This window comes from Salmo salar, chromosome ssa17 (genome assembly GCF_905237065.1).
Source record: "Salmo salar chromosome ssa17, Ssal_v3.1, whole genome shotgun sequence".
In the NCBI taxonomy this organism is placed as follows: domain Eukaryota; kingdom Metazoa; phylum Chordata; class Actinopteri; order Salmoniformes; family Salmonidae; genus Salmo; species Salmo salar.
The window spans coordinates 5,626,157-5,697,813 of NC_059458.1; the positions used below are offsets into that span (position 1 = coordinate 5,626,157).

Consider the following 71,657-nt stretch of genomic DNA (forward strand, 5'->3'; position numbering starts at 1 on the left):
AGTGGGGAGAGGTTTACAGATATGGATGTTGACTTGTTAAAATCCATCAATGAAAGGCTTGCCAAACTTGATATCTTGGATATATTACGAGAGGACATCAATGCATTATGTGCTAGTCTAGAATTTAGCCAACGTCAGATTGATGATCTAAGGAAAGAGAACATGGAGCTGAAAGGTACTGTAGACTCTATTCATAGCAAGGTGGAGGTGGTACAAAGGGAGAACAAACAACTTAAAGAAACCTTGCTGGATGTACAGTGTCGATCAATGCGGACAATCTAATATTTTCAGGGATACCGGAGAATGACAACAGCAGAGGCTGTGAAGACACAGTCCGAGATTTTATGTCAACTCAACTAAAACTGCCCACTGACGTTGTGCGTAATGTCACTTTCTCCAGAGTCCATAGAATAGGTAAGGCCTCTGGAAATAGGCCACGGGCTATTATTGCATGTTTTGACAAAATTAAGCAAAAGGAAATGACGAAGAACATGGGCAGAGAACTCAGAAACACTGATTTTGGAATGAATGATCACTTCCCCACCGAGATCAATGAAAGGAGAAAAAAACTATATCCCATCATGAAGGAAAAACGTTGCCTGAATCAACGAGTCTCCATGGTGATGGATAAACTTTATATCAACGGGCAATTGTATCGGGACTCTAGAGTAACTCCCTGGCTATTTTAATTTAATGTTCAAATTTGAGTTTGTATGCTGTAGTGTATCATGACAACTTCAACTATAACGAATACATGCTCTATTGATCTTCACTTGACAAGGAAAGGCTTGCATATAGCTCAGGTTAATGTATGTAGCCTTCTTAACAAAATACATGAGGTTTTTAACTTGGTCAAGATAAATAATATTCATATTTTGGCCTTGACCGAAACGCATTTAGATGCATCTGTAAATGATGGGCAAATTAATATTCATGGATATAGTCTACTTAGAAGGGACAGGAATAGGAATGGTGGGGGTGTAGCACTGTACATTCAGAATCATATACCTTTTAAGAGGAGGGATGACCTTAATGTATGTCAAGTAGAGGCACTATGGGCTCAGGTACATCTGCCTCACCAGGCAGCTATATTGGTGGGATGTATGTATAGACCTCCTAGCTCTAAGGTGTCCTATTTGGATGACTTATGCACTGGGTTTGACAAGGCCACAGATAGCAACAGAGATGTATTTATCTTGGGTGATTTTAATATAAATTGGAAGGATCACAATAATTCGAATAGAACAAAATTGATGAGATATGCTGAGAACTGTGGTTTGAAACAAATGGTTAATGATACTACTATATCATCAATTAAGTTGGGTCATCGTTCAGACACATGCATTGATCTGATTTTCTGTAATATACCATCGCAATGCTTAATAAAAGCTGGATCAATGCCAGTGGGCTGGACAGACCATAATATTGTGACCATGACCATGAACATCAAGGTTCCAAAGAAACCCCCTAGGATTGTGGTCAAGAGAAATTTTAAAACATTTAATTATGAGCTATTTCTAAATGACTTGGCTGCTGTACCCTGGGAGATGATTTATCTACAGGATGATTTAAATAACGCTACAGAATGTTTTATTGATTTGCTCACTGAGGTAATGGACCATCATGCCCCAGTAAGAAAGAGTACAGTTGGTGCTCGTCCATCTCCATGGATTGATGATGAACTGGGTGAGGCTTTTTCTAAAAGAAATATGTTAAAAGTCTTAGCAGCCAAATCAAAATCAGAAATTGATTAACAGAATTATAGAACATTGCGTAATTATGCAGTTAAATTGAATCGAAGGGAAAAAAAGTTATTTTTCAACAATGCTTTTATTGATTGTAAAAATGATTCTAAAAAGGTATGGAATACAGTTAAGGGTTTACTTGGTACATCTATCCCATCATGCCCATCTAGTGTGGAGGTTGACGGGAGAATAATAACAAAACCAGTTGATATTCCCAATCATTTAGCAGAATTTTTCACAAAGAAAATTAATTTACTGAGCAACAATGTAAACATACATTCTTCCAAACAAGCTATTGTCCAATGGATTGATGATCATATTATGAGCAACAAGATCTGCTCTTTTAGTCTGCAAACTGTGTCAGTGGAGGAGGTGTTAAACCTTTTAACCTCTTGAGGATACCGTAGGATAGGGGGCGCCACAGCGCATTTTGAAAAAAAATCGTTCCCATTTTCAACGGCCTACTAATCAAACTCAGAAGCTAGGGCATGCATATACTTATTATATATGGATAGAAAACACTCTAAAGTTTCTAAAACTGTTTGAATGGTGTCTGTGAGTATAACAGAACTCAAATGGCAGTCAAAACCCCGAGACCGATTGAAACAGGAAGTGGAATTCTGAATTGTGGACTCGACTTCTCATCTTTCCTTATTAATCACACCGTTAACCATGGTTCAGTGAGCACTTCCTATTGCTTCCACTAGATGTCGCCAGTCCTTTCACAGTGGTTTGAGCCTTATAGAGTCAAAACTCAGTGAATGACACGAGTTTGAAATTGGTCACAGGGGATGGGCCATCACCATTATGACGCCGGCGGCCATGTCTGCCCCCACCTTTGGATACGGTTTTAAAGGCCATGACATCATCCCCCTCGAATCTTATTGGCTCTCTTGGTGTTACAGGCCCTGAAGATTTATGTTTACAACGTTTGACATGTTTGAACGAACCTACATGCGGGAGCATTGCATTTTATTCGGAACTTCAGCCCTGCGCTTGGAGAGAGCCATAGGACGCGCTACCAACATCAGGCTAATGGAACGTGAAGTATGGACTTTTTGACCGAAAATACATCTGTTGTGGACCTGGGATGCTTTCTGATGAAGACAACTAAAGGTAGGCGATTATTGACAATATTATACAAGATGAGATGTGACATGCGATTGTTTCGAAGATGGCGCCGAGCTCTGTATATTAGCAAATTTTCTGAGTATCGCATCTCCTTTTATCGCAAAGTGTGATTACCCAGTAAAGTTAATTTAAAATCTGGTATGACGGGTGTTCTCAAGAGATATTCATCTATAAATGTTAGATTGACAATATACATTTAAAAAATCGTTATAGGATAGTAATTTAGGGAAATGTAGCATTGTTTACCGGGACGCTTTTGAGGGGAAATTATGTAGTCAACCTCAGACAGAGATGTAAAATGCTGCTTTTATATATAAATATGACCTTTATTGAACAAAAGAATGCATGCATTGTATAACATGATGTCCTAGGGGTGCCATCTGATGAAGTTTGTAAAAGGTTAGTGCTGCATTTAGCTGTTTTTTGATTATATGTGATGCAAGTGGTTGGTCGGAAAATGGCTATGAAGCTGCTTTTTACGATGGACTCATCTAATATAATCTAATGATTTGCTTTTCCTGTAAAACCTTTTTGAAATCGGACGACGTGGGTCGATTCAGGAGAGGTGTATCTATAAAAAAAATATATATATATTATTTTTTTTTTTTTTTAATTATGAGTTTTTTTTAATGCTAATTGGCGATATGATTTTTCGCTGGATTTTGATCCCGGTGACAGGATGAGACGCTGAAGAGGTTTTAAAGTCATTACCTAATGGGAAATCTACAGGTTATGATCTTATGGACAATTTTTTGCTTCGCTGTGCTGCTCCCCAGATTGCAGTTCCACTGAGATACATATTTAATTGGTCACTGGAAAAGGGGATGTTTGCAAATGTATGGAAGCATGCTAAACTGTGTCCTATTCCGAAAGACTGCAAAGTACCCGCTACTCCTGCCAATAGTCGACCAATTAGTCTACTCCCTACACTCAGTAAGATATTGGAGGGTATTGTGAGTAGACAAATATGGGAGTACATGGAAAATAATGATCTGATTACAGCCAATCAGTATGCTTATCGCAAAAATCATTCCACTACCACTGCATTGGTTGACATGACTGACCAGTGGCTCAATGCTATGGATAATGGCAAGTTTGTGGGGGTACTATTTTTAGATTTTAGTGCAGCATTTGATTTAGTGGATCATGAAATAATTTTGACAAAGTAATGCATTATGGTTTTAAGGAGGTAGCATTGAATTGGGTACAGTCATATCTAACTGACAGGAAACAGTCCACCTATATCAATGGTTAATTTTCTTCCCCCCATGCTTTAAACTGTGGAATACCGCAGGGCAGCTGCCTTGGGCCACTTCTTTATTTAATATATACCAACGACCTTTCCTATGCCCTAGCTGAAACTCAAGCTACTATATTTGCAGATGATACTACAATTTATGCAGCAGGACAATCGGTTCAACAGGTACAGCAAGCTTTACAAGGAGATTTGGAGAATATTAGGGAGTGGGTTTGCCAGAATAAACTTGTTTTAAACACCAAGAAAACCAAAGTTATGTTGGTCTGTTCCACTAGGAAAAAGCCAAAACAGCATGGGATTCAATTAAGTATGGGAGGAGTACAAATTGAAGATGTGGCAGAAACCAAACTATTAGGAGTGCAGCTAGACAACTGCTTATCATGGTCATCTCAAATAACTAATCTATGTAAAAAAAATATTAAAACAGCATGTATAATCAGAAGGATAGCTAAATATTTACCAGGAAAAATTCTTAAGCAAATAATACAAGCTTTAATTGAGAGTCAAGTGAACTACTGTTCTGTGGTCTGGGGAAATGCATCATCAAGTGAAGTTAGGAGGCTGCAGATTGCACAGAACAAAGCAGCAAGGATTGTTTTACGGTGGAGATATGGTTTTTCTGTTGCAGTCATACGCAATGTTCTTGGTTGGTCATCAATTGACAAGATAATTGAAAAAAACATGCTTATTTTATTTCATAATATACATAATTTAAAACGGCCAAGTACAATTCACAACGGTAATCAGTTGGTAAGAGACAGACATTCCGTAAATACTAGGAATAGATTGTCCACCATCTATGCATTATCCAGACAGAAAAGAGAAATAGGCAAAAGAACATTTCGATTTAGAGCAATAAAGAAATGGAATAAATTAACTGAGCAAACCAGAAACCTTTCAATATATAAATTTAAACATTATTTTAAAACAATTTAAATATAATACACAGAAATGTTGTGGGATTACAGTAGATGAAGAATCCATATTTTTTAGATTGATTATTTTTTGGTTTATTATTTTAGTATATTATGTATGTTTGTAATAGTGTGTTATATGTGAAAATGTGTTCGTATATAAATTGTATTTTAATATTTAAGGACTCTTGGAAGATTAGTCCAAATGGGGACTAAAAGAGATCCAAATAAAATCTAAATCAAGTACAATAACATATTCAATGTAATTATTTTTATAGTGTCCACACTATAACAACAACGTTTACATGAGTTACTTACTTGCAGACATACCCATTTTATACATATCAGTGAATACCATATTTTTTATACTGTACTTGTTGTCCTTGTTGTTATGAAAAAGTATAAACACAAAAAAGCTATCAGAGCAGCTTAACGATCGCTGCAGCTGTACACAGCCCATCTGTAGCTAGCCCATCCAACGACCTACCTCATCCCCATATTGTTTTTATTTACTTTTTTTACTCTTTTGCACACCAGTATTTCTACTTGCCACCAGTATTTCTACTTTTCATCTGCCCATCTATCACTCCAGTGTTAATTTGCTGAATTGTAATTACTTCGCTACTATTGGTCTATTTATTGCCTTACCTCCTTACTCCAATTGCACACACTGTATATAGATTTGTCTATTGTGTTATTGACTGTACTTTTGTTTATCCCATGTGTAACTCTGTGTTGTTGTTTTCTGTTGAACTGTGTAACTCGCAGTTGTAAATGAGAACTTGTTTTCAACTGGCCTACCTGATTAAGTAAAGGTGAAATAAATAAATAAAAGAACACTAATAAACCCATCTGTTTTAAAATGTACAAGAATATGTCAATCTAGCAAGCGAGGCAACTAAAAGCAACTTTCTACAGTAGACTGTGATTTGGTTCATTAGTAGCTAACTGACTAGCCAGGGCTTTGTTTCCCAGAGCCTTCTTAGCGTTAAATCAATAGAACCTTCTTACATGCATCTTTAGTAGCCAAGATGTTTCCAAGAGACTTTATTAATAACGTTGCTCTTAAAAACCATCTCACATCTATAAGTGATCCAGACCACTCTGTAGAGCAGCCAAAGTGCATCATTAGATTTTTTTTACAGAAGATCCCTGCTAAACACAGCCTAAACATCTTGATTCTAAACTCAGCAAAAAAATAAATGTCCTCTCACTGTCAACTGCGTTTAGTTTCAGCTAACTTAACATGTGTAAATATTTGTATGAGACTTTATTAATAACGTGTCAACAACTGAGACATAAACTGAAGATGTTCCACAGACATGTGACTAACATAAATGGAATAATGTGTCCCTGAACAAAGGGGGGGGGTCAAAATCAAAAGTAACAGTCAGTATCTGGTGTGGCCACCAGCTGCATTAAGTACTGCAGTGCATCTCCTCCTCATGGACTGCACCAGATTTGCCAGTTCCTGCTGTGAGATGTTACCCCACTCTTCCACCAAGGCACCTGCAAGATCCCAGACATTTCTGTGGGGAATGGCCATAGCCCTCACCCTCCGATCCAAAAGGTCCCAGATGTGCTCAATGGGATTGAGATCCGGACTCTTCGCTGGCCATGGCAGAACACTGACATTCCTGTCTTGCAGGAAATCACGCAGAGAACGAGCAGTATGGCTGGTGGCATTGTCATGCTGGAGGGTCAGGATGAGCTTGCAGGAAGGGTACCACATGAGGGAGGAAGATGTATTTTCTGAAACGCACAGTGTTGAGATTGCCTGCAATGACAGCAAGCTCAGTCCGATGATGTTGTGACACACCGCCCCAGACCATGACGGACCCTCCACCTCCAAATCGATCCCACTCCAGAGTACAGGCCTTGGTGTAATGCTCATTCCTTTGATGATAAAGGCAAATCCGACCATCACCCCTGAGCATTTTTTGCCAGTCCTGTCTGGTCCAGCGACGGTGTGCTCATGGGCGACATTGTTTCCGGTGATGTCTGGTGAGGACCTGCCTTACAACAGGCCTACAAGCCCTCAGTCTAGCCTCTCTCAGGCTATTGCGGACAGTCTGAGCACTGATGGAGGGATTGTGCGTTCCTGGTGTAACTCGGGCAGTTGTTGTTGCCATCCTGAACCTGTCCCACAGGTGTGATGTTTGGATGTACCAAACCTGTCAATGCGAGGACGATCAGCTGTCCGTCCTGTCTCCCTGTAACGCAGTCTTAGGCGTCTCACAGTACGGACATTGAAATGTATTGCCCTGGCCACATCTGCAGTCCTCATGCCTCCTTGCAGCATGCCTAAGGCACATTCACGCAGATGAGCAGGGACCCTGGGTATCTTTCTTTTGGTGTTTTTCAGAGTCAGTAGAAAGGTCTCTTTATAGTGTCCTAAGTTTTCATAACTGTGACCTTAATTGCCTACCGTCTGGAAGCTGTTAGTGTCTTAACGACCGTTCCACAGGTGCATGTTCATTAATTGTTTATGGTTCATTGAACAAGCTTGGGAAACAGTGTTTGAAATCTTTACAAAGAAGATCTGTGAAGTTATTTGGATTTTTACAAATGATCTTTGAAAGACAGGGTCCTGAAAAAGGGACGTTTCTTTTTTTACTGAGTTTATCTGTCTGACTGTGACTGTCGATCATTTCAGAACGAAGGTGACTACAAATACAAAGTTGCAAAAGTATTAGCAATTGTGACAAACAAGTGAAGGATAAAATTATGCTTCCAACTGGGCACAGACGTCAATTTAACATCTATTCCACTTTGGTTAAACATAATTTCATTGAAATTACTTGGAAAGAACATTGATTTAACCAGTGTGTGCCCAGTGGGTTCAAATTAAAACACAGATTACTGCATTAAAAGATCCTATAAGCTATTTCAGTCATATTGAAATCAATTTAATGTTCAATCAATTGAGTTCTATTTCGCAACTAGGCTACTGTTTATAATTTTTGTGCGCAATGATGTGCCCAATCTGTGATTTAGTGCATTATTATTGGGTAAGCATAATAAAGTGCCTCAATAGCCTATTTGAATCCATTTGTTGTAATATCTCTTTAGTAGCTGATCCATCGTCAGTATTGTTGAATAATTATTATGTTAAGTGTACGATTTGAATGGAGAAATCTACTTTGAGTGTAGCGCTTGTTTTCTTCCAATCATTTTAGTATTAAGTGCTTAATGTTATTTTTTGTAATTTCATTTTTACTTTTACCCCTTTTTCGTGGTATCCAATTCGTAGTTAGTCTTGTCTCATCGCTGCAACTCCCGTATGGACTCGGGAGAGGTGAAGGTCGAGAGCCGTGCGTCCTCCGAAACACAACCCAACCAAGCTGCACTGCTTCTTGACACAATGCCCACTTAACCCGGAAGTCAGCCGCACCAATGTGCCGGAGGAAACACTTTGCACCTGGCAACCGTGTCAGCGTGCACTGCGCCTGGCCCGCCACAGGAGTCGCTAATGCGCGATGGGACAAGGACATCCCTTCCGGCCAAACCCTCCCCTAACCCGGACGATGCAGGGCCAATTGTGCGCCGCCCCATGGGTCTCCCGGTTGCAAACTCAGAATCTCTAGCGGCACAGCTTATCATGACACAAGGCGAGACCCAGATGCAGACACAAGAGGCAGATGGTTGGAGTCTTACAATATTTATTAATCCAATAGGGTAAGACAAGAGAATGGTCGTGGACAGGCAAAAGGGTCAAAACCAGTTCAGAGACCAAAAGGTACCAAAGGGCAGGCAGAATCAAGGCCAGGGCAGGCAGGATGATCAGGCAGTTGGGAAAGTAGTCCAGAGTCAGGCAGGGGTAAAAACTGGGAAGACTATCAAAAAGAGAATAGCAAAAGGAGTACGGGAAAAACACGCTGGTTGACTTGACTAACATACAAGACGAACTGGCACAGAGAGACAGAAAACAGGGATAAATACATTGGGGAAAATAAGTGACACCTGGAGGGGGTGGAGACAATTACAGGAACAGGTGAAACAGATCAGGGTGTGACACGGCTAGCACTGCGATGCAGTGCCTTAGACCACTCGGGAGGCCCCATAATGCTTAAGTTACATTGCAATTTTATTTTATTTATTTATTTCACCTTTATTTAACCAGGTAGGCCAGTTGAGAACAAGTTCTCATTTACAACTGCGACCTGGCCAAGATAAAGCAAAGCAGTGCGACAAAATCAAACAACACAGAGTTACACATAAACAAACGTACAGTCAATAACACAATAGAAAAAATCCATGTACAGTGTGTGTAAATGTAGAAGAGTAGGGAGGTAGGCAATAAATAGGCCATAGAGGCGAAATATTTACAATTTGGCATTAACACTAGAGTGATGGATGTGCAGGTGATGATGTGCAAGTAGAGATACTGGGGAACAAGAGGGTAAGTAATAATATGGGGGTGAGGTAGTTGGGTGTGCTATTTACAGATTGGCTATGTACAGGTACAGTGACCGGTAAGCTGCTCTGACAGCTGATGCTTAAAGTTAGAGAGGGAGATATAAGACTCCAGCTTCAGTGATTTTTGCAATTCGTTCCAGTCATTGGCAGCAGAGAATTGGAAGGAAAGGCGGCCAAAGGAAGTGTTGGCTTTGGGGATGACCAGTGAAATATACCTGCTGGAGTGTGTGCTACGGGTGGGTGTTGCTATGATGACCAGTGAGCTGAGATAAGGCAGGGCATTACCTAGGATAGACTTATAGATGACATGGAGCCAATAGGGAAACGAGGCCCAGTTCATATGACGACCAGGGCCCGGTATCCCGATAGTAATAGAATTTAGGCTACTATTTTAACAATGCATCTTTCATACAAGATGTAACATGCATTTCCCAAAACACCACGTAGAGAGGACGTTCGCTAAGTGCGTCGTTAGAACTTTTTGTATTTATTATGGGGATCCATGATGAATACAAATACAAATAGGATCTTAATAGGAGCGTCGTTAATCTCTGAGGTGTTTCCCAAAACCATCGTTACTAAAGTTGTTCTTCAAAACGCTTGTTATTTAACGACTGTCTCAGACCACTCCTAGAACAGCTAAGTACGTCGTTAGATTTTTTTTCTCCCTTCCGCTTCAATTTATGCACAGACGATCTCCACTAAACACAAAATCAAGATGTTTATCTGGCTTTCTGTGACAGCTGATAACTTCAGAATGAATGTGACAGTGACTAATACAAAGGTGCCCATTTCTTTGCATAACAAGCAAAGGATATAAAGACGCTCCAAATGAACACCGAGATGACTGTATTAAAAGATAAATACAGTATAGGCTACATATAGCTATTTATTTGAATGATATTGAAATCAATTTAATGTAAATTCAATTTAATTTTATTTAGCTATTTGTACGTAATTCTTGCCTCAATATATGTAATGATGTGTAACAGATGCTTCGGTTCATTAAAAAATCCAGTCAGAATGTTGTAAATTATAGCAACAGCCCTAGCAACAGAAGTTAGAACTAATCGAATCCCATTGTGACGTAGAGGGGGACATTATTTTGACAAGCCCCCTGGATAGATGATGAATGGAAAAATTGTATGGTTCAAAGAAATTATGCAAAAAATATGACAAATTCAGGCTGCTCAGCTGGCAGTGACTGGGTCACTGTCAATTGAGATATTTTGTAACTAAACTTAAACAAAAATACATATAACTATACACTGCTCAAAAAAATAAAGGGAACACTTAAACAACACAATGTAACTCCAAGTCAATCACACTTCTGTGAAATCAAACTGTCCACTTAGGAAGCAACACTGATTGACAATACATTTCACATGCTGTTGTGCAAATGGAATAGACAACAGGTGGAAATTATAGGCAATAAGCAAGACACCCCCAATAAAGGAGTGGTTCTTCAGGTGGGAACCACAGACCACTTCTCAGTTCCAATGCTTCCTGGCTGATGTTTTGGTCACTTTTGAATGATGGCGGTGCTTTCACTCTAGTGGTAGCATGAGACGGAGTCTACAACCCACACAAGTGGCTCAGCTAGTGCAGCTCATCCAGGATGGCACATCAATGCGAGCTGTGGCAAGAAGGTTTGCTGTGTCTGTCAGCGCAGTGTCCAGAGCATGGAGGCGCTACCAGGAGACAGGCCAATCAGGAGACGTGGAGGAGGCCGTAGGAGGGCAGCAACCCAGCAGCAGGACCGCTACCTCTGCCTTTGTGCAAGGAGGAGCAGGAGAAGCACTGTCAGAGCCCTGCAAAATGACCTCCAGCAAGCCACAAATGTGCATGTGTCTGCTCAAACGGTCAGAAACAGACTCCATGAGGGTGGTATGAGGGCCCGACGTCCACAGGTGGGGGTTGTGCTTACAGCCCAACACCGTGCAGGACGTTTGGCATTTGCCAGAGAACACCAAGATTGGCAAATTCGCCACTGGCGCCCTGTGCTCTTCACAGATGAAAGCAGGTTCACACTGAGCACATGTGACAGACGTGACAGAGTCTGGAGATGCCGTGGAGAAAGTTCTGCTGCCTGCAATATCCTCCAGCATGACCGGTTTGGCGGTGGGTCAGTCATGGTGTGGGGTGGCATTTCTTTGGGGGGCCGCACAGCCCTCCATGTGCTCGCCAGAGGTAGCCTGACTGCCATTAGGTACCGAGATGAGATCCTCAGACCTCTTGTGAGACCATATGCTGGTGCGGTTGGCCCTGGGTTCCTCCTAATGCAAGACAATGCTAGACCTCATGTGGCTGGAGTGTGTCAGCATTTCCTGCAAGAGGAAGGCATTGATGCTATGGACTGGCCCGCCTGTTGCCCAGACCTGAATCCAATTGAGCACATCTGGGACATCATGTCTCGCTCCATCCACCAATGCCACATTGCACCACAGACTGTCCAGGAGTTGGCGGATGCTTTCGTCCAGGTCTGGGAGGAGATCCCTCAGGAGACCATCCGCCTCCTCATCAGGAGCATGCCCAGGCGTTGTAGGGAGGTCATACAGGCACGTGGAGGCCACACACACTACTGAGCCTCATTTTGACTTGTTTTAAGGACATTACATCAAAGTTGGATCAGCCTGTAGTGTGGTTTTCCACTTTAATTTTGAGTGTGACTCCAAATTCAGACCTCCATGGGTTGATAAATTATATTTCCATTGATTATTTTTGTGTGATTTTGTTGTCAGCACATTCAACTACGTAAAGAAAAAAGTATTTAATAAAATTATTTATTTCATTCAGATCTAGGATGTGTTGTTTAAGTGTTCCCTTTATTTTTTTGAGCAGTATATAACATAATGTCCTAGGAGTGTCATCTGATGAAGATCATCAAAGGTTAGTGCTGCATTTAGCTATGGTTTTGGTTTTTGTGACATATATTCTTGCTTTGAAAATGACTGTGTGATTATTTTTGGCTGTGTACTCTCCTAACATGAGGTTAAAGCTTAATATATAATGGCTGCTGTAGAAGGTTTTGACCCCCGGTTGCAACTACCATTTTCGGCCTTAATCGCAGGCCCCTCCAACAGTGGTAAAACTTGTTTTGTAAAAAGTATTTTAGAGAATTCTGAACATGTGTTATCTCAGAAGCCTGACAATATTGTGTGGTGTTATTCGTGTTATCAACCAATGTATGATGAATTGTTGAAGAAAATAAAAATCATGTTTGTTGAAGGAATACCTGAATCCCTGTCTGATGATGAACTTTTACCTCCTCCTAAAAACAATCTGCTGGTGTTGGACGATATGCTATTTGCAGGTAGCGAACATCCTGAAATTGCACGAGCTTTTACTCAATATACTCATCATAGAAACCTGTCTGTGCTTTACTTGGTGCAGAATGTGTTTCACCAGGGTAAAAACAGCCGTACAATTAGTTTGAACGCCAATTACATGGTTTTGTTCAAAAACCCTAGAGACAAACTACAAATTAACCTCTATGTGACCGGCGGGACGAATTCGTCCCACCTACGTAACATCCACTGCCAGCCTGTGGCGCGATTTTCAAAATCTTCAAAATCCTATTACTTCAATTTCTCAAACATATGACTATTTTACAGCCATTTAAAGATAAGACTCTCGTTAATCTAACCACACTGTCCGATTTCAAAAAGGCTTTACAACGAAAGCAAAACATTAGATTATGTCAGCAGAGTACCAAGCCAGAAATAATCAGACACCCATTTTTCAAGCCAGCATATAATGTCACCAAAACCCAGAAGACAGCTAAATGCAGCACTCACCTTTGATGATCTTCATCAGATGACAACCCTAGGACATTATGTTATACAATACATGCATGTTTTGTTCAATCAAGTTCATATTTATATCAAAAACCAGCTTTTTACATTAGCATGTGACGTTCAGAACTAGCATACCCCCCGCAAACTTACGGGGAATTCGCTAACATTTTACTAAATTACTCACGATAAACGTTCACAAAAAGCATAACAATTATTTTAAGAATTATAGATACAGACCTCCTCTATGCACTCGATATGTCCGATTTTAAAATAGCTTTTTGGTGAAAGCACATTTTGCAATATTCTAAGTATATAGCCCAGGCATCACGGGCTCGCTATTTAGACACCCGGCAAGTTTAGCACTCACCATAATCATATTTACTATTATAAAAATGTCATTACCTTTTGTTGTCTTCGTCAGAATGCACACCCAGGACGTCTACTTCAATAACAAATGTTGGTTTGGTCCAAAATAATCCATCGTTATATCCGAATAGCGGCGTTTTGTTCGTGCGTTCCAGACACTATCCGAAATAGTAAAGAAGTGTCGCGCGCTTGGCGCAATTCCCGACAATAAAGTTCAAAGTATTCAATTGCCGTACGTCGAAGCATGTCAACCGCTGTTTAAAATCAATTTTTACGTCATTTTTCTCGTAGAAAAGCGGTAAAATTCCGACAGGGAATCTCCTTTTCGGCAAACAGAGGAAAAAAATCCCAAAGGCGGGGGCGGTCGGGGTCACGCGCATAAGCTAGTGTCTCTTGATGGGCCACTTGAGAAAGGCGATAATGTGTTTCAGCCTGGGGCTGGAATGACGACATTCTCTTTTTCCCGGGCTATGAGAGCCTATGGACGACGTGGGAAGTGTCACGTTAGGAGCAGAGATCCTTAGTAAATGATAGAGATGGCAAAGAAGTTCCAGAAATGGTCAGACAGGCCACTTCCTGTAAAGGAATCTCTCAGGTTTTGACCTGCCATTTGAGTTCTGTTATACTCACAGACACCATTCAAACAGTTTTAGAAAATGTAGGGTGTTTTCTATCCATATGTAATAAGTATATGCATATTCTAGTTACTGAGTAGGAGTGGTAACCAGATTAAATCGGGTATGTTTTTTATCCAGCCGTGTCAATGCTGCCCCCTAGCCCTAACAGGTTAACACTCTAGCTCAGCAGATGTACCCGGGAAGGAAATCCTACTTTATGGAGAGCTATGAGGATGCTACCAAAGCACCATTTTCTTATTTAATCATGGATTTAACCTGTTTGGGATAGGGGGCAGTATTTTCACGGCCGGATAAAAAACGTACCCGATTTAATCTGGTTACTACTCCTGCCCAGAAACTAGAATATGCATATACTTAGTAGATTTGGATAGAAAATACTCTAAAGTTTCTAAAACTGTTTGAATGGTGTCTGTGAGTATAACAGAACTCATATGGCAGGCCAAAACCTGAGAAGATTCCATACAGGAAGTGCCCTGTCTGACAATTTGTTTTCCTACTGTTGCATCTCTATCGAAAATACAGCATCTGTGCTGTAACGTGACATTTTCTAAGGCTTCCATTGGCTCTCAGAAGGCGCCAGAATGTGGAATGAGGTGTCTGCTGTCTCTGGGCAAAGAACAGCAGGAGATTTTGTTACTGGTCAGCCTGGGAACATGGAGATGCGCATTCATGAGATTTCTAAATTTTTTTCTTTCAGCCTTTGAATGAATACAACGTCGCCCGGTTGGAATATTATCGATATTTTACGAGGAAAATAGCATAAAAATTGATTTTAAACAGTGTTTGACATGCTTCGAAGTACGGTAATGGAATATTTTGACATTTTTTGTCACGAAATGCGCTCGCGCATCACCCTTCCGATTGTGACCTGAACACACGAACAAAACAGAGCTATTTCAATATAACTATGGATTATTTGGAACCAAAACAGCATTTGTTGTTGAAGTAGAAGTCCTGGGAGTGCATTCTGACGAAGAACAGCAAAGGTAATCCAATTTTTCTAATATAAATTCTGAGTTTAGGTTGTCGCAAACTTGGTGGGTGTCAAATTAGCTAGCCTGTGATGGCCGAGCTATCTACTCAGAATATTGCAAAATGTGTTTTTGCCGAAAAGTTATTTTAAAATCTGACACCGTGATTGCATAAAGGAGTTCTGTATCTATAATTCTTAAAATAATTGTTATGTATTTTGTGAACGTTTATCGTGAGTAATGTAGTAAATTCACCGGAAGTTTGCGGTGGGTATGCTAGTTCTGAACATCACATGCTAATGTAAAAAGCTGGTTTTGATATAAATATGAACTTGATTGAACAAAACATGCATGTATTGTATAACATAATGTCCTAGGAGTGTCATCTGATGAAGATCATCAAAGGTTAGTGCTGCATTTAGCTGTGGTTTTGGTTTTTGTGACATATATGCTTGCTTTGAAAATGGCTGTGTGATTATTTTTGGCAGGGTACTCTCCTGACATAATCTAATGTTTTGCTTTCGCTGTAAAGCCTTTTTGAAATCAGACAATGTGGTTAGATTAACGAGAGTCTTGTCTTTAAAATGGTGTAAAATAGTCATATGTTTGAGAAATTGAAGTTATAGCATTTTTAAGGTATTTGTATTTCACGCCATGCTCTACCATTGGATATTGGTGAGGCGTCCCTGAAAGGTTAAAAGCAAATACTCCAGAACACCTGAGGCTCCGAACAGGCCTGTTTCCGTGGGAGTGGCCGGCTGCGTATATTCCTAAAAAGTAACCGCTATGTCTCTGCGTTTAAAAAGAAACCTGCCCCTCTTGAGAAGCCTAGTTGGGGCTACAGCTAAAGAACGGAAGGCCATCTTGGATCACGGTTCTTCAGATCTCATATTATCCCTATGTGAGATTGCTTTGAATCTTCTCAAAGGGCGCATTCCACTCACCCTGACCCAATTAAAAAAATTAAAGAGACAAAAGACCGCGATCAAACTCTTTGCCAATAAAAGAGCCAGTCTTCGAAAGAAAAGACATAGCCTACAACAGTCTGGGGGTTTTCTTCTGCCGTTGCTAACTATAGCGGTGCCCTTCATCAACAGCCTTATTGCTGCCAGGCATGGGGGTTGAACACAGAGTGTGATGGCAAATAAAATATACTTCAACAAGAGTTGGATAGACTTAAAAAACAAATGCAGGGTCCTGAAAATATCAGACAAACAGCGGAAAATTATTTGGATACGGCCATGAAGGATATTTTGAACCGAAAAGGATTGAACCCCTATGATAAGGTTAAAAAATACACAAACCTCTTGCAAATGTATTTGGCCTTGGTAAAACAAGGTGAGAGAGATACCAACCATTTAACCTGTTAGGGCTAGGGGGCAGTATTGACACGGCTGGATAAAAAACATACCCGATTTAATCTGGTTACCACTCCTACCCAGTAACTAGAATATGCATATACTTATTACATATGGATAGAAAACACCCTAAAGTTTCTAAAACTGTTTGAATGGTGTCTGTGAGTATAACAGAACTCAAATGGCAGGTCAAAACCTGAGAGATTCCTTTACAGGAAGTGGCCTGTCTGACCATTTCTTGAACTTCTTTTCCATCTCTATCTTTTACTAAGGATCTCTGCTCTAACGTGACACTTCCTACGTCGTCCATAGGCGCTCAGAGCCCGGGAAAAACCTGAATGTCGTCATCCCAGCCCCAGGCTGAAACACATTATCGCCTTTCTCAAGTGGCCGATCAAGGGACTCTGGGCTTAGGCGCGTGACCTGACCGCCCCCGCCTTTGTGATTTTTTCCTCTGTTTGCCGAAAAGGAGATTCCCGGTCGGAATATTATCGCTTTTCTACGAGAAAAATTGCATAAAAATTGATTTTAAACAGCGGTTGACATGCTTCGAAGTACGGTAATGGAATATTTAGAATTTTTTTGTCACGAATTGCGCCATGCGCGCGACCCTTCTTTACCATTTCGGATAGTGTCTGGAACGCACGAACAAAACGCCGCTATTCGGATATAACGATGGATTATTTTGGACCAAACCAACATTTGTTATTGAAGTAGCAGTCCTGGGAGTGCATTCTGACGAAGACAACAAAAGGTAATCAAACTTTTATAATAGTAAATATGATTATGGTGAGTGCTAAACTTGCCGGGTGTCTAAATAGCTAGCCCGTGATGCCTGGTCTATGTACTTAGAATATTGCAAAATGTGCTTTCACCAAAAAGCTATTTTAAAATCGGACATATCGAGTGCATAGAGGAGGTCTGTATCTATAATTCTTAAAATAATTGTTATGCTTTTTGTGAACGTTTATCGTGAGTAATTTAGTAAAATGTTAGCGAATTCCCCGGAAGTTTGCGGGGGGTATGCTAGTTCTGAACGTCACATGCTAATGTAAAAAGCTGGTTTTTGATATAAATATGAACTTGATTGAACAATACATGCATGTATTGTATAACATAATGTCCTAGGGTTGTCATCTGATGAAGATCATCAAAGGTGAGTGCTGCATTTAGCTGTCTTCTGGGTTTTTGTGACATTATATGCTAGCTTGAAAAATGGGTGTCTGATTATTTCTGGCTTGGTACTCTGCCTTTTTGAAATCGGACAGTGTGGTTAGATTAACGAGAGTCTTGTCTTTAAATAGCTGTAAAATAGTCATATGTTTGAGAAATTTAAGTAATAGGATTTTTAAGGTTTTGAAAATCGCGCCACAGGCTTCAAGTGGCTGTTACGTAGGTGGGACGAATTCGTCCCGCCTAGCCCAGAGAGGTTAACACTTTCCCTACCTGAACCTTTAAAAGATGACGCGCCTAGAGAGAGCCATGCCCCTGTAATGCCTGTACATGCGATCTTACCGGCTGAAGATCAAATGCCTGTTGAAGATAATGTTATGCATGACATGTTGACACATGTTCCGGCACGTAACAGGAAGAATGCTAGATACATTAAGAACAAGCTAAAAGACTCAAAGGGGACCGCTACTTGGAATGACAAAGGAGAGTTTATCCTTCAGGGCGCTGTTGTCAAGGGTTCCCATATGCTTGACTTGCTTAAAAGTACCACGGCAGCCCACAAGGTTGCTGATGACAGAAGACCACCAGGGTGGCGTCAGTTTCTTAAGGCCCTGGCAATCCTCAACATTCCCCTCTCGGGGGGTACCTAACCATAAGCTTCGTCAACAGATTCAAGCTTTAAAACAAAACCCTTCACCGAGCTACAGCACCCCTAAAGATGCCCCAACAAACCCTCCCCCCTATGAAGGGGATGATGATGACTCATTTAGCCTAATTTAGCCCTCCGGACCTTTTCCTAATCCCGATCTCTCAGGGTGGTTAGACTTTTGAATGACTTTTGAACGACTATGATTAAATTCAATAAAGTTTATTCAAAAAATTAAGCAATTTAACATTTGTGGCATTCTTGAAACATTTGACGTGAGCATACGCCTTGATTACACGGTCTTAAAGGACACATATTTGAACACTTTTGATATTTTCTAACAAAAAAATCTACAACGGCATCATTACTTCTTAAATCATCATTATAAAGAACCATAACATCTTGAAAAGAAACTCCACAGGCTCTTTGACACAGGTAGAATACACAGTGTTGACCACATGTAGTGGAAAGGTTATCTTGCACTTGTTTGATGCTGTAGTAGATCTTTGATCCGTTTTTGGTCAAAAAATCTTTAATAGATTTGGGAAAATGTGAAAAACCGGGGGGAAAGCCGTAGAAAAAAAAAATTGAGATTTTTCTTCCTCCTTCATCTTCTAGTGTCACAGCTAGCCAGTGTTCACTCGGCATGTGTTTAGGATGGGTATTGACAATAAACATGGCCGGCCGCTCAGGCCATTTCTCAATAGGTAATTCATCACAAGCCAACACTCCATAAAATTGTTTTCCAATCAAGCGGGTCATGAGCCCCTCCAACTCTTGGGTATTCATGTCTTTGCTCAATGATCCTTAACCTGTTAGGGCTAGGGGGCAGTATTTGCACGGCTGGATAAAAAAATGTACCCGATTTAATCTGGTTACTAATCCTACCCAGTAACTAGAATATGCATATACTTATTATATATGGATAGAAAACACCCTAAAGTTTCTAAAACTGTTTGAATGGTGTCTGTGAGTATAACAGAACTCATTTGGCAGGCAAAACCCTGAGACATTTTCTGACAGGAAGTGGATACCTGATGTGTTGTATTACCTTTAAACCTATGCCATTGAAAAACACAGGGGCTGAGGAATATTTTGGCACTTCCTATTGCTTCCACTAAATGTCACCAGCCTTTACAAAGTGTTTTGAGTCTTCTGGAGGGAGATCTGACCGAACAAGAGCCATGGAACGATGATGGCCCATTAGACACCTGGCGCGCGAGTTCATGTTGGGTACCCTCGTTCCAATACGTTATAAAAGAGAATGCATTCGTCCACCTTGAATATTATTCATGTTCTGGTTAAAAAGGCCCTAATGATTTATGCTATACAACGTTTGACATGTTTGAACGAACGTAAATATATTTTTTCCCCTCGTTCATGAAGTGAAGTCCGGCGGGCTTAGATCATGTGCTAACAACACGGAGATTTTTGGACATAAATTATGAGCTTTTTTGAACAAAACTACATTCGTTATGGACCTGTGATACCTGGAAGTGACATCTGATGAAGAGAATCAAAGGTAATGGATTATTTACATAGTATTTTCGATTTTAGATCTCCCCAACATGGCGGCTAGTCTGTATCGCAACGCGTATTTTTCTGGGCGCAGTGCTCAGATTATTGCAAAGTGTGATTTCCCAGTAAGGTTATTTTTAAATCTGGCAAGTTGATTGCGTTCAAGAGATGTAAATCTATAATTCTTTAAATGACAATATAATATTTTACCAATGTTTTCTAATTTTAATTATTTAATTTGTGGTGCTGACTTGAATGCCGGTTATTGGAGGGAAACGATTTCCTGAACATCAACGCCACAGTAAAACGCTGTTTTTGGATATAAATATGAACTTGATAGAACTAAAAATGCATGCATTGTCTAACACAATGTCCTAGGAGTGTCATCTGTTGGAGATTGTAAAAGGTTAGTGCATAATTTTAGCTGATTTTATGGTTTGGTGACGCCTGTCTTTGAATTGGCACAACATTACACACAACTCTTGTAAATGTACTGTCCTAACATACTCTAAATTTATGCTTTCGCCGTAAAACCTTTTTGAAATCGTAAAACGTGGTTAGATTAAGGAGATGTTTATCTTTCAAAGGGTGTAAAATAGTTGTATGTTTGAAAAATTTGAATTTTGACATTTATTTGGATTCAAATTTGCCGCTCTTGAAATGCACCTGCTGTTGATGGAGTGCACCACGGGTGGGACGCTTGCGTCCCACCTAGCCCATAGAGGTTAATAATAATCCACTAAGACCTGTCTTCGGGCATTCACTTCCAAGATTGAATCAGAGCTCGCATAAACAATCATGCTAACTGTACAGGCTAAAGGTGTACGGAAACGCATTTCCAGCCTGAGGTTACCTTGGGACACCACAGACAGATTTCCTGCGGTGTTATCATCAGGGGATAAATTGAAAGCATACAATGTGTAACCCTCTGCAAAATCATTTCTGTCAATAGGTAAAGAGAGATCTTTTAGATGCCTCCCGGTAGCCAGGAATAGATTGCAAAATTCTCGCACAGATATGTTGTTATTAAATTGCGGGTGGAAAGCCTTAGCAGGGACCTGACGTCCGTCCTGACAGAGAGCTACATACTCTGCATTGAAGTGTTGAAAATTATGTTAGCTGCCCGTATTAGAGGCGTGATCAACCAAACCTATAACCACGAAGCGGGGTAAAGGGCCTAGAAAAAGGTTTTCTTGACTGCAGATTCTACTGCCCACAGGTATGCTAAAGGTTTTCATGGTAATTCTTTGGAGAGGGTAAAGGGCATTTCCTTTCATCAAAGCCTGTGTGTGACCCAGATGAACTGCCGGAGATACAGACACTTTTTTAATAAAAAGCGTTGCCCCCAACACTTTTAAACTAAAGTCATCTTGGGCAGACATCAGACAAAACTCATCCTTGGCCCTGGTTAATTTGAGTCTTAAATCAACCGAATTTAAGAGTAAACGTTCTTGAAAGAAAATGTCAGAGTGTATAGGCCCTATTTGATGAAACTCTCGAGATTCGGCACAGTAGCGAGCGCGTGCCTCCAGTCCTTCGTTTCCACCGGTGGAAGGATCTATCGATTCCATAGAGACTCCTGCAGTATCCTTGCTAAACAGCCCGGCGCTGAATTGTGTCTTGAGAGTGTCTTCGGAGTAGTTGAGTAAACACTCCATGATGGCCCTATAGGGGTATGTGGCACTGCTTTGACTGATTAGGCGTTCACCCAAAGTCACATCCACTTGGGAGAAGATGGTGGCCAAGGGGTAATTAATGAGACTCACTTTGGCATCGTTTGCAATATTAGTACCATCTCTTTTGGTCACTTTTAGACATAAATGCACCAAGGTGTTGTTGAGGTCCAGATAGTTGTCACCGTGGCCTGGTATGAAAAATTCTATAGGACCGTTGTCGGTAATGGCAGAGAGTGGGGCTATCTCCACATAACAGGACCTGTCTATTGAATGTTGGGTTAAGGGGGCCGTGAAAAGATCGAGCTCTGTCTTTATAGCTTCAGAGGACATGCGGTGTAAAAGAGCCATGTTTCTTGGTTCTTTTAGAAAATACTTCCAAGTATTCTTTATGGCGTTTTAGGTCCAGACCTCCTCACTTTACCACGTCTTTGACTTACTGAGTTTCTTTTAACGGTTAACCTCTGCTTTTTAGGGGCTGGCCTGCGTCTTATACCCGGAGGTCTCTTTTTTGGTCTTCGAGAAAACATCATAAGCCCCGAGCCTTCTTGATGCTCGGCATCTGGTGAAGCCCTTCTGGTCATAGCATTGGCTACAACCTCACTTACTATATTTTTAGCCGCTGATTTTAACCTCTATGGGCTAGGTGGGACGCAGGCGTCCCCCCCGTGGTGCACTCCATCAACAGCAGGTGCATTTCAAGAGCGGCAAATTTGAATCCAAATAAATGTCAAAATTCAAATTTTTCAAACATACAACTATTTTACACCCTTTGAAAGATAAACATCTCCTTAATCTAACCACGTTTTACGATTTCAAAAAGGTTTTACGGCGAAAGCATACATTTAGAGTATGTTAGGATAGTACATTTACAAGAGTTGTGTGTAATGTTTTGTCAATTCAAAGACAGGGTCACCAAAACCATAAAACCAGCTAAAATGATGCACTAACCTTTTACAATCTCCATCAGATGACACTCCTAGGACATTATGTTAGACAATGCATGCATTTTTAGTTCTATCAAGTTCATATTTATATCCAAAAACAGCGTTTTACTATGGCATTGATGTTGAGGAAATCGTTTCCCTCCAATAACCGGCAGTCAAGTCAGCATCACAAATTAAATAATTAAAATTAGAAAACATTGGTAAAATATTATATTGTCATTTAAAGAATTATAGATTTACATCTCTTGAACGCAATCAACTTGCCAGATTTAAAAATAACCTTACTGGGAAATCACACTTTGCAATAATCTGAGCACTGCGCCCAGAAAAATATGCGTTGCGATACAGACTAGTCGTCATGTTGGGGAGATCTAAAATCGAAAATACTATGTAAATAATCTATTACCTTTGATTCTCTTCATCAGATGTCACTTCCAGGTATCACAGGTCCATAACGAATGTAGTTTTGTTCAAAAAAGCTCATCATTTATGTCCAAAAATCTCCGTCTTGTTAGCACATGATCTAAGCCCGCCGGACTTCACTTCATGAACGAGGGGAAAAAATATATTTACGTTCGTTCAAACATGTCAAACGTTGTATAGCATAAATCATTAGGGCCTTTTTAACCAGAACATGAATAATATTCAAGGTGGACGAATGCATACTCTTTTATAACGTATTGGAACGAGGGTACCCAACATGAACTGCGCGCCAGGTGTCTAATGGGCCATCATCGTTCCATGGCTCTTGTTCGGTCAGATCTCCCTCCAGAAGACTCAAAACACTTTGTAAAGGCTGGTGACATCTAGTGGAAGCAATAGGAAGTGCCAAAATATTCCTCAGCCCCTGTGTTTTTCAATGGCATAGGTTTAAAGGTAATACAACACATCAGGTATCCACTTCCTGTCAGAAAATGTCTCAGGGTTTTGCCTGCCAAATGAGTTCTGTTATACTCACAGACACCATTCAAACAGTTTTAGAAACTTTAGAGTGTTTTCTATCCATATATAATAAGTATATGCATATTCTAGTTACTGGGTAGGATTAGTAACCAGATTAAATCGGGTACATTTTTTTTATCCAGCCGTGCAAATACTGCCCCCTAGCCCTAACAGGTTAACCTCTTACATCTAGACGTTCCGCTAGCGGAACAGCTGCTCAAATATCCAATGATAGGCGTGGCGCGAATTACAAATTCCTCAAAAATACAAAAACTTCAATTTTTCAAACATATGACTATTTCACAGCATTTTAAAGACAAGACGCTCCTTTATCTAACCACACTGTCCGATTTCAAAAAGGCTTTACAGCGAAAGCAAAACATTAGATTATGTCAGCAGAGTACCAAGCCAGAAATAATCAGACACCCATTTTTCAAGCTAGCATATAATGTCACAAAAACCCAGAAGAGAGCTAAATGCAGCACTATCCTTTGATCTTCATCAGATGACACACCTAGGACATTATGTTATACAATACATACATGTTTTGTTCAATCAAGTTCATATTTATATCAAAAAACAGCTTTTTACATTAGCATGTGACGTTCAGAACTAGCATACCCCCCGCAAACTTCCGGGGAATTTGCTAACAATTTACTAAATTACTCACGATAAACGTTCACAAAAAGCATAACAATTATTTTAAGAATTATAGATACAGAACTCCTCTATGCACTCGATATGTCCGATTTTTAAAATAGCTTTTTGGTGAAAGCACATTTTGCAATATTCTAAGTACATAGCCCAGCCATCACGGGCTAGCTATTTAGACACCCGGCAAGTATAGCACTCACCAATATCAGATTTACTATTATAAAAGTTTGATTACCTTTTGTTGTCTTCGTCAGAATGCACTCCCAGGACTGCTACTTCAATAACAAATGTTGGTTTGGTCCAAAATAATCCATCGTTATATCCGAATAGTGGCGTTTTGTTCGTGCGTCCCAGACACTATCCGAATGGTAAAGAAGGGTCGTGCGCATGGCGCAATTCGTGACAAAAAATGTCTAAATATTCCATTACCGTACTTCGAAGCATGTCAACCGCTGTTTAAAGCGTTCAACAACTGAAGCTTTCAAATCCGAGCCTGTGGCAAAATGTACTATATTGTGCTTCATGAGTTTCTGAAAAGTATTATTAAAAAATTATTTTCTGCCATCAGTCTGCACTTTCTTGGGGACTCCTCCTTCCTTCAAGATAGTGCCAAAGGCCCTGGTCACCTCTGCCCCACTCTTATTTCTTAAGACCCTTACAAAGGCCATTTTAGAGAAAATATCTATAACCGTTAGCATGTATCGATTTCCATCATTTTTATCTGCATGGGCCTGCATGTCACATAGATCCGCCTGAAACTGGGACAAGGGATGAGTAGGAAAAACTCTATTTCTTGGAAATTGTTTTCGTACAGGTTTATGCAGAGTATAAGCATCCTGCGCGGCTAACCAATCATCCACTTGAGCAACGCCTAACCGGCTACCTGTTCCTTCGGCTATAGCTCTCTGTAAACGCTCCTTACCCCCATAAGACCCAGGGTTAGAGGGGGTGTAATACACGTTTTTCAACATCTGCTCCGCCATCCTTCCTGCCTCTCTGAGGTACAATAACGTTAATAAGCCACTTTCAAATAGCGACAACATTTCAGTTTAATTTTTGTATTTTAATTTTTGCAAACATCATGTATTACATATACAGACAATTTACGATTCGTTGCAGGATACTTGTCCCCGTTTTCTCAACAATCCCAGCATGCAACACCCTGTATATTTGGTTTAGATTTACAGGCTTGTGTCGCTGAATTTTTAAAACACACACATCAGCTATATAAATATATAAACAACAAATAGGATACATGTTACAATTAAACTGTGTTTCAAACAAATAAAGTAAAATCTTAGACAAGTTTGTTTCTAGTTCTTCAGAATCATCCACAAGACGGGAGACCAGTTGTGTCCATTGCATACTCTCGCCCGTATGTCGTACATGATTCATGATTTGCTCCATTTTTAGCACACGCTCTACATTAGCCCATGTATTATGGGTTGTGCAGAACGATACATTGTTCACTTTATTTTCAATAATTTGATGCATTTGTAAGTTCTCTCAAAAGAAAAAACGTATTTATTCTCTCTAACAACGTATGTATATAGTTCCCCATTGCTTTACATCTAAATAACAAATAGGTATTATCACTCGGTCTCTGGGGTTTTGTTGAGCCAGAAAGTCATCACATCCTCCACCACAGCTTCCCGGTATTTGTTGTCGTCCACCAGGGTGTGTCGGATTTCTTTGAGTTTCTCGTGGATGTAGGTCGCCTCCTTCGGTTCATGTAGGAAAACCTCGGTTACCCCGTAAACTCTGGGAATAGACGGCACAAGACCCATAGACTCCAGGGCTCTGACCAGCGCAGGTATAAACCTGCAGGACCACAGTCTTTTCACCAGCTCCTCAAAATGGTTGAAGAAGTAGTATCTTGGGGGCTTGTATAAACACGGATGCCGGCGCTGGCTGGGGTGATTGATCTCACAACCGATGCATTTTTCACGTATATACTCTCCAATCACCACCTTTAAAAGTGTGGCTACAGAGGCCTTGATGGTGTCCACAAAAATAGTACTGACCACCCCATCAAACACATCCTCAGGCTGTGTACATATAGGGGGTGTCGGGGGTCTTGGCTGGGGGGAGTAGAATGGTTGGCTGCGAGGCATACAGTCCTTAGGGTCTGGCCCCCATGACGTATCAGAGTCCAGGTATGTTGTAGGAATATCCATGGTACATGCTGAAATGAAGAACTGGAGGCTTTAAGGGACCTCCTTTTATTGTAGAACCAGGCCTTTGGGGGTTCAGGGCGTGGTTAACGCAGCCGCGTACTTAGTTTTCTTCGGGGGCTGACCCTTCTGAGGATGACCCTTCTTGGGGTTCCTTTGAATCATAATCCTCAGGATTCGTATATATTATGCACTTCCTTAGCCGAACAATGCTCTGCCACTGTTGGCTCTGTACAAAAAGAACGTCCAACAACTCTAACATGCTCAATTCCATTAGATCCCAACTTTTAAAAGGAATAAGCATGTGCAACCTGAAATCCCCAGTCAGGCCACCATCACGAATGTTTTGGTTGCGGGTTTCCTCGTTGCTGATATAGAACTCCACGCATCCACATGGAAGTCCACTCTTTCTCTGTATTTTCACCCTGTGAAATACTCTTCCTGAGGAGTCTGGGGTACCTTCTCAACGGGCCTCGTAGCCCGTGAACAAGCTATACCCCTTGGTGATAACTCTCAGTTCGGGACACAAAACCTTGCGAAAAACCGACCAGTCTTCAGCCCCATAGTCCACTGCAAAAGTCTGGTCTGTATATTCTCCACCTTCGGCTACGGTATAGAGTTTCACTCTACGGGCCGGGTAATCAAACTGATACCCCCAGTGCTGTCCATTAGACATCATCACTTGATCTTTCAGTGCAGTTGCGGGCGGTACTTGGGTTCTACACACACATAGAAACCGTTTTTTTGGTGCATCGTATATTGTTGCTTTATACTGGGTCTTTTTTCCATGTTTCAACCGGGGCCAGGTTCCGTTGTTACGGTCATCACTGCTTTACCAAAATCCACGTTTATTTTTAAAATCTTGTTTTGTGCATTCTGACGGAGAACAGCAAAGGTAATAACATTTTTCTTATAGTAAATGTGACTTTGGTGAGGGCTAAACTTGGTGGGTGTGTAAATAGCTAGCCCTGTGATGCCGGGCTATCTACTTAGAATATTGCAAAATGTGCTTTCACCGAAAAGCTATTTTAAAATCGGACATAGCGAGTGCATAGAGGAGTTCTGTATCTATAATTCTGAAAATAATTGTTATGCTTTTTGTGAACGTTTATCGTGAGTAATTTAGTAAATTCACCGGAAGTTTGCGGGGGGTATGCTAGTTCTGAACGTCACATGCTAATGTAAAAAGCTGGTTTTTGATATAAATATGAACTTGATTGAACAAAACATGCATGTATTGTATAACATAATGTCCTAGAAGTGTCATCTGATGAAGATCATCAAAGGTTAGTGCTGCATTTAGCTGTGGTTTGGGTTTATGTGACATTATATGCTAGCTTGAAAAATGGGTGTCTGATTATTTCTGGCTGGGTACTCTGCTGACATAATCTAATGTTTTGCTTTCGTTGTAAAGCCTTTTTGAAATCGGACAGTGTGGTTAGATTAACAAGAGTCTTGTCTTTAAAATGGTGTAAAATAGTCATATGTTTGAGAAATTGAAGTAATAGCATTTCTAAGGTATTTGAATAACGCGCCACGGGATTCCACTGGCTGTTACGTAGGTGGGACGAAATCGTCCCACTGGCCCTAGAGAAGTTAAAGTAATTCCACTACCTAAAAATAGTAAAGCCCCCTTTGCTGGCTCTAACCGCCCAATCAGTTTGCTGTCTGTTCTTACAGTAGTAAACTGACAGAGAGAATTGAAAATATACATTTTTGAATGACAAGTTAACTACTGACTTTCAGCATGCATATAGGGAACGACACTCAACTTGTACTGCAATGACTCAGATGACTGATGATTGGCTAAAATAAAAGGATAATAAGATGATAGTTGGAGCTGTATTGTTAGATTTAAGCCTTTGATGTTATTGATCATAATTTGTTATTGAAAAAAAATGGCTTGTTATGCCTTTACATCAACTGCCATCACATGGTTGGAGAGTTACGTATCCAATAGAACTCAGAGTATTCTTCAATGGAGCTTCTTTAACATGAGATACAGTATGCACAGTGAGGTATCCCTGAGAGCAGTTGACATGGGCCGTTACTCTTCTCTATTTTTAGAAATGATTTGTTACTTGTCTTACAAGAAGCTAAAATGACTACTACAGTCAGTGAGCTCACTGAGACTTACCACGGAATTACAGTCAGTGACAGAATGGGAAATTAATTAACAATAAACTGGTCTTAAAACCTCTTACATCTAGACGTTCCGCTAGCGGAACACCACTCCAATAAATGATAGGGCGTGGCACGAAATACAAACTCCTCGAAAATCCGAAAACTTCAATTTTTCAAACATATGACTATTTTACACCATTTTAAAGACAAGACTCTCCTTTATCTAACCACACTGTCCGATTTCAAAAAGGCTTTACAACGAAAGCAAAACATTAGATTATGTCAGCAGAGTACCCAGCCAGAAATAATCAGACACCCATTTTTCAAGCTAGCATATAATGTCACAAAAACCAAAACCACAGCTACATGCAGCACTAACCTTTGATGATCTTCATCAGATGACACTGTTAGGACATTATGTTATACAATACATGCATGTTTTGTTCAATCAAGTACATATTTATATCAAAAACCAGCTTTTTACATTAGCATCTGACGTTCAGAACTAGCATTCCCACCGAACACTTCTGGTGAATTTACTAAATTACTCACGATAAACGTTCACAAAAAAACCTAACAATTATTTTAAGAATTATAGATACAGAACTCCTTTATGCAATCGCGGTGACACCCAGCAAGTTTAGCACTCACCAAACTCAGATTTACTATAAGAAAAATTGGATTACCTTTGCTGTTCTTCATCAGAATGCACTCCCAGGACTTCTACTTCAACAACAAATGTTGGTTTGGTTCCAAATAATCCATAGTTATATCCAAATAGCGGCGTTTTGTTCGTGCGTTCAAGACACTATCCGAAGGGTAACGAAGGGTGACGCGCGGACGCGTATCGTGACAAAAAATTTCAAAATATTCCATTACCGTACTTCGAAGCATGTCAAACGCTGTTTAAAATCATTCAAATCAATTCTCGTAAAATAGCGATAATATTCCGACCGGAAGTCGTTGTTTTCGTTCAAAGACTGAAAAAGTAAAATGGACTCTTCATGTGCACGCGCGCGCCCGTCTCATTGTTTTCAGATCGACCACTTACCAAATGCGCTACTGTTTTTCAGCCAGTAACTGCAGAGTCATAATTCAACGTTCTGGCGCCTTCTGAGAGCCTATGGGAGCCTTAGAAAGTGTCACGTTACAGCAGAGATCCTCTGTTATGGATAGAGATGACAAAGAAGGCCAAGAAATGGTCAGACAGGGTACTTCCTGTACAGAATCTTCTCAGGTTTTGGCCTGCCATTTGAGTTCTGTTATACTCACAGACACCATTCAAACAGTTTTAGAAACTTTGGAGTGTTTTCTATCCAAAGCTACTAATTATATGCATATTCTAGTTTCTGGGCAGGAGTAATAACCAGATTAAATCGGGTACGTTTTTTATCCGGCCGAGAAAATACTGCCCCCTATCCATAACAAGTTAAATGCATCTAAAACCAAAAGCATTGTATTTGGTTTAAAGCATTCTGTTAGACTGTTACAGGCTGTTTTTTTCATTCATAATTTAGAGGTTGGACATTAGCACGTGGGGTGCACCGACTGAGGTCACCTCGTTAGTCAGTATGTGCAGCATCTGTGCTGGCTTGTCCATCTCGCTAGTTGTTTCACCTGTGCTAGCCCAGGTGATATTTAAGAGTGGCTGGCCCAGTGCTCCAGTTGTCTTGAGAGATGTGGAGGGTTAACACCTTAAGGAACAGTGTGGACTGTGAAGGGACACAGACATGTACATTGTGGATATGTAGTGGTGTAGCAATGTTATACTGTAAGCATCTTGATGTGTTTGGACCCCAGGAAGAGTAGCTGCTGCCTTGGCCAACTAAAGGAGTCAAGGCAGCCGCTAATGGGTATCTCTAATAAAATACAAACTCCTTTAGTTGGCTCTCCCTATTTGATTTCAAGAAAGACAATCCTTTATCTGATCATCCCTGTTTTTGTTTTGCTACACTTTTTGGTTTGCTTCTTGTCTTTAAGTTTGGTGTAGGTTTTTATTTTGTTTGCCTCTTAGTGGGTAAATTTAGTGGGTGCTCATGGTGGGTGTCTTTTAGGTCCCAGTTGTTGTTATGCTACTTTCAGTGGACACCCCCATGGTGTCTTTCGAAACCCCTTCTAAAACCCAACCTGTTTTGTTTTAGTTGTCAGTGGCTCTTTGTTAGTTTCCCCTTCTGTTTGAGTAACATTATTGGTTTTCTTGCTGGGGAACGTAACAAGACCTAAACTGCAGTTGTGCATAAAGGGTGTGACCTTTGTTGTTGAAATTAAAAAACTGAACTCCTAGGAGTAACATTGGATAGTCAGTTATGGTCAAGTCACATTGACAAAGTTGTTGTGAAGATGGGGAGAGGTAGGTCTGTTATAAAATATATGTTTTTGACACAAAGATAAACTGTACTAGTTGTTCAGGCTTTGCTCTTGTCCCATATTGATTACTGACCGGTAATATGGTCTGGTGCAGCAAAGAAAGACCTAGCAAAGTTGCAGCTGGCTCAAAACAAAGCAGCACGCCTTGCCCTTAACTGCACACACTGAAGTAACAATATGCTTGAGTCGTTCATGGTTGTGGAGAAATTGACTACATCTCATCTTTAAGAAACATTTGTGTGTTGAAAATGCATAACTATGTATAATCTATATGATACACTTCAAACAGACATACATAGACCAGCAGACACGCCACTATGTGTTTTTTTTACGGTACCCAAACCAAAAACAGATTTACTTTGTCGCTCACCATAGGTTACACAGACAAAAAGCAAGTTTAGCTAAAAAAAAAAAGATAAAACATCTTGCATCACAGCGCCTCTCCTCTTTCTAAAGATCTACTTCAACTGTACTGTATATATGAATATGAATGTGTAAATAGTATTTTTGTTTTCTGTCTTTCCTATATATAACTCTTATTTTTATTTTGAATTTGTTCTTGTCTATTACTGTTCTGTACTTTGTCATGTACAGTATTTGTATGTTTTATGTGGACCCCAGGAAGAGTATCTTCTGCATGTGCAGTAGCTAATGGGGATCCTAATAAACTAAACCCTAACATCCATATGTGAAAATGGCACGTTTCTAGGTTTTGTGGAAAAGATAGGAAGATAAGTGTTTCCAATGACGAGTAGGCATTGCATGCTTATTGGTTGATGCATTGTAAACACTTAGAAACGTGCTATTATCACATACACTATATGTACAGAAGTATGTGGACACGCCTTCAAATTAGTGGATTCAGCTATTTCAGCCACAAACATTGGCAATTGAATGTCCTTACTGAAGAGTTCATTGACTTTCAACGTGGCGTTGAAACCGTCATAGGATGCCACCTTTCCAACAAATTTCTGCCTTTCTAGAGCTGCCACGGTCAACTGTAAGTGTTGTTATTGTGAAGTGGAAATGTCTAGGAGCAACAACGGCTCAGACGCAAAGTGGTAGACCACACAAGCTTACAGAACGGGACTAACAAGTGCTGAAGCGCATAGCGAGTAAAAATAGTCTTTGCAACACTCACTATTGAGTTTCAAACTGCCTCTGGAAGCAACGTCAGCACAAGAACTGTTCGTTGGGAGCTTAATGAAATGGGTTTCCATGGCCGAGCAGTCGCACACAAGCCTAAGATCACATGCGCAATGCCAAGTGTCGGGTGGAGTGATGTAAAGCTCGCCGCCATTGGAAACACATTCTCTGGAGTGATGAATCACGCTTTACCATCTGGCGGTCCAACGAACGCCAGGAAAACGCTACCTGCCCGAATGCATGGCTGAATGGAAGCAAGTCCCAACATCTAGTGGAAAGCCTTCCCAGAAGAATGAAGGCTGTTATAGCAAAGGGGGACCAACTCCATATTAACGCCTATGACTTTGGAATGAGATGTTCGAGCACGTGTCCACATACTTTTGTAGTGTATGTGAAGAACGCAATTTTCAGGGATCACTTTTGGCTCGTGAGCGCAACGCTAATTTCAGAACTTGTGGCTAAAATGTTCCAAAACATCTCTAAGTGGTCAAGTCAAATTGCTGTGGTCTGATGGACTTTGTCCCTTCTAGTACATGTATTTCTGTGTGTAAAACCATGCGGTGCAGGGAAATGCGGTGCAGGAGACTCCATTTACAGTCATTACCTGCTTGTTTCTTTAATCACTATTACTAATTTATTTATTCTCCAGAACAAACGTTTACAAATGTAAGTTTGTGGTGAAATCCCGCAGAGCCTTCACCGTGCGCTTCCACTTTAATAGCGCATCAGCAGTAAGGAAGGAGGAAATAAAGACAGCTCTTTCAGCTCTCTGTCCCCCGCGAAACAGACAATTCTCAATGAACAGCTCAAAAGCATGTTGGAGAATGGAATTGTGGAACCTTCTTTTTCCGGATGGGCTTCTCCGGTGGTCCTGATTCCAAAGAAAGATGGTGGATATCGATTCTGTGTGGACTACAGGAAGCCGAATGCCATAACAGAAAGCGATGCCTACCCTCTACCAAACATAAATGACATACTGGAATCTCTGGCAGGACCATCCATCTTTAGTAATCTGGATCTGAACAGTGGCTATAGGCAGGTGGCAATGGATCCTGTTAGTCAGGACAAGACTGCCTTTGTCACCCCTGCTGGTTTGTACTCCTTCAAAGTTATGCCTTTTGGTTTGAAGAATGCTCCAGCAACCTTCCAAAGGTTGATGGAGACTGTCCTGGGAGATCTGAGGGGTAGAAATTGTCTTGTGTATCTGGATGACATCATAATCTACTCCTCCTCTGTCGCGGATCATCTGCAAGACATACAGTCCGTCTTCGACAGACTAAAGGCTGCTGGTTTGACCTTGAACATGAAGTGTCATTTCTGTTTGCCAGAACTCAAGTTCCTTGGTCATGTGGTTAATGCTGAAGGGATCCATGCAGATCCAGCCAAGGTTGCAGCCGTGCAGGAATTCCCAATTCCCACATCCTTCAAGGCTGTTCAGCGTTTTCTGGATATGGCTGGATGGTACCACAGGTTTGTGCCTGACTTTTCAAAGGTTGCCGAACCCCTCAACCACCTTAAGAAGAAGGGAATGAAATTCCAATGGACCCCTGCATGCCAAAGTGCATTTGAAGCACTCAAAAACAGTCTCATTACTCCTCCAGTGCTTGAACATCCTAACCTGAATGCTCATTTCATTGTGTACATGGATGCAAGTCAAACAGGACTTGGAGCAGTCTTGGCTCAACAAACAGGACTTGGAACAGAAGAAATTCTTGCCTATGCAAGTCGCACCCTTAATTCATCCGGGAGGAATTATTCAACGACTGAAAGGGAGTGCCTTGCTGTGGTCTGGGCTTTGGAGAAATGGAGCTACTACTTGGAGGCGAAGGTCTTCACCATTGTCACAGACCACAAGAGTCTGTCTGAAGAAGACTCGAAGAGTTGCTTCAATGATAAGTTCAGCATAATTCAGGATAAAGTGTATCAAAAAACTCCAAGAGGAGATGGAATAAACAGCACCCATTACCGCGTCTTCATTCCCTCTACATTGAGTGACCAGATAATCCAAGTTTATCATGCCAATCCCATGAGTGGCCATCTTGGACTTTGTAAGACTTACCGAAGACTACAAGAGGTGGTTTACTGGCCAGGCATGTGGGTTGATACCCGGAAGTTTGTACAGCAGTGTGAAGTCTGCCAGAAATACAAACCAGACATTGGCAGACCTGCTGGGAAAATGCAGCAGACCGTGGTGAACCATCCAAATGAAATGTTGGGAATTGACCTCATGGGTGGATTTGTTTCCCCTCCACAAAGCCACTGCATCAGCCATTGCTCTAATTCTGCGAAGGGAGGTCTTTACCAGATTCGGGATTCCAGACCAAATCCTCTCTGACCGAGGTCCGCAGTTCATATCAGGAATCTACAAAGAGCTCTGGGGTGTAGTTGCCAAGCTGACCACAGCCTACCATCCTCAGACCAACCTAATCGAGAGGGTAAACCGAACCCTAAAGGGATGATTGCTTCATTCGTGGGGGATCAGCACACAAGGTGGGATCAGCATCTTCCTGAATTTCGCTTCGCACTGAACTCGGCGGTGCAGGAGACTTCTGGGGTCACTCCCGCCGAACTCCACCTGGGAAGACCACTAAAAGGTCCGATGCACAGAGTCTTGCAAAGTTCCCATGTTTCACCTGACTGCCCAGCGTTTGATGCCGTCCAACACCACCACACCTTGCTAGCCAGAGTGGAGGCCAACAAAATCAAAGCCAAACAACGACAGCTCAGAAACTATGACAAACATAGACGAGACGTGTGTTTCCCACCCAAGTCTCATGTCTGGGTATGTTCACATCATCTGTCAAAAGCATCTAAGAAGTTCACTGCCAAGCTAGCTTCGAGATGGAAAGGTCCATACCGTGTAGTGCAGCAGTTGGGACCAGTGAACTATTTGGTCTGTTTGGAGGACACTGGGGAAGATGTCAGGACGGTGCATATTGTTGACCTAAAGCCCTGCTAGCCTATGGCAGAAGAGCTGGATCGCAGGCAAAAGCAACACCGGCAGGACCTCTTCGTGGAGGACTCTGATGAGGACTTCCCTGGTTTTGTGTAGCAGGAACATGAACCTGTCAAAGCCTGCATCCTCTCTGTTTCTTCAGGCTTTGTTTTTTCATGGGGGGAGGAGTGTGGTGAAATCCTGCATGGAGCCTTCACCTTGCGCTTCCACTTTAATAGCGCATCAGCAGTAAGGAAGGAGGAAATAAAGATAGCTCTTTCAGCTCTCTGGGAGAGGAGCTCTTGGTTGGCGCGACAGCTTGATTGTGTGTGCTATGCTGCAGATGTCCTTGTTTATTTTTAACGTGTGTAGTTTATGAAGTATTTTTAACTCAATCATCGGTGTGACCGCTCTAGGTCGTGGTTGTTATCGTTTGGGACCGCACCGGTTATGGATCGCATGGATTAGTAGCAACATTGTTGCGAAGCTTTGACATACAAACCCACAAACCATCAGACGGTCAGACAGTACACCGGCAAGCCTGAAGACCACAGCTAAGATCTCTCTTGTTCTCTTTCTCTTCCCTCTATCGTTCCAGTGCTTTACCCTGCAACAGACTTTCTATTTTTCAAATGCACTTCCCATTGATGTTCATTAGAGCTGGACTATTATTGCCCTGCCAGAAGTATTTGGGTTGACATTTTAGTTAAAAGGGAGGTTGCTTGCAAGTTGTGTATGTTATTTGAACTGTATTGAGGTGTGGTGTACTAATGACATGTGGCTGAGAAGATTGTGGACATTTTTAAGGCCTTTGTTTTGTCTATGAACACCCCCCACATTCATACCCTCTGCACTCCTCCACTGGAAGGTAATACAGATTATCGCAAATCCTCTGTTGATGACTGGGTTCTTTCTTGTAAATTGTTTCTATGAAGTTGCTGTTCAATTGCTCTGCCATTATTATTACTATTATTATTATTGTATGAGGTATTATTGGTGGGGTTACCCCTGTGCTGTGACGTGGGTTTATATGGTGTGTCTTCTCTTTTCTCTCCACTGGCTATCTGGCAAACAGGCTACACTCTAGGCAGTCTCTTCTGCTGATGTGTGTGGGTCTGGTAGTCGTATTCTCTCTATTTCACTCTTTTCCTTTCGGCATGGTTAATACCTGCCTGGCACCGGAACAAACTCTTTATATCTACCTCTCTAATAAATACCGCTACAAGTTTATGTAGCTAATTATTCAACACATTCAGTTGAAGTCGGAAGTTGACATACACCTAAGCCAAATATATTTAAACTCAGTTTTACACAATTCCTGACATTTAATCCTAGTAAAAATTCCCTGTCTTATGATCACCACTTTATTTTAAGAATGTGAAATGTCAGAATAATATTAGAATGATTTATTTCAGCTTTTATTTCTTTTTCAGTTCTGCCCACAAATTTTCTATAGGATTGAGTTCAGGGCTTTGTGATGGCCACTCCAATTCATTGACTTTGTTGTCCTTAAGCCATTTTGCCACAACTTTGGAATGGTGTTCTTCGGCTTGCAAGCATCCCTCTTTTTCCTCCAAACATAACAATGGTCATTATGGCCAAATAGTTTTATTTTTGTTTCATCAGACCGGAGGACATTTCTGCAAAAAGTACGATCTTTGTCCCCATGTGCAGTTGCGAACTGTAGTCTGGCTTTCTAATGGCGGTTTTGGAGCAGTGGCTTCTTCCTTGCTGAGCAGCCTTTCAGGTTGTCGATATAGGACCCGTTTTACTGTAGATATAGATACTTTTGTACCGGTTTCCACCAGCATCTTCACAAGGTCCTTTGCTGTTGTTCTGGGATTGATTTGCACTTTTCGCACCAAAGTACGTTCATCTCTAGGAGACAGAACGCGTCTCCTTCCTGAGCGGTATGATGGCTGCGTGGTCCCATGGTGTTTATACTTGCGTACTATTGTTTGTACAGATGAACGTGGTACCTTCAGGCGTTCGGAAATTGCTCCCAAGGATGAATCAGACTTGTGGAGGTCGACAATCTTTTTTCCTGAGGTCTTGGCTGATTTCTTTTGATTTTTCCCATGATGTCAAGCAAAGAGGCACTGAGTTTGAAGGTAGGCCTTGAAATACATCCACAGGTACACCTCCAATTGACTCAAATGATGTCAATTAGCCTATCAGAAGCTTCTAAGGCCATGACATCATTTTCTGGAATTTTCCAAGCTGTTTAAAGGCACAGTCAACTTAATGTATGTAAACTTCTGACCCACTGGAATTGTAATACAGTGAATTATAAGTGAAATAATCTGTAAACAATTATTGGGAAAATTACTTGTCATGCAGAGTAGACGTCCTAAGCGACTTGCCAAAACTGTAGTTTGTTAACAAGAAATTTGTGGTGGTTGAAAAACAAGTTTTAATGACGCCAACCTAAGTGTATGTAAACTTCAGACTTCAACTGTATATACTGAATAGCTCAATTTACAGAATGTGTGACTGCTTTCAAGGGGATTTGTTGGGTGTTATAACTGGATACACCAGCTGAAAACCTTAACCCACTTTGGGATTACTGGTTTAATGCATCTTATCTCCCAGGTCTCGGACCGTCAATGTTAATAAACTAGTATAACCTACAGCATATTACCCAAACAACATTAATGGTACAGATGTTAATTTCACTTTTTATTTGTAATTCTTGAACGTGCTTCAAGGTTTTCCACAAGCATGATAATAACATGGTACATCTGTGAATTTCATACTTAACTTGTTTAAATACTAAGCTCAGACTTCTAAATAGAAACCATAAATTGTGAAGAATAAGAGTTGTGTATGGAATTGTATTTTTGTAGGCACTTTCCATTCAAATATCAAACCAGGAAAAAAATAAAAATAAAATGCACAATCTGGAAAAAATAAATCACAATTGCTTTTCATTTTGTTTCTACATCAAAGAATCACCACTACATTTTCAAGAAAGTCATACTTCCAGTTCATGGCATTCACAGGCAAGCAAGTGGAGAAAGGAGGACTGGGAATGGGGTAGGATAGGATGGGATGGAGATGGAATGGGACTGTTGGGCATCAAAAGAGGGAGGGGCCTTTCGAATAGCCTCTGGACGAGGAGCCAGCTTGGCTGTCCTCGAAGTAGCTCTGCTCGATGCGGCGGCAGAAGGCCAGCAGGTTGCTGTAGCTCTTGATCTTCTCGCCCAGCTCGTCGCTGGTGAGTCGTGTGGTCAGGATGGTGAAGAGGTGGCCGAACACCAGTGCATCCAGCTCAGTGGGTCTGAGGACAAAGGGAACCTTTTATAACCCATAAAAGTTTGAGCATGGGCTCAGCATGATTGACACAAACATACTTTTTTTTTTAAAAGGAGATCAGATTCACCAAGCCAATTTCGTATTTGTATTTTCAAGATATGAAAAGCATAGAGGGGGGTAGATGGTATATAAGCACAGACAGTGGCCGAGACAGGGCTTAAGTCCCGTAGTCAAGGCCTAGTTCCAATATTTGTGGCTTGTATGGCTCAGTTTGTGGGCTTGTAGGTTAGTTTTCTAGGACCACACATATGTAAAATGTATGCGCGCATGATAAAAGTGTCTGCTAAATGGCATATTATTACAGTGCCTTCAGAAAGTACTGTATTCACACCCCTAGATTTTTTCCACATTTTGTGTTACAGCTCAAATTTAAAATAGATTGAGTTTCTGTTATGGGCCTACACACAATTACTGAAGAAGTATGGCTGTACGCCCAGCCTCTGGGAAAGAGCTTGACAGCATTGGCTAACATCTTCATTAACCTGTTAGGGCTAGGGGGCAGTATTTGCACGGCTGGATAAAAAAAATGTACCCGATTTAATCTGGTTACTAATCCTACCCAGTAACTAGAATATGCATATACTTATTATATATGGATAGAAAACACTCTAAAGTTTCTAAAACTGTTTGAATGGTGTCTGTGAGTATAACAGAACTCATTTGGCAGGCAAAACCCTGAGACATTTTCTGACAGGAAGTGGATACCTGATGTGTTGTATTACCTTTAAACCTATGCCATTGAAAAACACAGGGGCTGAGGAATATTTTGGCACTTCCTATTGCTTCCACTAGATGTCACCAGCCTTTACAAAGTGTTTTGAGTCTTCTGGAGGGAGATCTGACCGAACAAGAGCCATGGAACGATGATGGCCCATTAGACACCTGGCGCGCGAGTTCATGTTGGATACCATCGTTCCAATACGTTATAAAAGAGTATGCATTCGTCCACCTTGAATATTATTCATGTTCTGGTTAAAAAAGGCCCTAATGATTTATGCTATACAACGTTTGACATGTTTGAACGAACGTAAATATATTTTTTTCCCTCGTTCATGACGAGAAGTCCGGCTGGCTTAGATCATGTGCTAACAAGACGGAGATTTTTGGACATAAATGATGAGCTTTTTTGAACAAAACTACATTCGTTATGGACCTGTGATACCTGGAAGTGACATCTGATGAAGAGAATCAAAGGTAATGGATTATTTACATAGTATTTTCGATTTTAGATCTCCCCAACATGACGTCTAGTCTGTATCGCAACGCGTATTTTTCTGGGCGCAGTGCTCAGATTATTGCAAAGTGTGATTTCCCAGTAAGGTTATTTTTAAATCTGGCAAGTTGATTGCGTTCAAGAGATGTAAATCTATAATTCTTTAAAATGACAATATAATATTTTACCAATGTTTTCTAGTTTTAATTATTTAATTTGTGGTGTTGACTTGACTGCCGGTTATTGGAGGGAAACGATTTCCTCAACATCAATGCCATAGTAAAACGCTGTTTTTGGATATAAATATGAACTTGATAGAACTAAAAATGCATGCATTGTCTAACATAATGTCCTAGGAGTGTCATCTGATGGAGATTGTAAAAGGTTAGTGCATCATTTTAGCTGGTTTTGGTGACCCTGTCTTTGAATTGACAAAACATTACACACAACTCTTGTAAATGTACTGTCCTAACATACTCTAAATTTATGCTTTCGCCGTAAAACCTTTTTGAAATCGTAAAACGTGGTTAGATTAAGGAGATGTTTATCTTTCAAAGGGTGTAAAATAGTTGTATGTTTGAAAAATTTGAATTTTGACATTTATTTGGATTCAAATTTGCCGCTCTTGAAATGCACCTGCTGTTGATGGAGTGCACCACGGGGGGGACGCTAGCGTCCCACCTAGCCCATAGAGGTTAACCTGGAGAAGAAGCGTGGAAACAGTTACTATTACAACTATGTGGAAACACTGGCCTGAGAGATGAGAGAAATCCAGCCACACTTTGTTTTTGTTAAACTAGTGTCTGACAAATCCTAATATAATTTCGGACCAAAACCCCATGTAAGTCAATCTCCCCTGTTTAGCATGTTTTGAATGCCATGCCCAAATGGATTGTGTTGCTGAATTAATTTGTTTACAATTCTTTTGAAGATTTGGGCATGACATTTAAAACATGCTAAACATGGGACATTGATTTACATGAGGTTTTTTACAGAAAATGCTGACATTAACAATAATTGGCACTGCCTAGTTAAACAAAACCAAAGTGTGGTAGAATTCTGTTTCTTTAAATTTTGACCAATTAATGAAAGGAAAATGTTAAATGTCACATCAAGGATTCAACCCCTTTGTTATGGCAAGCCTAATAAAATCAACTATATAAAAATATTCCACAAACATACATCCTGTTTGCAACAAGGCACTAAAGTAATACTGCAAAAAAATGTGTCAAAGCAATTCACTTTTTGTCCTGAATACAAAGTGTTATGTTTGGGGCAAATCCAATACAACACATTACTGAGTACCACTCCATATTTTCAAGCATAACATGTTATGGGCATGCTTGTAATCATTAAGGATGGGGGAGTTTCAGGATAAAAAAGAAATGGAGCTAAGCACAGGCAAAATCCTAAAGGAAAAGGGTGTTCAGTCTGCTTTACACGGGACACTGGGAGATTTATAAACTTTTCAACACGATAATAACGTAAAACACAAGTCCAAATATACACTGGAGTTGCTTATCCGTGAATGTTCTTGAGTGGTGTAGTTACAGTTTTGACTTAAATGGTTGTCTAGCAATGATCAACAACCAATTCGACAGAGCTTGAAGAATTTTGAAAATAATAAATGGGCAGGTATTGTACAATTCAAGTGTGCAAAGCTCTTAGACTAACCCAGAAAGACTCACAGCTGTAATCGCTGCCACAGGGGATTCTAACACGCATTCACTCAAGGTTGTGAATACTTATGTACCGTAATTTCCGGACTATTGAGCACACCTGAATATAAGCCGCACCCACTGAATTAAAAAAATATATATTATTTTGAACATAAATAAGCCGCACATGTCTATAAGCCGCAGGTGCCTACCGGTACATTGAAACAAATTAACTTTACACAGGCTTTAACGAAACACGGCTTGTAACAAAAATAAATAGGCTTTAACGAAACACGGCTTGTAACAAAAATAAAATAGGCTTTAACGAAACACGGCTTGTAACAAAAAATAAAAAATGAGCAGTAAACAGTAGCCTACCAAGAAAGTCATTGGTCACTATCTTCCTCCTCCTGTGCACTGAAACCACTGAAGTCATCTCCTTCGGTGTCGGAGTTGAATAGCCTCTGAATTGCTTCATCCGATATTGGATCGTTTTCATTGTCGCTCTCGTCACTGTTTGACCTTAACCCGTTCGGCAATTTCATTGGTCTAATGAAAGCTTCATGCCGCCAAAAAACTAAGCACGTCACAGAATGTGTTTTTTTGGAGAGAAAAAATGTGAAAGCGGGAAAAATCCATATATTAGCTGCGTCATTGTTTAAGCCGCGAGGTTCAAAGCGTGGGAAAAAAGTTGCGGCTTATAGTCCGGAATTTACGGTAAATTAGATATATTTCTGTATTTCATATTAAATCAAAATCATGTTCACTGTCATTATGGGGTAGTGTGTGTAGATAGATAGATTAGGAAAAAAGTAATCAATTTTGAATTCAGCCTGTAACAAAATATGGAATAAGTCAAGGGGTATGAATACTTTGATGGCTCTAGATCCAAATCATACAGCAAATAAGGCTGTCATTTGTCACCATGTCCATGTGTGGGAGACATTACCATTTAAAAGGCAACATGCCATACCATTGATGGATTCACAAAGACCTTACATATTTATTCTATGCACAACAATGTATTATGTTGACTACTCTCTTTCTCTGCTCTAGACAAGGTCAGCACAGGCAGTCAGTCAATTATACCACATCACACTCTGGCAGCTTTGTAATGGCGTTTAAGATTTCACCCTTACTGGCAATCTTAATTTTTATTACAGCAAGTTATTGTCCTCTCTTCTAGCATTTGACAAGGCCAGGATGTCATTACCAGATTAATTTTCTGGATCAAACGCGCCAAATAAATGGACATTTTGGATATATAACGACGGAATTAATCGAACAAAAGGACCATTTGTGATGTTTATGGGACATATTGGAGTGCCAACAGAAGAAGCTCTTCAAAGGTAAGGCATGAATTATATGTTATTTACGAGTTTTGTGTCGCGCCTGGCGGGATGAAATATGATTGTCTGTGTTTGTTTGATGGGGTACTGTCCTCAGATTATAGCGTGGTTTGCTTTCGCCGTAAAGCCTTGTTGAAATCTGACACGGTGGCTAGAATAACAAGAAGTTCAGCTTTAATTTGGTGTATTGCACTTGTATGAAAGTTTAAAAAAAAATGTATTTGGCGCTCTGCCATTTCACCGGATGTTGTCAAATCGATCCCGTTAACGGGATTTCAGCCATAAGAAGTTAATGCTCCCTGACTGTGTAGCTTTCATTTAGGTGATTTTTAGCGAGCTAGACACAGTCCCAAAAAAACTTTATGGGTCCATTATCATTTCTACACAGTTTTCATTTGGTTTAGTCATTTTAGTCGTGGACCGGATCCTTGTTTGACACCCCTGATATTGACCATTTGTGGGCTCCAGCAGGTAATGCCGCCACCTGCAGCACATTCATTATGGTGTTACAGTGAGTATGAATCCCACTGCTCCTTTGTATGTCTCCAATTCCAATATCACTTCTCTCATTTGGTTTCTTTTCAAGGGCCGGCAGGTAGCATAGCGGTTAGGAGTGTTGGGCCAGTAACCAAAAGGTCGCTGGTTCAAATCCCTGAGCCGATTAGGTGAAAAATCTGATATGCCCTTGAGCAAGGCACTTAACCCAAATTGCTCCATGGTCCCCCTCAATAATGGCAGATCCCTGGCCATTACTCCACTCTCCGAGGGTGTCTCAAGAGTGAGATATGCAAAAAATTCATTTAATTTACATTTGTGAAATAGGACAGATGTCAGCATCAACCGATATATTGTTATTTGTCTATCAGAATAAATAAAAAAGTATGCAAAGACAATTGTATAAACTTACTGCTTATTGAAGAAGTATGGCTGTGTGCCCAGCCTCTGGGAAAGAGCTTGACAGCATTGGCTAACATCTTCATAAACCTGGAGAAGCGTGGAAACAGTTACTATTACAACTATGTGGAAACATTGCATGAGATGGGAAATCCAGCCACACTTTGTTTTTGTTAAACTAGCCACTGACAGCAAATGCTAATATTAGCATTTTCAGACCAAAACCCCTTGCAAGTCAATCTCCCATGTTTAGCATGTTTTAAATGTCATGCCTAATGGATTGTGTTGCTCAATTCATTTGTTTACAATTCTATTGAGAAGATTTTGGCATGACATTTAAAACATGCTAAACATGGGACATTGATTTACATGAGGTTTTGAACAGAAAATGCTGACATTAGCATTAATTGGCAGTGACTAGCTAAACAAAACCCAAGTGTGGATTGCAGTAATTCTTTGTCTATAGACTGCTTTCAAGGAAACAAATAATACATCTGTAAAATAGCTGAACTGATTGTAGTTCAGGTACTATGGTGTTCTTTTTCAGCTGAGGTTGGCATCTCAGGGCGCTAATCTCTGGTGGACAGACTGTTACAAATTGTATCCTAATGTCTGTCAAAAGACTGTGGGATGCAACACTAACAAGCAACAGTTTCGTCACTGATTATTTGAACCAATCGGAATTTAGCGGGTGAGCGTTTATTTTGAAGTTCGCTATACTCGAGTTCAGTGGGTTGAGTCACTGACGGGGATCTTCCTGTCTGGTTTTGCGCCCCCTTGGCTTCGTAAGGTGGGGGAAATCATCATGGGCTATACCCAGCCTTGTCTTAAGGTAGTAAGTCCCCCACCCCGTCTCAGTCGCCAGTATGCTGCAATAGTCTGTCGGGGGGGGTCACTCTGTTCTATGTGGTGTAATATCTCACACTCACATTTACTCCCGAGGTGCTGACCTGTTGCACCCTCTAAAACAAGTGATTATTATTTGACCCTGCTGGTCATTTATGAACATTTGAACATCTTGAAGAACAATCTGTCCTTAATGGCCAAGTACTGGTAATCTCCACCCGGCACAGCCAGAAGAGGACTGCAGAGCCTGGTTCCTCTCTAGGTTACTTCCTAGGTTCCCGTCTTTCTCTGGAGTTTTTCCTAGCCACCATGCTTCTACATCTGCATTGCTTTCTCTTTGGGGTTTAAAGCTGGGACTCCATATAAGCACTTTGACATCTGCTGATGTAAAAATGGCTTTGTAAATAAATATGGTTGAGGGAAAACTTGGCCCATAGACTTCCACTACTTGTTCTAGTATCTTTTCTCATACATCTCCCCCAAAAACCTTATGGAGTATCTGACGAAATTACACAAGATTTTAGTTCTGGGCTTCCGAGACAGGGCACTGACCTGCTCCAGGCTCTTCCCTGCCCAGCCAATGGCATTCATCTTACGACGGACCTCCCACTGCTTCTGATAGGCCAGGATTTGGTTGAGGGGCCAGGAGTATGGGCTGCTGTATCTCGGCCTGGAGATCTACAGATATGAGGCTGAGGTGAGATTAAAGAAGTTTCCACATTTTGAACTTTGTCTGGCTTAAGTTTGGTGGTCCTTGTAAACAAAATTTGGTTGTTTTTGTAATTAAAGACAAACACTAAAAGATACTTCAAACGCAATTACGCCACTGCCAAAGATAAATATTTTATTAGCTTTATAGACAGACCCAGGTTCAAATATTATTATATTTCCCGATTGGTGGAGTGCTGCAGAGATGGCTGTCCTTCTGGAAGATTTTCCCATCTCCACAGAGGAGAACTCTGGAACTCTGTCAGACTGACCATCAGGTTCTTGTCACATCCTTGACCAAGGCCTTTCGCCCCCGATTGCTCAATTTGGCCTGGTGGCCAGCTCTAGGAAGAGTCTTGGTGGTTCCAAACTTCTTCCATTTAAGAAAGATGGAAGCCACGGTGTTCTTGGGGACCTTCAATGCTGCAGAGATTTTTTGGTACCCTTCCCCAGATCTGTGCCTCGACACAATCCTTTCTCTGAGCTCTACAGACAATTCCTTTGATCTCATGGCTTAGTTTTTGCTCTGACATGCACGGTCAACCGTGGGACCTTATCTAGACAGGTGTGTGCCTTTCCAAATCATGTCCAATCAATTTAATTTACCACAGGTGGACCCCAATCAAGTTGTTGAAAAATCAAGGATGATCAATGGAAACAGGATGCAACTAAGCTCAATTTTGAGTCTCATAGTAAAGTGTCTGCATACTTATGCAAATAATATCAGATTTGTTATAAATTTGCAAACATTTCTAAAAACCTGTTCGCTTTGTCATTATGGGGTATTGTGTGTAGATTGAGGATATTTATTTATTTTTCATCCATTTTCAAATAAGGCTAACGCAACAAAATTTGTAAAAAGTCAAGGGGTCTGAATACTTCCCAAATGCACTGTATACATTAGTGGTCCATGGGTCAGCTATGTTCACCCGCACCCGTCCGCAATTCCTAATATAACCCATCCACAACTGCCCAACTATGTGATAGTGAAAATCTGAGGCCTGCACCCGACCGTAACCTGTTTAATATAGAAAATGCGCTGTAGGCTACAGTCAAAGACACGGAACGATTTTTTGACAGGCAGGACATTCTTTTGCCCGATTTACATATGTTCCTGCTTAAAATTACATTTCCGACAGTTTGGTAGGCTATTTGTTAGTCAACTAATTAGATACATGCAGCTTCTCTTCGGTCATATGTTTCCCTAGAAGGCTAAATAAACCCTTGGTCACCAAAATGTAAGATCTATAGATCTACGCCTTCCCTGTGGCTCAGTTGGTAGAGCATGGTGTTTGCAACGCCAGCACGGTGTGTGCAATGCCAGGGTTGTGGGTTCGATTCCCACGGGGGGGCCAGTACAAAGAAATAAATACATTTAAAAAATGCATGAAATGAAAATGAAATGTATGTATTCACTACTGTAAGTCGCTCTGTATAAGAGCGTCTGCTAAATGACTAAAATGTAAATGTCTATAGAAAGAGTGCTTACATTTTAGTCATTTAGCAGACGCTCTTATCCAGAGCGACTTACAGTAGTGAATACATACATTTCATACATTTTCATTTCATGCATTTTTTTTTTGTACTGGGCCCCCTGTGGGAATCAAACCCACAACCCTGGCATTGCACACACCATGCTGGCGTTGCAAACACCATGCTCTACCAACTGAGCCACAGGGAACTGAGCCACTTTAATCTACATCGATAAAGTTCTGTCATCTCGGCTTCTTCCGCGGAGCAAAGACGTTTAGGGACCAGGGAGAAAATGCAACAACAAAAATGGAAAGATTTTCTGTGCAAAATGTCCAAATGGCATCAATTTGGCCAGTTGTAAAGAAATAAAAAATAAAAAGATGTGAAAACCCAACATGTTTCTGATAAGATTTCAGCTGGATGCATGCATATTTTGTGGTTGAAATACTATCAGGTTTTATGATGCTGATAAAGATAGCATCTCTACAGTCGGTACCTAACGGGGCATTTGCATAAGATACTGAAAAAAAGTGTCTATTTCTCCACTCCTGTTCTCGAGTCAATTTTAACTACATTTGGTTTAACATTTTACTGCAAGAAATGCTTAATTCTGCAGGAGTTAATATAAGGCTATGTGAGAGGTTAATAGGAAAAAACATTCATTGCTACAGAATGTAGTAATTTTGTCAAAACGCATATCAAATGAGATATTGTTTAACTAAAATGTAAAAACAATTTAAACTGAGCCATGTTGGTTTAAAAAGCTGACTCTTCCAAATGAAAAATGTATCACTTTGTCCTTGAAATGATTACGTGATCCTGTCGTCAAATCATCGATTCTTTCACACACCCTTGACTGCAGTTCACAATGTTCACAGCCTTTAAATGTTCTTCTATTTTTCTGTCTTATTGGATCATGTTGTCAGGCATGGTTTGTCTAACAGATGTTATTTCTATGTAAAATATTCTGTAACAACTGTTGTATTTGTGCTCAATGGTGGATCTATTCATAATTATTTAAGAGATGATTGGATCCTGATTTCAGTTTCCAGTTAACACGTGAACAGTAGGCTACAGTTCCCCTGATGTGCCATAGGCTTATTTGATGTACCCGTCTTGTGACCGTCTAATTTGTATAGCGCCTCAATCATCACACATAAGATAGCTGGCACTGCCATCATACTCTTACCACTACACCAAATATTTCCTAAACTTTACTTTACTGGCCCTTCCCTCTTTATTTTTCAACTCTCCATTTCGCAGCTTTTCTCTTATTGAATTAAACTCTGATATTCCTTTTTGCCTCCGTTGATCGTAAACCTAATTTGCCGATTAGCGTGTAGGCTATCTGGTGTACGTACATTTAGGCCCTAAAGCTTACGCACTTACACACCAGATAGCCTAAAATTATGAAAGAAAAACCTCAATGTAGCCTATAGATATAAATTGCAAAAGAATGATACACATACATTTTTTTAAGGTTTTGTTTTCTCCTTATTCAACCTGCACTCCACCCACCCACCCTTCATTCACACAATAATGACCCTGAACCTGCCTGTGGGTTATGAGTCAACCCGCGCATCACTAATACAAATGATGGCATTTTAGTGTTCACAAAACAACGATGGGCACGTTTATTCAAAAACTGAAATATTTGAACATGTATAGATTTTTGTAGAAAAATTAATCAGGCCCATATTCAAATATGAAAAAGCTTTGTATAAATTAATTTATCCTTGTTACATGACAATTGAAAGTCTTAAGTTCATTTTCTCATGTTGCGTTTTACATGAAAAGGCATTTTACTATCAAAGCGCACTAAGCCCTCCAGTCAGCCCTGACAAAATAGCCTATGCTATTTTACCCATTTCAATTAGCGATTATAGGTGCGCACCTAACAGAGGTTCCACAAGACCTTTTCACAGATTAATGCAAAAACACTCACCATAAAATAAAAAAAACAGAATCAGTTCTATCATGGCGAACATCCAACTTCTCTTTCACTGTTGCAGTTAGTATTCTCTGGTAGGTTTTGGCTAACCTAAAAACAACTGAACACTGTCTGCCTCTGTATTTGTCAGTTTGATTAGTCAAGGAATGAAAGAGAAACTTATGACATATTAGAGTAATGAAAACATTTCAAATGCCCATCCCTAACATTGAAGATGAATGAATGTCAACCGGGGGAGAAAATTTACACCGATTTTAGAAACTAAGACAAAAGTCACAGCTGATGGCGGCAATAAAAGGGCTATGGAGAGGGCAATGAGGGGGACCCAGCGGTGTGTGTGAGGGCCTACTAAACGGAAGCTCAGTAAAGCATGGCTCATTTATGAGAGGGGGCCATGGCCGAGGCTGCAGCCTAATGAAGAAGATGAATGCTCAGGGAGAGCACTCACCTCGGTCGCCGTGGTATCATCACACCACTGGATATACAACTGCATAGAGGAAAGAGGGATATAAAGGATGAACACAGAGAGAACATGGAGGGGAAGGAAGGAGGGAAAGGGAAGGATATAAGGCAAGAGGTATAAAGAGAAGAAAATTTGAGAGAAGGGGGGTATACAGGGGGATTTGAGATGGGGAAAATTTGAAAATAAACAAAGGGAGGAAAAGTAGTGGCGAGCAGTGAAGGATAAAGGATCTAGGGGGAAGAACATTTCTCACAGAGTACATTGTGTCATTGCTTGATTATACTTAAGGAGCAAAGGATTTCAATGAATACTATAAAAAGTCTAAAATCACATGTAGATAATCAAATATATACAAAATCATGTCAAGGATATGCTCATGACATTTCAAACAACTTCTTGTTGTAACCACACGAGTCCCTTGCCAAGCACTTCCTTTATCTGACAGGATTATAGAGGGCTTTATCAGCATAAATACCCACACATTCAGTATGTAATGGATTATTCCTTCCTGTTGAGAGGTTTCTCTACTGTACCTCAGCGGTGAGCAGCATGTTGTTGACCAGCTCCATGTAAGCTTTCATTTCAGCCCTCTGAACGTCATCCAGACCATCACTGAGGGAGTGACCCTGGAGAGAGAGAGATAAGCAGTGATGAGTGTGTGTGACATACGAGTGTGTGTGTATGTGTGTGCGCACACGAGGGTGTAGCGTAGCAGGATGCTTAGATAAGCAAGCAGTCATAACAGTAAAGCTTTCAGAAAGTATTCACACCCCTTGACTTACTCCACATTTTGTTGTTACAGCCTGAATTCAAAATGGATCAAATAATTTCTCACCCATCTACACACAATAACCCCATAGTGACAGTGAAAACATGTTTAGAAATTTCAGCAAATTTACAAAAAATGAAATATGTCGATATCTCATTTACATAAGTATTCACACCCCTGGGTGTGAATCACCACAAATGGGTTGAATACTTGACTCAAGACATTTGATTACAGGTTTTTATTAAATTCATTTAAAAAATGTCTAATGCCAAAGTGGATTTGTTTTTATAGGTTATTGTGTCTAGGCCAGCGACAAAATGTAAACGTGATCCATTTTAAATTCAGGCTCTAACACAACAAAATGCATGTATGTGAGAGTTGTAGGGAGTGATTGATGACTGATCTTAAAGAGAACAGGGTCCTGCTTCTCATTCATAAGGCTCACTTACCTTTGCCTTGGTAAACTGGACTATGGGCCCTAGCTCAGACACGACCTGATTTCCCACATGAACAAAGGGGACTTTACCTGAAGGGAGAGGAATAAGCCATATAAAAGTTAAATGTAGTGACAAAGGGAAAGAAGAGAGAGAGATTATAGAATGCATATTTTAACCTCTCCTCTGTAAATAAGAATCGTCTCCAATGTCGTTACTCAAAACTGCACAGTAGGCTGCACTGAGTACAGAGCTAATCAAATCCAGAACATTTAGTAAAGTGTCTGAGTGGGTTTGACTGGGCAAAAATCAATAATGAAGCTTGAGTCTCTTATGTGTTGGTTTTGAGAGTTCAGCTAACCTGTTTGCTTACCTTGAATCCCATACAAGAAAACATTACACAGAAATTGTGGTAATATTGAATTACATTTGCAAATCACATCCTAAGTCAAACACCAGGCTACATTACAGTGTATTGGATCCTCCAAATCCCAGGTAGGCTATGGTGTTATTTATGTTCATTCATTTTGAGCCAACAATTCCTATGATAATTCAGTGTGGAAATTAATTTTGTCCTTTAATTGAATCTGACAGATTTTTTTTGCAACATTATCTGCAAGATGGTCGGTTATGAGAGGAGGCTGGAAAAGGAAACTAAGGATTCACACTCCCATAAAATAAATATAATCTCCAACTGGCATAATTCAATGTAAATGCAGTGATTAAAATCATTGAGGTTCTTCAGTTAAAAACAGCCTAAAATGTATGATTCCTAAATTCATTAGAAGTTCTCCTGGTATTTTTCAGATGCTAGATTCAGTAATTGAGAGAATAATTTATAGCATGATTGAAATTTATCTGAGAGCAGCAACCCTAGTCATGGTTTTACAGTCATCCTTTATCGGTCTGAATGTAATGTGTGATGCTCCGACAAAAGGCCTGTCCACATCCAGGGGATAAAGATTTACACTACAGATATACACATACCCAACATGCTGACCACACCGCTCGCATTACGTGCACGAGTATTGCAAAATAAACTTACACATACATATTATTCAATCATTGCGTCAATGAGCGTCTGCGTAGCCAGGCACTAAAATAGAACTTGGTTCTATTTGTAACGCTTGATGCGCTGCAAATCCTACCTCTCCCATCTCCTCATTGGTTTTTAGGAGCATATGCCCACGTGGGTAATTGAAAGATGAACTGAGGTCCACACTCCAGTCCAGTTGGTGGTGGTAATGGACCTTAAAGTTGGTTGCCAACCGCCATTTAAGTCCAAAGAAGAAGTAGGCGGAAGGAGGCGAGATGACTAGAAACAAACCCTTTTATCTGTGGATTAATTGTCGGAGTGCATTTCAGGTAAAATAACAACCCAATGCTTATATCCCAGCTAGCTAAATTGCCATGAATGTTTAATGCTTTTCAACCTGTCCCCAAATTAATATAGTTGGTTCAGAGTTTGTTTTGATATTTCAACCTGCGGGTCCTGTTCATGTCTGGTGTGGGTGGACAAAAATCTGCATGCGCACGATGGTATACACGCGCGCCCGGTCTAGTCAGCATGTAACAGGAAAGGCTCTCTTGGCCATGTACACATATGGGATGTATAAACAGCTGGTCAAGTTATAGAAAAGCACAAGCATAGACCTGAGGGAGGGAGGGCACAAACTTTTTTCAATAGCATGGAGAACTCACCAGATGGGGACATGTACTCTGCGTTTGACCGACAGGACACATGAACAGGCAGATTGCACATCCTCAGATAAGCCTGAGACAAAAAAACAGCATTTCATATGAACTACACCTGAACAACACAGCTAGTTAACAATCTAAATGCAGTAATCAGTAGATCAAATAGCAACACATATGAACAGAAATCAAAACAGAATATGCTTAGCATTCATGACTGGTTTTCTTACTTTCTTCAAATGACATTCAAGGTAAATCAATATTTCAAGAACAAAATAGAATAATTGGGTTTAGGCCTATTTCCCGGGGAGACAAATTAATTCAGAAGGTTGTGTTCTAGCATGGACACAGCACCACTATCATTATTTTGGCAAGCACACTGACATTGGTTCCCAGAACAATTATAGCACTGTTGTGCAGAAGAAAAACAATATGGCTCCACTGCTTTTGACTACCTGAGCAGCACTACCAGTCATGCTAGAACCATTCAGCCTGAACACATATAGCCTAGGCTATTCACTGTACCACAAGGGCTCGACATTCCCACCTGCCCGGGGACCCCCTTCAAACCCTCCGGGCCAGTCAATCATCCACAGTAGCACACCTGCCTGATAATATAGACCATGTTAATATGGACCTAAAAGATAAAAGTTATCAATATGTTATTGGGATCATTTCTGGAGAGGAATATTACATTTTAATAGTTTCATACAAGACGGTGGATGTTTTTTTTTCTTCCTCCAAGCAATCAGTGTAAATATATTTTATTGTTGGTTATAAAATAATTTATAAACATGCACCTGTTAAACTGACCGTTAGAACTGTTAATCATGGATTGAATTTAAAAACTATGGTTGAAAGAGATGGGGGGGGGGGCAAAAGGAGTGCCTAATAAGTCTGGCTGCACATCTGACTGGCTAACTTACTGCAAATTGAGAAATTGTGTGACTAAACTCAACAAAAAGAGGAAGAAACTATTATGAAGCCAAGATCAATGATGAAAAAAAATCTTTCTGCCCATAATTTAATTTAAAGTACAAATTCAACTCCACCTTTCATTGAATCAGATGGCTTACTCATCACAAAACCAATTGATGTTGCAATTATTTTAATGATTACTTCAATGGCAAAGCCAATAATGAACAGTAAGACATCGTATTCATACATAAAACAAATAATGAAAGAAAAGCATTACGTTTTAATGTTGTAAAGTTAGTGGGAGTGGTGGAAAAATTGTTAGCAATCAATAATGACAAACCTCGAAGGTAAGCTGCTGAGGATGGTAGCTGACTATGGCCACTCCTATCTGTCATATCTTTAATCTGAGTCTAGAGGAAGGTTTATGCTCTTAGTTTTAGAGATGTAAAGATAATGGAGGGAAGCCAAAGTTATTCCGCAACCCAAGAGTGGTAAAGTGGCCTTTACTGGTTCTAACAGCAGACCTATCAGCTTGCTTCCAGCTCTTAGCAAACTGTTGAAAACAATATTGTTTGACCAAATACACCGCTATTTCTCTGTAAACAAATTGACAGACTTTCAGCATGCTTATAGTGAAGGGCACTAAACACGTACTTAACTGACACAAATGACTGATGATTGGTTGAAATAAATTCATAATAAGATGATTGTGGGATTAGATTTCAGTGCAGCCTTTGATATTATTGACCATAAACTGTTGTTGAGAACTTAAGCCATAAAAGATTTCAACCTCAGCTCTGAATCCATGATATGGCAATCCATCTAATAGAAATGAGAAGGTTTACTTAAATGCAGCTCTTTAGGTCCTCTATTCTTTTCGAATTTGACCAATGACCTGCCACCGGCATTAAAGCCTGTGTGTCCATGTATACTGATGACTCCATATACATGTCAGTAACCACAGCTGAAACCCTTAACAAGGAGTTGCAGTTTGTTTTGGAATGGGCGGCCAGTAATAAACTGGTCCTGAACATCTCTAAAACTAAGAGCATTTTTATTTGGTACAAATCATTCCCTAAGCTCTAGATCTCAGCTGAATCTGGTAATGAATGGTGTGGCTGTTGAACAAATTGAGGGGACTAAATTACTTGGTGTTGCCTTAGATTGCAAAATCGGTGATGGTCAAAACATATAGAGTCAATGGTTGTAAAGACGAGGAGAGGGGTGTTCATAATAAAGAGATGCTGTGCTTTTTTCGACAACATACTCCAAAAAGCAAGTCCTACAGGCTCTAGTTTAGTTTCATCTTGATTATTGTCCTGCCATGTGGTCAAGTGCTGCAAAGAAAGATGGGCTAATCAGAGGGCTAGTATACATACCAGTCTCTTGGCTAAGAGTTGAGGAGAGACTGACTGCATCACTCTTTTTATGAAACAAGAATATGTTAAATTCTAAATTGTTTGCAGAGTCAACTTACACAGCTCTGACACACACACTTACCCCACCAGACGTCTTTTCACAGACCCCAAATCCAATTCAAGAAACATACAGTATTAGAGCCATTATTGCATGGAACTCCCTTCTATCGCATATTGCTCAAATGAAGAGCACACCTGGTTAAAAAAACAAACAGATAAAGCAACACCGGCGCCGACAGAGATGGCCGCCTCGCTTCGCGTTCCTAGGAAACTGCAGTATTTTGTTTTTTATGTATTATTTCTTTCACCGTTACCCCAGGAAATCTTAAGTCTTATTACATACAGCCGGGAGGAACTATTGGTTATAAGAGCAACGTCAACTTACCAACATTACGACCAGGAATACGAATTTTCCGAAGCGGATCCTCTGTTTGGTCCACCACCCAGGACAATGGATCGGATCCCAGCAGGCAACCCAAAACAACAGTGCCGCAGAACGGGCAGACGGAGCGGTCTTCTGGTCAGGCTACGTAGACGGGCACATCGCCCACCGCTCCCGAGTATACTACTAGCCAATGTCCAGTAACTTGACAACAAGGTAGACGATATCCAGAGAGACTTGCAACATTCTCTTTTTTCACAGAAACATGGCTCACTCGGGATACGTTATCAGAGCCGGTACAGCCACCTGGTTCCTTCACGCATCACGCCAACAGAAACAAACATGTCTCTGGTAAGAAGAAGGGTGGGGGTGTATGCCTTATGATTAACGAGTCGTGGTGTGATCGATCATAACATACAGGAACTCAATAATGACCAATAAAATTTGATCTCACAACAACGCCTCTGCCATTTGACCTAAATATTTTGTGTGTAAGTATATGTAGGCTGTGTGCCATTATTAAATGTATGTAGTTCTGTCCTTGTTTATTCATGTTCTGTATTATGTCATATTTTATGTTTCATGAGGACCCCAGGAAGAGTAGCTGCTGTTTTCGCAATAGCTAATGGGGATCCTAATAAAATACAAAAATGTGGATCCTTTTTTTCATTGCTGAATCAGTATTCTTATGTCTCATGTATAGTGCCTTCAAAAAGTATTCACAACCCTCGACTTTTCCCAAATTTTGTTGTGTTGCAGCCTGAATGGATTAAATTTAACTAAAAATGAAAAGATCAAATGTCTTGAGTTCATAAGTATTCAACCCATTTGTTATGGCAAGCCTAAATCTGTTCAGCAGTGGAAATGTTCTTAAGTTGCATGGAATCACTGTGTGCAACAATAGTGTTTAACATGATTTTTGAATGACTACCTCATCTCTGTACCCCACACATACAATTATCTGTAAGGTCCCTCAGTCGAGCAGTTAATTTCAAACACAGATTCTACCACAAAGACCAGGGCTTATGTTTGGGGGAAATCCAACAACACGTCACTGAGTACCACTTCATATTTTCAAGCATGATAGTGGCTGCATCATGTTATGGGTATGCCTTCATCGGAAAGGACTAAGCAGTATTTTTTTAGGATAAAAAGAAACTTAGAGCTAAGCACAGGCAAAATCCTAGATGGAAAGCAGACTGAACCAGGTTTTCAACGGACACTGGGAGACAAATTCACCTTTCCGCAGGACAATAACCCAAAGCACAAGGCTCAATACACACTGGAGATGTTTACCAAAATGACATTGAATGTTCCCGAGTGGCCTAGTTACAGTTGACTTAAAATCAGCTTGACAATCTATGGCAAGACTTGAAAATGGCTGTCTAGCGATGATCAACAACCAACTTGACAGAGCATAAAGAAATGTTTCAAGAATAATGTGCAAATATGGTACAATCTAGGTGTGCAAAGCTTTTACATACTTAACCAGAAAGACTCACATGTATTGTCTCAAGGGGTTGAATGCATATGTTATGTCTAGTGTTTTCTTTCTCATTATTTTTGCAGTCAAATTACATATGAATATTAGGTGAAAGCAAAGAATGTCACCTTTTATTTGAGGGTCTCTGCATTACATTTTAGAAATAAAAGGCTACATAAAGTACTATCTAGTCATCTCATTTGTGAAAAAAGACAGTATTTGGACTAAATTCCATTTCAGTAGTCTAAAGGTTCGTATTTGGGATGGGAAACAGTTAGCATTTCTCATAGGAAAACATTTCAGACTTAGCCACCATGCTAATGTAAGTGTTGCTTCCGTCCCTCTCCTTGCCCCATCCTGGGCTCAGTCAGAGACCCTCTGAAAACGTCGACAACAGTCAGCCATAAGGCATTATTACCAGTCACTCCACAAAAGCCGTCTCAGAGCAGGTGAAGTCACCGATTGAAAGCTACTGACTAATTAAACACCAACTGACAAATCCCTAAGGACATTCTCTATGCAGAATTATCCTCGGGAAAGACACCACAGATATTTCTGCAAGCAAGACCTCAAGTTCTTTGGCATCAACACCGACACCTGAGAAGATGGCGCCCAGGACTATCTTCACTAACAGCAGGCACTTCGCAGCGGGCTGCTAACAAGCAAAACCACCCTGGCGCAACACTAAGTAGTAAAGAGCAAAAATGAAAGAACATCAGGACACCGCCGCAACATCTACAACGGGGTTCCCCAATAAGCAGCCGGTGGGCATAGTTAGGCCCGCGGGTGATTTTATTTGTCCCCCCAAGTCTTCTGAGCAAAAATTTTTGAATAAATATTTTATTTTATTCATTGTGAGATATAAGACTATAAAATCACCAGGAAATCAGCTCAAAGTGATTTCAATTCAGGAAATCTGTTCCTAAGTATTCCCACACATAAAGAGGCATATGTGATCATATCCCAATGTAATCAAGGTTTGAAATGATTCTATTTTTGTCAAATACTATATGTTTGGGATCTTGCAGTGTACAAATTATTTATAACTATGTTCCGGCCCCCCGACCCTCCGCTCAAGGAAAAAATTAAATAAAATCAGCCCACGGCTGAATGTAATTGGGGACCCCTAATCTGCAACAGCCGGGCCAGTCTACAAATATGACAACTATGGCCGAGTCTGCCTCTCAAGAGTGGACTTCACACCCACAGCAGACGCTGTGCTAAGACCTAACTCCACAAGGCACATGAAATCTATTGTCACCTGAGTCTGCGACAACGAATTGTCAAGATGTTGGTTTCAGACCCCGCTGGTGACAATGGCGCCCAACTGTCGGACAAGGCTCTTTTTGGTGAGGAGGTCAAAGGCGGGTGAATGTAGCAGACATGAGTCCAGCTCATGGTCTTGTGATGTGGGAATTTCCTGTTGGTCTAACACGTTGGTTTCTCCCCTGGAGACCCAAGTTCAGATCCCGTCCATGACACAGGCATGCACAGTTGTATACCAGATAGCTACAATAGTGCCAACAACGACAAGCAGCCATCATCTGCACAGGGGTTTCCACTCAAATTTTTTTCTTCCATATAACGATGACATCCATGAAGTTGTTGGATTTTAATGAAAACAGGTGTCTTATGAAAAGTTTTATCAAATTGTTTGATCAAATATGACAAACCCTATCAACACATTTGGCCATGTTTGATCGGAGGACTAGCTTCACGGGCCCCATGTACTGTATGGTCTTTTAAGGAGGCCTAGCCTATACCACAACATTTGTGTAACGGCTAATGCCAACGAGCCGACTCTTGGTTTCACATCCTATTTGGCTATGGCAAAGGCATAAACATTATCTTACCTGTACAGCAAGTGATGATGCACAATCTGATAGTAGTATCTGATCCTCTGAAAAAACAAACAGGCCAACAGACAGACATGCATTTGCACATTATAAAGTGACAAGATACACTGATACCTATGGCTCAAACAGTTATTAAAATTCTTAAAACATATATTCCTCTCTGATTCATTAACATCATTTTCCTCTATGGTTAGCAGTGCACTAATAGGCCACAACAATGTTGGGTTCAGGGCTTAAACCTAAACTAAAAACTAAACTAAACTTAATTAATAAAGTAAATAACTTTAGCATTATCCAACACATGAAGTAGGTATATGAACAGAGTGAATGACTTACCTCTCAGAGGCTGATACAAGGTGGCATTTTCAGGCCATGGCTCTGCAGCTGTGGGACAAAATATTCAGGAGAGCATTGGCAAAAGGTCACATTGAGGAGTTTGTCAGGTTGCAGAACAGTGACACTGTTGTGAGATGATGAATTTTGAGCTTGAGCCAATCTGAGAGGCAGCATCATAAAATGTTCCTGTGAGGATGATTGAATTTCAGAGGCCTAGTAGAACATTGCCTGGGGATCAGATCACCAACGTCTGGGAAATTACACTGTTTGATTCTGGAAATGGTCCTCTCAGGTCCTCTACAACCTAGAACATTGAATAAAATTAAATTTCAACATACTCTACCGATTGTCTGCGTGGTTGGTCCTTATGTGGCAAGAGATTTTAGACAATATATCCACAGTAAAGTATTATTAATCTGCTAAATTGTAAATGATTCGCTCCTATGGCCTATGTATTGCCTACCTCCTCATGCCTTTTGCACACACTGTATATAGACTTTCTTTTTTTCTACTGTGTCATTGATTTGTTTATTGTCTAATTGGCTGGTTTATTGTTTACTCCATGTGTAACTCTGTGTTTTCTGTGTCACACTGCTTTGCTTTATCTTGGCCAGGTCGCAGTTGTAAATGAGAACTTGTTCTCAACTAGCCTACCTGGTTAAATAAAAAGTGAAATAAAAATAAAACATTTAATAAAAAGTCTTTGGTTGTTACATTTGAAGCAGCGCACAGAGCGAGCAAAGTTGATACATTATATAATTTAATCGCCTGGCTAGCTAGCTACCAGTGTTGCCCCCGCCTCCCAGTTAGCACAGTGTCCTTCGCTCCAGCCTGCTGAACATCTGCCCTTGTCGTCACTAATGGAACTGCGGGAAATCAGTGCCCGACATGAGGGCAAAGCTAGATAGCTACCAGTGTTGCCCCCGTCTCCTGCCTACTGTTTACCGGAATCGTAGCTAAAACATGCAATCATGTCTTTCACTGAAGCCTTCCCTCATAGTCGTTAACAGCAGTGCCGGACAGGCGGGGGCAAACGACACTTTCTACCAGTGTTCTAATTAGCTAGCTACCATTGTTTCCCCGCCTCTTCTACTTCTTCTGTGGGGTTTATCGGCGGTTGGCATCTAACATTAACGCCACCTACTGTACTGGAGCGCCCACGCCTCTTTCCAGCGTACCAGAGCATTAAAAATGGAAGACAGAAGTATAAAGATAGGTTCATGAAGATGCAACAACACATCTGCCACGCTGATCCTCAACACAAGGGCCCCCAGGGGTGCATCTATAGTCCCCTCCTGTATTCCCCGTTCAACCCCCGACTGCGTGGCCAAGCTTGACACCAACACCATCATTAAGCCTGCCTATACCATAACTCCACCGCCACCATGGGGCACTCTGTTCACAGCATTGACATCAGCAAACTGAGTTGTCTGCGGTTGTGAGGCCGGTTGGACGCACTGACAAATTCTCAAAAACGACATTGGAGGTGGCTTATGGTAGAATAAATTAACTGCTCTCTGTCAACAGCTCTGGTGGACATTCCTGCAGTCAGCATGCCAATTGCACTCTCCCTCAACTTGAGACATATGTGGCATTGTTTTGTGTGACAAAACTGCACATTTCTGAGTGGCCTTTTATTGTCCCCAACACAAGTTGCACTTGTGTAATGATGCTGTTTAGTCAGCTTCTTGATATGCCACACCTGTCAGGTGGATGGATTATTTTAGCAAAGGAGAAATGTGAATTTGTGCACAAAATCGGAGAGAAATACGCTTTTTGTGGGTATGGAAAATTTCTGGGATTTTTATTCAGCTCACTTTACATGTTCGTTTATATTTTCGTTCAGTGTAGTTTGATATGGAAAGCTAGTTACCTCATTTGTCAGCGAAGTCGCAGACAAAAGGGAATCTTTGCACGGCTAGCTAGTGGCTAGCTTAGCTAGCATCTGATGCTAACTAACGACAAAACGAATGCTAATGACGTTAGCTTTATGTTGCAGAACACAAACTACACACATTACCTGCTATCTGGGAGACGAATGCCTCTGCAGCAAGAGACATGATGAAATCGGACAGAAATTCAAACCAGAATGGTGTAAAACAAAATGTGGCAAACAAGGTTAAGGGCACGCTTAGCGAAGAGTCATAAAGATGACGTCAGACGCAGTGGTACGTCGCGCCAGTTTTTCCTGCTCCAACTTTAGTTCAATCACAATCGTTCCGCCAACACGTCGCTCTGACCTCAGCCCATAGCCACACTCAGAGTAGGAATGCTGACCTGGGATCTGAGAAGGGGTCAGCTGCAGCCTGAACCAGTATGGTGGAAAAGGATACGATGAATAGGACAAAATCTCCTCTCTGCCCAGAAAGCTACTATTCACCAGTTCTGCTACCGTTATGTCAAGATACTAACCAAATATGCCTGCCCAGCCTGCAATTATCATTTACCTGCGTACTTCCAAAAATGGTTTAAATAAAAATGTACAAGCTACCACATTTTTTTTTATGTATCACGATTTTTTTGAAACTGTGTTGTGTTATACAAATGCAAAAAGAATGTTAAATATCCTTCCTCCCAATGAATTTTCTATGTGAGAATTGTCAGAACAATCAGAGATCATATGTCGTATATAATGTGATATGTTACAGGTTTGGTTCCGTATTGCCTGTAAAAAAAAATGAGGGACAACATCTGAAGAATTAAACACAACACAGGATATTTTTGATCTAGACAAAAAAATGTGTTAGCCTATTAAGTGTGGGTTCCTCCATCATATAACTGGTTAAGCAGAGACGTCTCTAATAACCTTTACATATTTGCATCTTAGCCCCCCTGTTTTGGGGTTTTCCAACATTTTGACAATTATCTACTTTTCTCATGATATTGCTGCATGCTTGAAATCTACACATCTGTGAGTGACTGTCTGCACTGTCAGAGAGAACAAGGTTCAGACGAATATACCATTGTCGTTGTCTTAAATAGCCTATTGAAATGTCAACAAAGTATGTATCAAGTAATGTACTCACCTTCATTTGTTGTCTGTATGCCTCTGTAAAGTCTGCAGTACTACTCACTTTTGCTGATCAACAAAGATGATAAACCTAAAATCGGCAAGATGTCCGTTTCTCGTAAACAGGAAAAGACTCTGAAGACGAAACTCGGTGAGCACAGGTTTGGCCAAATGTACTTTTAGCCCAGAAACAAGATGGCGTTGAGGCCTCAATGCTCTGAGTTAATGCCCATTTTCTGGGATTAAAGGTCAAAAACGGTAATACAGCGCTAATTTGACCGCTTCACATCAAAGTACATAAACCTACGGTGTAAGGAAAAATAGAACCAACCATTTATCTATCATAATTTACAAAAAATCGTACAACGTCTCTTGGATGATGGTTAAACAAATTTGGTTTTTTTCTCAAAAAAGTTAGATCCAGTTGCGGCGTGTTAAAGCGAATCCGTTTACGTGGGTTTCGGAGCTCTACATGATTTACTGTGATTTTCTGTACTCACACGCACACACAGTCAATGTGGAGTGACACAGTGTGGGGCTTACAGACAGAGTCTGCAATAGGTACCTGCGTTCGAACCATCAAATCACTGTCAGACCTAGAGCTCTGAAACGTTATTAACCTGTTCTAGGGCATAAGTCCGTACTGCACGGTGAGCTATGTGGCTCTAGAAGTTTCTCAGCCTCGTCGATTTGCAATAACTTCAATTCATTTTTAACGTCGCGAAAATGACGACATATAGAAAAGTCGCAGAATCACAAGACCAGGTGCATTGAAACCGACTCTGCCCGTAGAGACGGACCCTAAAGTCTCTGTCCGATAGCTCTTTCAGGGATCCCATAGCAACGCCCGGAAAAAGTGAATTTCCAGCACTAATTAAGATCGCAGCTCGGGCTCCGAATGACCTATCGAGACGAAAATCAGGATTCAGGGTCTCCTCAGCTAGGCCTACACATAATGCCAGGACCGGACCTGCAGCTAGAATGTAACTACATGTTTTACATTTTTGTAATGGTTTTAATAGACGGCTCTGTGAATTTCGGGCCGGCTCTGAAATATGTGATAGTTGGCTTCTGAACAAGTTGGACAAAGTGGGTTTGGTGTCAGTATGTATCAGTTTGGTGTCAGAATGATAACTTATTGACTGATGGACGCTGACTTGATGGCTGACTTTTGTCCATTTCCAATAAGTTTAAACAGTGATGAACCATCACCGAATGAACAGGCTGAAATCAACATCACCGTAGTTTATAAGCCATGCAGAGTTCAATGAGATGCCCCACTTGACCGTAGCTCGCTCGGTCTGACCGTAGCGACTGTGCAAAAAGTAGGCCCAAAATGAAGCCTGACCTAAATTTGAGGTGCTTTTGAGTGACAGCGGCAGAACCATTGAGGCTAGAAACACAATTCAACCATATTAACATTCCTAAGGTCCTCCCGATCTGCTCAAACCTAACCTTGACTGTGTGGAATTAACCCTTAACAGTGAAAACAGGGTGTTTTCTTCAAACAGTTTACAATGACATCTCTCCCCATAGGAATACATTGCCTGCTGCCCTAACTTCAACCTGATGCCTATGTGGGTTATGATTGCCAAATCAAACTGTCTTGAATGACTATCCATCAGGCCACTATGAGGATACCTGTGTTGATTCTAAGCTAGATATGTGGTAGTGGTGGAGTAGGGGCTTGAGGGCACACAGTGTGTTGTGAAATCTGAATGTATTGTAATGTTTTTGAAATTGTATAAACAACCTTAATTTTGTTGGACCCCAAGAAAAGTAGCTGCTGCTTTGGCAGCATGTATGTCCATACGGTTACTACATATGTATAATTGACAACAAAATTGCAAACATTTTGAAAAACAGTCCAAAAAGCACTTTTGATTAGGTTTTAAAATGTTGAAATTTTTTTTAGATTTTGACATTTTCACCCTTTGGACCTGACTTTGTGATCATTTCCCTTGAAAATCTATGGTGGAGCACGCTCACCCCCTATGGGATTTTTGGTTTATTACACTTGGCATTTGCAATGTTCTGGTTGCAGTATGATTTTGTTGAACTGCCGTCCATTTGAGTGGTATTTGCAATTGTGTATATGGTTCACCCAATGCCAATAAGTTGCCATTCATTTTTGACCATTTCATGGGGGTTCCCTTACCTCGACTAACCGGTGCCCCCGCACATTAACAATACCGGTTCCCCCTGTATATAGCCTCGCTATTGTCATTTTACTGCTGCCCTTTAATTATTTGTTACTTTTATTTCTTTAACTGCATTGTTGGTTAACTTGTTAGGATAGGGGGCAGTATTTTCACGGCCGGATAAAAAACGCACCCGATTTAATCTGATTATTACTCCTGCCCAGAAACTAGAATATGCATATAGCTTTGGATAGAAAACACTCCAAAGTTTCTAAAACTGTTTGAATGGTGTCTGTGAGTATAACAGAACTCGTTTGGCAGGCCAAAACCTGAGAAGATTCCAAACAGGAAGCGCCCTCTCTGACCATTTCATGGCCTTCTTGATCATCTCTATCCAAAACAGGGGATCTCTGCTGTAACGTGACATTTTCTAACGCTCCCATAGGCTCTCAGAAGGCGCCAGAATGTTGAATGATGACTTTGCAGGCCATGGCTGAAAAACAGTAGCGCATTTTGTTAGGGTTGAACTGGCTGTTTGTATGCATAACTTATATAATATACTGGGGAAGCTATGCTACAATGTTAAGTATATAAACTACGGATAAATCAACTGCTGAAGACAAGAAGAACTACAACCGGCAACAGGAAGTGCGTCACGAGGCTGGGACCAGCCTGCACGCGACGATAGGAGGAGCAAGTTTAAACCACGCTCCTCCTCCCTCTGACAGGCCAGCATTGAGCGGGAACTATCTCTGTCAGAGTATAAAAGAGAGAACAATAGAATGTGATGCCCTCTTCTTCTGTCTGCCCTGCGAGGTGTCACAGAGAGACCGTATACGAACGACATATTTACCACACACATGTTTGCATTAATTAAAGTACAAATAAATCAGAAGTTACTATGTGCTGACTATTTTGTTCTGATACCAGAAACGAACTGACGCAACTTTAACAATTTGGTAAGTGGTCGATCTGAGAACAATGAGACTGGCGCGCGCGTGCACGATACGACTCCATGTTTTCATTTTCAGTCTTTGAACGAAAACAACGACTCCCGGTCGGAATATTATCGCTTTTTTTACAAGAAAAATCGCATAAAAATTGATTTTAAACAGCGTTTGACATGCTTCGAAGTACAGTAATGGAATATTTAGAATTGTTTTGTCACAAAACGCGCCAGGCGCGTCACCCTTATTTACCCTTCGGATAGTGTCTTGAACGCACAACAAAACGCCGCTATTTGGATATAACTATGGATTATTTGGAACCAAACCAACATTTGTTATTGAAGTAGAAGTCCTGGGAGTGCATTCTGACGAAGAACAGCAAAGGTAATCCAAATTTTCTTATAGTAAATCTGAGTTTGGTGAGTACCAAACTTGGTGGGTGTCAAAATAGCTAGCCCGTGATGGCGAGCTATCTACTCAGAATATTGCAAAATGTGCTTTCACCGAAAAGCTATTTTAAAATCGGACACCGCGATTGCATAAAGGAGTTCTGTATCTATAATTCTTAAAATAATTGTTATGTTTTTTGTGAAAGTTTATTGTGAGTAATTTAGTAAATTCACCGGAAGTGTTCGGTGGGAATGCTAGTTCTGAACGTCACATGCTAATGTAAAAAGCTGGTTTTTGATATAAATATGAACTTGATTGAACAAAACATGCATGTATTGTATAACATAATGTCCTAGGAGTGTCATCTGATGAAGATCATCAAAGGTTAGTGCTGCATTTAGCTGTGGTTTTGTTTTTTGTGACATTATATGCTAGCTTGAAAAATGGGTGTCTGATTATTTCTGGCTGGGTACTCTGCTGACATAATCTACTGTTTTGCTTTCGCTGTAAAGCCTTTTTGAAATCGGACAGTGTGGTTAGATAAAGGAGAGTCTTGTCTTTAAAATGGTGTAAAATAGTCATATGTTTGAGAAATTTAAGTTTTCGGATTTTCGAGGAGTTTGTAATTCACGCCACGCCTATCATTGGATATTGGAGCAAGTGTTCCGCTAGTGGAACGTCTAGATGTAAGGGCTTGTAAGTAAGCGTTTCACTGTAAGGTCTACACCTGTTGTATTTGGCGCATGTGACATAACATTTTATTTTGATTTGAAATGTATTAGTACCCTTCCCAGATCTGTGCCTCAACAGAATCCTGTCCTCTCTATGGACAATCCCTTCGACCTCACATCTTGGTTTTTGTTCTGACATGCACTGTCAACTGTGGGACCTTATCCTCTCTGGGATAGGGGGCGGTGTTTTCACGTCCGGATGAAAAGCGTGCCCAGAGTAAACTGCCTGCTACTCAGGCCCAGAAGCTGGGACATGCATATTATTAGTAGATTTGGATAGAAAACACTCTGAAGTTTCTAAACTGTTTGAATGATGTCTGTGAGTATAACAGAACTCAAATGGCAGGCCAAAACCTGAGAAGATTCTGTACAGGAAGTACCCTGTCTGACCATTTCTTGGCCTTCTTTGTCATCTCTATCCATAACAGAGGATCTCTGCTGTAACGTGACACTTTTTTTTTTTAGGTCACTCTCTTTTCAATGGATTTCTATGGAGATCTAGATTTCTAAGGCACTTGCTTGCAGTTCCTATCGCTTCCACTGGATGTCAACAGTCTTTAGAAATTGGTTGATGTTTTTCCTTTGTGTAATCAACTTTACACGAGGGTCGAGTGAAGTGTACTGTTTGTTAGAGGCGCGTGAACTGAAACCACGCTCCACTTTGTTTTCATCCGGTATTGAACGCAGTTTATCCCGTCTTAAATTTTATTGATTATTTACATAAAAAAATATCTAAAGTTGTATTAGGAAAGTTGTTTGAAATGTTTGGACAAAGATTACAGGTAACTTATGAGATATTTTGTAGTCATGTTGCGCGAGTTGGAACCGGTGTTTTTCTGGATCAAACGCGCCAAATAAATGGACATTTTGGAGATATAACGACGGAATTAATCGAACAAAAGGACCATTTGTGATGTTTATGGGACATATTGGAGTGCCAACAAATGAAGACCTTCAAAGGTAAGGCATGAATTATATCGTTATTTCTGAGTTTTGTGTCGCGCCTGGCGGGATGAAATATGATTGTCTGTGTTTGTTTGATGGGGTGCTGTCATAAATGGTAAGGAAGGGTCGTGCGCATGGCGCAATTCGTGACAAAAAAATTCTAAATATTCCATTACCGTACTTCGAAGCATGTCAACCGCTGTTTAAAATCAATTTTTATGCCATTTTTCTCGTAGAAAAGCGATAATATTCCGACCGGGAATCTCCTTTTCGGCAAACAGAGGAAAAAATCACAAAGACGGGGGCGGTCAGGTCACGCGCCTAAGCCCAGAGTCCCTTGATCGGCCACTTGAGAAAGGCGATAATGTGTTTCAGCCTGGGGCTGGGATGACGACATTCAGGTTTTTCCCGGGCTCTGAGCGCCTATGGACGACGTAGGAAGTGTCACGTTAGAGCAGAGATCCTTAGTAAAAGATAGAGATGGCAAAGAAGTTCCAGAAATGGTCAGACAGGCCACTTCCTGTAAAGGAATCTCTCAGGTTTTGACCTGCCATTTGAGTTCTGTTATACTCACAGACACCATTCAAACAGTTTTCGAAACTTTAGGGTGTTTTCTATCCATATGTAATAAGTATATGCATATTCTAGTTACTGGGTAGGAGTGGTAACCAGATTAAATCGGGTATGTTTTTTATCCAGCCGTGTCAATACTGCCCCCTAGCCCTAACAGGTTATATAATAGCCTCAGCTATGGGACTTGCATCCAAATGGTTGTACAGAATGTATTAATAAGGATAAAGCTATTTGTGATACATTGAGATGCTGTGTACTTATGTTAATGTGATAGAATGTATTTATGTTCAAAGATTAAATCAGTCATCGGCACGCCCCCAGGGACACGGACAGGACCAGGCGTCATGTGACAAGCCTGTTCTAGGTTCACCTATAAAACCCCCACCCTGATTTACATTGAGGAGACCAGGCCTCCACTCCATTGCGAGTTGGCCAATAGGTTTTACCATCCAATTCCTCTACTGAAAGTGAACTATACCACGTGGTTAACTTTTAGACTATCGATACCGACAGAATAAGAACAAGTCTTTGATATTAATTAATAGTCTGCAGCTAGAAATTATATCATTGAACGCGAAGACTGACGAAACATCCATTCTATAACGACATTAATGAATGTCGCTTTGAAAGATCCATTCTAACCGAGAGAGAGAGAGAGCTAGAGAGAGAACTCTCCAACAGAACGACTCTCCAACAAGGATCCCGACGACACACTGAGCGTAAATATATATTGATTGCAATTGTTCTTGAATGAGTGAGGGTTAATGTGCAAAGGATTAGCATATCAATTGTTAATATTAATGAACTCTGTGTGCCTCCTCAGCTGACCTTTTATGACCCTTTGTTTAACAAGACACCAGCCATGCCTGTTTAGCCCACTAGAGCACATTACTCTACCAATTCTTTGTGACGATAATTACTGTTTGTATGCTTTCTGTGAATTACTTAGTTTAGTAAATAAATGATTTTAAGACAATTGATATATGGATGACTTTAGTAAAGGCTGGATTCGTGCAGATACAACAATTTACGACGTTTGGAATGAGACTGGACGCGAGGTAAAATACACCATTTAAACCAGAAGATAATCGGCCTATACTATAATATATAATGTTATAATATAGGAAAGTTATATTAGGAAAATTATAACTTTGTAATCTGAATATTTTCCTTGGTGCCCCGATCTCCTAGTTAATTACAATTAAACGATTAATCAGTTTAATCGCGTGATAATAATTACAGGGAGTTATTTGATAAACATATCTTCAGTTTAATGGTACCCCAAAGACACGACAGATGATAGATGGAAACAGGATGCACCCGAGTTCAATTTCGAGTCTCATAGCAAGTCTCATAGCAAAGGGTCTGAATACTTAAGTAAATAAAGGTATTTCTGTTCACCTTCCAACAGGACAACGACCCTAAGCACACAGCCAAGACAACGAAGGAGTGGCTTCGGGACAAGTCTCAATGACCTTGAGTGGCCCAGCCAGAGCCTGGACTTGAACGCGATTTAACATTTTTGGAGAGACCTGAAAATAGCTGTGCAGCGACACTTCCCATCCAACCTAACAGAGCTTGAGGGGTTCTGCGGAGAACAAAGGGAGAAACTCCCCAAATACAGATGTGCCAAGCTTGTAGCGCAATCCCCAAGAAGACTTGGGGCTGTAGTCGCTGCCAAAGGTGCTTCAACAATGTACTGAGTAAAGGGTATGAATACTTATGTAAATATAATTTTTCTGTGTTTTATTTGTAATAAATTTGCAAACATTTCTAAAAACCTGTTTTCACTTTGTCATTATGGGGTATTGTGTGTAGATTGATGAGGGACAAAAAATATTTAATACATTTTAGAATAAGGTAACGTAACATAATCTGGAAAAAGTAAAGGGGTCTGAATACTTTCCCGAATGTGCTGTGTGTATATATATATATACCCCTTATATATATATATATATACCCCTTTACTTTTTCCAGATTATGTTACGTTACCTTATTCTAAAATTGATTAAATATTTTTTGTCCCTCATCAATCTACACACAATACCCCATAATGACAAAGTGAAAACAGTCGGAAGTTTACATGCACTTAGGTTGGAGTCATTAACTCATTTTTCAACCACTCCACAAATTTCGTGTTAACAAACTATAGGTTTGGCAAGTCGGTTAGGACATCTACTTTGTGTATGACACAAGTAATTTTTCCAACAATTGTTTGCAGACAGATTATTTCACTTATTCACTGTATCACAGTTCAAGTGGGTCAGAAGTATACATACACCAAGTTGACTATGCCTTTAAACAGCTTGGAAAATCCCCCAAAATTATGCCTTGGCTTTAGAAGCTTCTGATAGGCTAATTGACATAATTTGAGTCAATTGGAGGTGTACCTGTGGATGTATTTCAAGGCCTACCTTCAAACTCAGTGCCTCGTTGCTTGACATTATGGGAAAATCAAAAGATATCAGCCAAGACCTCAGAAAATAAATTGTAGACCTCCACAAGTCTGGTTCATCGTTGGGAGGAATATCCAAATGCCTGAAGGTACCACGTTCATCTGTACAAACAATAGTATGCAAGTATAAACACCATGGGTCCACGCAGCCGTCATACCGCTCAGGAAGGAGACGCGTTCTGTCTCCTAGAGATGAACGTACTTTGGTGCGAAAAGTGCAAATCAATCCCAGAACAACAGCAAAGGACCTTGTGAAGATGCTGGTGGAAAAAGTTGCAAAGTATCTATATCCACAGTAAAACGAGTCCTATATCGACATAACCTGAATGGCCGCTCAACAAGGAAGAAGCCACTGCTCCAGAACTGCCATAAAAAAGCCAGATTATGGTTTGCAACTGCACATGGGGGAAAAGATTGTACTTTTTGGAGAAATGTCCACTGGTCTGATGAAACAAAAATAGAACTATTTGGCCATAATGACCATCGTTATGTTTGGAGGAAAAAGGGTGAGGCTTGCAAGCCGAAGAACACCATCCAACACCATGGGTCTTCCAAATGGACAATGACCCCAAGCATACTTCCAAAGTTGTGGTTAAATGGCTTAAGGACAACAAAGTCAAGGTATTGGAGTGGCCTTCACAAAGCTCCGACCTCACTCCTATAGAAAATTTGTGGGCAGAACTGAAAAAGTGTGTGCGAGCAAGGAGGCCTACAAACCTGACTCAGTTAGAAAGGCTACTCGGAACATTTGACCCAAGTTAAACAATTTAAAGGCAATGCTACCAAATTCAAATTAAGTGTATGTAAACTTCTGACCTACTGGGAATGTGATGAAAGACATAAAAGCTGAAATATATCATTCGCTCTGCTATTATTCTGACATTTCACATTCTTGAAATAAAGTGGTGATCCTAACTGACCTAAAACAGGGAATTTTTACTAGGATTAAAAGTCAGGAATTGTGAAAAACTGAGTTTAAATGTATTTGGCTAAGGTGTATATAAACTTCCGACTTCAACTGTATGTACTTCACATTCCCCGTTGTTCCATAAGGTATACTTTTATCCGTTTTTTTATTTGATTCTACTGCTTGCATCAGTTGTCTGATATGGAATAGGGTTCCATGTCATCATGTCTCTATGTAGTACTGTGCGCCAAACGTAGTCTGTTCTGGACTTCAGGATTGTGTAGAGACCTCTGGTGGCATGTCTTGTGGGTTATGCATGGGCATCTGAACTGTGTACTAGTAGTTTAAACAGACAGCTTGGTGCATTCAATATGTTGACAGTGTTGTTAAGAAGGCAGAGCAACACTTTATTATGGACAGACTTCTCCCCATCTTAGCGTCTGTTGTATCCACATGTTTTGACCATGACAGTTTACAATCCAGGGTTACTCCAAGTAATTTAGTCATCTCAACTTGCTCAATTTTCACATTATTTCTTACCTGATTTAGTTGGGGTTTAGGATTTAGTGAATGATCTGTCCCAAAGACAATGCTTTTAGTCTTTGAAATATTTAGGACTGTAACGACTGTCGTCGCTGTCACGTCCTGACCAGTTTAGGGAGTATTTGCTATTGTAGTTTGTTCAGGACGTGGCAGAGGGGATTTTGTTTATGTGTTTCAGGGGTGGTGGTGTATGTAGTAGGGTGTTTGATTTATTATTTCCGGGTTTTGGTCTATGTTTTGTATTTCTATGTTCTTTCTGGTTTGTTGTATTTCTATGTTTAGGTAGATGGGGGGTTGGACTCTCAATTGGAGGCAGGTGCTTTCTCGTTGCCTCTGATTGAGAGTCCTATATATGGGTAATTGTTTGGTTTGGTGTTGTGGGAGATTGTTTCTTGTTTTGCCTGTGTGAGCATGACAAGACTGTTTTGTTGTTCGTGCTTTCTTCGTTTTTGTTATTTTGGTGTTCTCTTTATTTAAAATAAATAACAAGATGAGCATCCACATTCCTGCTGCGTTTTGGTCCTCTATTCCCGACGACAGCCGTTACAGTCGCAATGAGACCAAGGTGCAGCGGAGGATGTGTATTCATATTCAAGATTTTAATAAACCGAAAATAGAACACTATACAAATAAACAAAAAAAACGACAGCCGACAGTTCTGTCAGGTACTCACAACGAAACAGAAAGCAATCACCCACAAACCTCAAAGGAAAAACAGGCTGCCTATGTATGACTCCCAATCACCAACAACGAACTACAGCTGTTCCTGATTGAGAGCCACACACGGCCAAACCAAAGAAACAAACCAACATAGAAAAATAAACAGAACGTCCACCCATGTAACACCCTGGCCTAACCAAAATAGAGAATTAAAAACCCCTCTCTATGGCCAGGAAGTTACAAGGACTAACTTATTCGTTGCCACCCATTCTGAAACTAACTGCAGCTCCTTGCTAAG

The 71,657-nt window shown here is 40.6% G+C and overlaps 1 protein-coding gene across 5 annotated transcripts; it reads right to left on the bottom strand.

The window, feature by feature from the left end:
- Positions 1-37,562: 37,562 nt before the first annotated feature.
- Positions 37,563-60,416, bottom strand: mtx2 (metaxin 2). 5 transcript variants are annotated; one of them, XM_014151203.2, is made up of 10 exons: positions 59,003-59,045; positions 58,058-58,105; positions 57,719-57,765; positions 51,671-51,743; positions 49,985-50,061; positions 49,300-49,392; positions 48,752-48,790; positions 44,724-44,849; positions 43,339-43,415; positions 37,563-38,176 (listed from the first exon to the last, which is right to left on the bottom strand). In XM_014151203.2, the coding sequence occupies exons 1-10, from the start codon at positions 59,028-59,030 to the stop codon at positions 37,975-37,977; spliced, it is 810 nt and encodes a 269-aa protein (XP_014006678.1). In that variant the 5' UTR covers positions 59,031-59,045; the 3' UTR covers positions 37,563-37,974.
- Between the last annotated feature and the right edge of the window lie 11,241 nt (positions 60,417-71,657).

Bases quoted from the DNA above. Each gene is read 5' to 3' on its own strand.
- mtx2 (XM_014151203.2), bottom strand. From the start codon at position 59,030: ATGATTGCATGTTTTAGCTACGATTCCG. The intron at 58,106-59,002 runs GTAAACAGTAGG...TTTGTCCCACAG, and splicing joins ATGTTTTAGCTACGATTCCG to CTGCAGAGCCATGGCCTGAA. The intron at 43,416-44,723 runs GTCAGTGCCCTG...ACGCTTCTCCAG, and splicing joins CAGGGAAGAGCCTGGAGCAG to GTTTATGAAGATGTTAGCCA.